At 35.7% G+C, this 72089-nt stretch overlaps 4 protein-coding genes across 10 annotated transcripts in view; 2 read left to right on the top strand and 2 right to left on the bottom strand.

The window, feature by feature from the left end:
* Window positions 1-3607, bottom strand: part of LOC306843414 (uncharacterized protein) — a 4586-nt gene extending 979 nt beyond the window's left edge. The window contains exons 1-4 of the mRNA XM_079374906.1: window positions 3434-3607; window positions 3160-3206; window positions 2974-3067; window positions 952-2594 (exon numbers count right to left, since the gene is read on the bottom strand). Of these exons, the coding sequence (XP_079231032.1) occupies window positions 952-2594; window positions 2974-3067; window positions 3160-3206; window positions 3434-3479 (1830 nt within the window). The 5' untranslated portion in view covers window positions 3480-3607. The remainder of the gene's footprint in view (window positions 1-951; window positions 2595-2973; window positions 3068-3159; window positions 3207-3433) is intronic.
* A 13266-nt stretch (window positions 3608-16873) lies between these two features.
* Window positions 16874-32436, top strand: LOC306843442 (glycerophosphocholine phosphodiesterase GPCPD1-like). Of its 3 annotated transcripts, none has more exons than XM_079374957.1 (20): window positions 16874-17667; window positions 17784-17867; window positions 19167-19257; window positions 19352-19436; window positions 20661-20736; window positions 22078-22119; window positions 22213-22336; window positions 22624-22855; window positions 23007-23169; window positions 23497-23626; window positions 25044-25098; window positions 25196-25288; window positions 25508-25585; window positions 25684-25723; window positions 25900-25958; window positions 26553-26618; window positions 26699-26835; window positions 27857-27992; window positions 28222-28382; window positions 31172-32436. In XM_079374957.1, the coding sequence occupies exons 2-20, from the start codon at window positions 17819-17821 to the stop codon at window positions 31353-31355; spliced, it is 2001 nt and encodes a 666-aa protein (XP_079231083.1). In that variant the 5' UTR covers window positions 16874-17667; window positions 17784-17818; the 3' UTR covers window positions 31356-32436. The 3 variants fall into 3 exon arrangements, with proteins under 3 accessions (XP_079231083.1, XP_079231082.1, XP_079231084.1); XM_079374956.1 differs by having other exon boundaries at window positions 16874-17160; window positions 31172-32435; XM_079374958.1 differs by having other exon boundaries at window positions 17411-17671; window positions 31172-32180.
* Window positions 32437-34363: 1927 nt separating this feature from the next.
* LOC306843780 (beta-soluble NSF attachment protein-like) lies at window positions 34364-43841 on the top strand. Of its 2 annotated transcripts, XM_079375448.1 has the most exons (11): window positions 34364-34518; window positions 35606-35685; window positions 35995-36111; window positions 36996-37042; window positions 37395-37472; window positions 41090-41145; window positions 41297-41381; window positions 41480-41584; window positions 41668-41736; window positions 42135-42185; window positions 42853-43841. In XM_079375448.1, exons 1-11 carry the CDS (start codon window positions 34421-34423, stop codon window positions 42952-42954), a joined length of 888 nt encoding a protein of 295 aa, XP_079231574.1. In that variant the 5' UTR covers window positions 34364-34420; the 3' UTR covers window positions 42955-43841. The 2 variants fall into 2 exon arrangements, with proteins under 2 accessions (XP_079231574.1, XP_079231575.1); XM_079375449.1 differs by lacking the exon at window positions 36996-37042 and having other exon boundaries at window positions 34466-34518.
* Window positions 43842-44473: 632 nt separating this feature from the next.
* Window positions 44474-63260, bottom strand: LOC306844342 (uncharacterized protein). 4 transcript variants are annotated; one of them, XM_079376396.1, is made up of 7 exons: window positions 62238-63260; window positions 49559-49772; window positions 48508-49466; window positions 47008-47102; window positions 46766-46933; window positions 46117-46274; window positions 44474-45462 (listed from the first exon to the last, which is right to left on the bottom strand). In XM_079376396.1, exons 3-7 carry the CDS (start codon window positions 49431-49433, stop codon window positions 44794-44796), a joined length of 2016 nt encoding a protein of 671 aa, XP_079232522.1. In that variant the 5' UTR covers window positions 49434-49466; window positions 49559-49772; window positions 62238-63260; the 3' UTR covers window positions 44474-44793. The 4 variants fall into 4 exon arrangements, with proteins under 4 accessions (XP_079232522.1, XP_079232521.1, XP_079232519.1 ...); XM_079376395.1 differs by having other exon boundaries at window positions 48508-49772; XM_079376393.1 differs by lacking the exon at window positions 62238-63260 and adding an exon at window positions 50352-50420 and having other exon boundaries at window positions 48508-49772.
* Between the last annotated feature and the right edge of the window lie 8829 nt (window positions 63261-72089).

Raw genomic sequence — 72089 nt, 5'->3', positions numbered from 1 at the left:
CATGTTGAAGTCTAGCAAGCAGAGATACAGATAAGCTATATATACTTGAAGTGAAAAATCTGGCCTCGTTTTCAAGAGCTCCATGAAGCAAGTCTTGATTGTGTTGATGTCGTGCACTGTCTTGTCCTAAACAACTTAGGTCAGGGAATACATTTTTATTCCAATTTGTAATATAGCATGTAAGCCAAGTGGGGCAATTTTGTTAAATTGGGGTTGTGAAACCTTGTGCAGAGGTCTTCAACCCTGTTCCTGGAGTCCCACTGTCCTGCAGAGTTTAGATCCAGCCCTAATCAAAGACATCTGAGGATTGCTTGAAAATCACAGGTAGGTGTGTTGTAGCAGGTTACAAATAAGCTGTCTAGGACAGTGGGTCTCCAGGAGCAGGTTTGAAGACCTAGTGCATTGGTCCCCCACCATTCCCAAACAGTGCACATTTTGGATATCTCTTATTTGACACACAAATTCCAGGACTTGCCATCTCCACAAACAAGTTGAATCAGAAAAAAATGTGTACTGTCAGACAAAATGTGCAAAAAACTGTATCTTTAGGGGTACTACAACTTGTCAAAGGGACATATACCTTATCTACCTTAAAAGGTACATATTAAATCCTTAAAGTAGTAACATGTACCCTTAAGGTAGTACTATGAACCTTTTAGGGGTACGAAGATGTACTTTTAAGGGCACTACCCCAATGAAATGCTGTTGTACCCCTTAAGATACAATTTTTGCACATTTTTTTCTGCGAGTCGATTGCTAAGGGGCCTTTAAGAACAGGGTTGGGAACCATTGGCCTAGTGGTTAAAGGTGGTTAAAAGTGGTTATGGTTTCAGATCTAACAAGTGGTAATCCATTAAGAATTAACCTTAAGAAAGACTTGTAAACTCTGATAACTCTCAGGAGACAGTATTGGTAATAAATGTACTATCACTTGGACAGATCAGACTATACCTCCTCTGGTGGGAGAAGCTTCTGTTGGTGGACACCCTTTTCCTCCTCGGGTGACTCCTCCTGAGTAAGTAGGCCTCTTTTGTACCGTAGAGTCTCGGCAAAGTCCTCTAGTTTATGGTAGGGGTGCTGGTCAGTACTTTCATCTACCTTATGGCCTCTCTTGTACCAGGCTGGATGGTAGTATCCTCTGTAAATCCATGGGGAACGCTTCTCATAGACATCACCTTTGTTAAGCAGACGTTCCTCTAACTCATTCTTCTTTTTTGTTAGGTACCTCAACGCAGCCTCCCTGTCCTGCTTCTCCTCTGCAGAACTCTGGTGTCCTTTCTTGAGCTCATCTTCCTCCTCTTGGCTGGTTAAGGGATGCCTCTTTTCATTAAGCTCATTGACAATCTCTTCTTCTTCTTCAGGTGATTGGCGCTTGAGGGCATTGTCTGTTGAGTCATGGGGACTGTGAGTCTTCTCTGAAATGGGTTCATCTTCATCCTCGAGCTCTGTGGAGTCACCACGCTTGTGATGAAGCTTCTTATGGTGATATCTGTGTGTGGGCTTCCAGATCCTTTTAACCATTTCTTCACTCTCCTCTGAGTCCTCATACCTTTTTTCCAGGGGTCTTTCCTCATAATCCTCTTCAGATGAGTCCCGTTTGTGGTGCTTCTTATGGTGGTATCTATGGGTGGGTTTCCAGTATCGCTTTGCGATATCCTCGTCTGCCTCTTCTGATTCTTCAGACCTCTCTTCACGAGAGTTTAAGTCCTCATTAAGTTGCTCGTTCAGCAGGTCTTCTTTTGGTTTGTAGTGGCCACCATCCCCATGATTTCTTTTGTGGGTGTAGCTTGGAAAGTCTTCTTGACTTCTGTCATAGTCTGGTTCTTCAAAATCCTCATTCTCACTGCGTTTGTGGTGCTTTTTCTTGTGGTGGTATCTATGTGATGGCTTCCAGATCCGCTTCTCTCTTTCCTCACTCTCCTCATCCTCCTCTTCTCCAAAAGCCCCGTGGTTTCTTTTGTGTGTGTAACTTGGGAAATCTTCTTGGCTTCTATCATAGTCCAGTTCTTCACGTTTTTCTCTGCTGGTCAGATGATGACTCCTTTTATATTCATAATGAGGGAATTCTTCCTGACTGCGCTCCTCATCGGGATTATCACGCTTGTAAAGGATGGAAAAATGTCTTTTCTGGGGAAATTCCTCTTGGCTTCTCTCATCATCTGGATCTTCTCTTTTATGCTTGTTACCTCTTTTATAGAAACTTGGGAACTCTTCCTGGCTCCGTTCATCATCCAGTTCGTCACGTTTTTCTTTCATTCTTCTTTTCGCAAAACTTGGGAACTCTTCCTGGCTTCGTTCATCATCCAGTTCATTACGTTTTTCTTTCATTCTTCGTTTCATAAAACTTGGGAATTCTTCCTGGCTACGTTCGTCATCCATTTCCTCACGCCTGTCTTTGATGCTTCTTTTAACAAAACTTGGGAACTCCTCCTGGCTACGTTCGTCATCCAGCTCCTCCTGTTTGTTAGCTTTGAGAAGATCCTCAATGAGGTCCTCCTCCTTGACTTTAGACTCTCCTCTTGGCTTTTTAAGCTCCTTTTGAGCTGGTTCTAGCGTGTCTTCCTCCTTTTTCACAACTGAGGAATGACCTGATCCTAAATTCAGGGAGAGATTAAAATGGGCGCAAAACACTCATGCAAATGATTTGTAAATCATTTTCACTCCATTGCTTGTGCATTGCATGAAGACATCCAATTATTCCACAGTCTTAGAGTGAAACCACTGACCCATAACTGTCTCATCCACCAAGCATGATGTACTGAGGTTAGAAACTGTGACGATAATGTAGGCTGACTGTTCTCAAGTTATATGCCCAAATGATACATTTAATGGACTTAGATGTAAAATCATACAGAGTTGTGCAAGAATAGCCTGGATAAGAATTCTCCATTTGAGTGTGTCTACTAATATATCAAATGTTCTCCTCAATAACATAATGAAGCAACACAGTGTGAACAGTGCAAAGTAACGTACCTGGTGTAAGGATGTTTTTGCATTCTGGCTGCAGCGGAGTATCATTGGTCTTATACAGCGCCTTTGAAAGGATGTGAACTAAACACTGGGTAAGCTGAAATTAAAGTACATACTTTAACCAAAAGGAGTAAAACAATAAATGGATTTTGTTTTGTTTTTCTCTTAGAGACAGTAGCTACAGCATACCAGGTCCTCTCTTCGGCTGTCCTGCTCAACTGGCATGGACTTTCCATCTGGGATAGTAAAAGACTTGAATTATATTTGCGCAAATCACAATGCAAAAGCTTATTCATCTCGATATCACCAATTATCCATACGTTTTACCCGTGCAAAACCCGCTTAAAGAAAATTGCCATCGTAGTCTACTGTTTGCTCCGCAGTAAACTGCCGTGTCGCTGACCATGGTGCTGAAATGATTTATTCAATGATTCTTTGTGTACATTAAGATTATTTCACTTACCTGCAGCGAAGAAAACGACCAAACAGACTAAAGCAGCAAACTTCATGATGCACACGCCACAGATGTTTTCTGCTCTTGGTGTTATCCGGAACGGCTCTTGTTTTTGCAATCTCTAGCAGGAGCTCCGTTCCGCGTGCTGCAGCTCGGAGCGCGCTGCGTCTGTTTTGAGCTCGCGGTGGGACACGCAGGGTCTGAGCTCGTGAGTTCGTGGGTTGATTACGTCACGACCAATGTGAAACCTTAATGAGACCCCACCACCCCCACTTTGATGAAATTTTCTAAACTCCCACTCTAGCCTATGTATGGCATTGAAGAGTCGACTGTGATGTCGATGCATTTATTTATTTTTTTATTCAGCCCAAGAGTTTTGTGTTGAGTTACATAAAACAGAATATATGAGTGTTAAAACTAGGGGTGTGCTCAAAATATCGATTCTTAGATACATACCGATATAATAAAAAAAGATACAGTATCGATATTCTAGCCCTTAGTATCGATACTCCGCCCAGCCATTAGGGGGCGCAGCGGCGCCCGCGAGTTTCAAAAAAACTCATGGAAAATGTTAAAGCAAGATGTAGCATTTAAGTGATTTCATAGTGAAATATGTTATGGCAGTACATGGTGTCACAAAAAATAATTATAAGAAGATTTAATAAGAAGTTAAATAATAAGAAGAAAATTTTGTGCTTGTGTGAGCTCAGACTGTACCCTTGGAAAGTTAAATGTTGACTTGTGGTAATTTCCAGATTAATACAATTTGTGTACAATTAATCAGAGCACTTAAAGTTGCAAATATTTAAGCAAAATGCACTTTGTTATAATGCACTTTTGTCTTCAATAAATTGAAGAAAAATGCAGAGTTCTGTTTGTTGAGTAAATGTGTTCAGCATTAACTAATTGGCTCTGGCCCATGTATTTTTATTGAATCGTATCGAATCGTGTCACATTGTATCAAATCGTATCGAGACAGCTCTGTATCGAGGTACGTATCGAATCGTGACCTGTGTGTGTATCGAGGTATGTATCGTATCGCCAGGTTCTCCAAGGTATACAGCCCTAGTTAAAACTAACTCTATATTTTGTGACTTGTTTTATAAATCATATATGTGACCTTCCAGTCATACATGATCTTGTGTATTTAGTTACAAAGAAAAAAAGAAGTCATTAATTTCCTGCAAGATCTTGCAGTGCAATATTATTTATTCAATTGTTCATCCTATCTGAATAATGCTTACTGTAAATTATGGCAGGCTACATAATTGAATAAACACTCTCCTTTGGAATCGGACAGAATGTTGTGCAACTCTCAGACGCCCACTTCGTTCATGGTTGGTGTGTGTCATGAGGGAATTGTGAAACTGCAAACTAATGTTTGGTACAGGTGCTCTGAGTTTCATCAGAAGGATTGCACCTGGGATGCTGTAGTTGCTGTGGTAACGGGACAGATTTGAAGAGCTGCAGAATGTTAAACGAGAGTCTTTGATTTATCATCCACACAAACAGAACAAGGCCTGGGCCTCATTTCAGTCTGTCAAAACCAGACAAGAGCACTAGTGGTGATGTTTTCTGGTCCACGCGTGAGAAGGATCAGTAACTTGCCATTACATTTTCATGTGACAATTCAACTAAGTAACGGACAGTAGGTGTAATTGAACACTCAGAAATAACCATTTCGGTCTTCTACGATATTTCAAGGTCAAACTTGCATTTCATTTAAGCAAATTTCTTATTGGTTTTAGAGTAACCAATAATTTAAACCACACATTATTATGAACGTGTATCTGTACTTTATTTTTATTTTTTTACCTTATTTAGTAGTCTTATAAAAAATATCTGATTTATTATCAGTTTAACTGCATTTATTAAACTGCATATTTTCCATATCTCTTCTTAGTGTGTTTACAGTCACTATTAAAGTTTGGCTTTAATTTTCTTAATGCCTCTAGTGCTTTAGGATGTTTTGTGATGACTAACATTAGTTTGTACAAAATATATAATCATTCAACTGTTACATTTGTCACAGTACATTTGTAATTATCAAGTGTGGGTGCTACAAATGTAACATCCTTTGTGTATTTCTAGTTTTATTGTTAACATTTAATTGACACAGCTAATGACTGAAATTATATTCATCTTTGATACGTTAAAGATGTATATTTTAGATGTTAAAACATTTTCTTAATTAAAAACTCAAAACTGTTTCTTATGAGTAAACTTTCACTTGGCATATGAGATATCTGACTGAGCTATTATATTATCAGGCTGGCTCTGAGAAACATTGATAAATGGCTTTTAATTAAAGACAGCATAATGAGTCTCATGAATAAATAAGCGGTAGCTGCATAGCACCATATAAGCCTACTAATGGGTTTCAACATGCATTATTGTTTTGTTATAAACCGGAACACGAAGCAAGTAATATCTGTAGCATCCCGGTATTTATCATATTTATTGTCATCTTTCTCCTTCCCTGGGGAAATCGTACCTCTGGCACGCTTGGAAAAAAGAAAACACAACGTATCCATCATGCTTGTGAAGCTCGAATGCAATGAATTATACAGACATCTTGCCTCTAAAGCTGAAATCCCCGTTCATAATTTATTCAGTCAAAAAAGTGAAGCTGTTAGAGTCATCGCTGCGCATATGTAGACACGATAAACAGGGAGAATGAGATGCAGGGTGCAGAGTTGAGCTCAGATGGGTCCCCAGAATATTGTCAGGTTTGTTTGGATTTAATCAAAGTCATTTGCATGCAGAAATAAAAGACTGTGGTCAGCAGAAGATTTATACTGGCTTTGATCATCTCCTTTTTTGGATCCTCGGCATCATAAAACCAACTATGTTGCTGAATTTCTATGGAATATTGCTAGTGGTCTGAGGGTGGGTGGTTGTAATGTGAATATATTGTGTGACAGCTTCCTCATGAAATTCCAAAGCGCTTTGTCAGCATGCATACAGCATATATGTCAGATATTATATGTCACAGTCTATAAAACAGTAGGCTATGGCACAGAAATAGCTCCTGTTCTCTTATATAAATGCGGAGTATTGTACATACACTCACTACACAATACTATATAATCATTAATTAGTTACTTTTTGTATGTAGTTTTGGGACTTTGGCGCCCCCTGCAGTCCAGTGAGTGGACTTCACTGTCATAATTACAGTGTACAGCTGTACACGTGCATTTGTTGCTGCTGTAAAGCAATCTGCTCCATATGCCCATAATTAATCTAACTGATACAATATGTGGTAAAATTAGCTTTTCACAGTCCAAGAATAACAAATCTATTTGCTCTCTATTTCTAAAGGAAGTTGCCACTAAGTCTTGCTCTATTGCTTATTGGTACACATTTGTTAATAATATTAAGTGGGAAAGTGTTTGGTTATTTTTAAGTTTTTTGCTACAAACAAGGTTAAAGAAATCTCTTTCAAAATAATTCATAAATTCTACCCTTTTAAAAAAATGTTCAGTATGTTTAAGGATATTGGTGTTTTCACATTTTTGCATGTTTTTCGCATTGTGTGAAAAACTTAAAGAAATAATGGTGCTATAAGTGGTTCTTTGGCTCGTAGTCATAGGGGAATCTTGGTGCTTCAGTGGTTCTTCAGCAGTTCTTCACCGGTTCTTTGGCATGACTGAGGGGCTATATAGCACCGCTACCATATACAGAACCCGTTAAGCTCCTGTATGGTTCTTCAGTGGTTCTTAGGGGTGATTAAGGTGCTATATAGCACCACTGACGTACAAAGAAGCTGTTAACCCGTTTAAAGGTTCTTTACAAGCCAATGGTTTAGCACCATTTTTGTTGAAGAAATACAATGCAATATGGGACCTCTTATGATTCTACATAGCACCATTTGACAAAGGTGCTGTATAGCACCTTTAAAGATATGCTGCTATATAGCACCATAAGTGGTTCCCCTATGATTACGAGCCAAGAACCACTTTTAGGAGATGGTCCTCACTGCAGAACACAAGATCCAGGGGGCGTGGTTGGACCTAGAGCCAACTCCTCCCACCTTAAACCTAAACCTACCTGTCTCCACCAACTGATCCCTAAACCTACCCATCTCCACCCCCTATATGTGGATCCAACCCCGCCCCCTGGATCTTTGTTCTGCAGTGAGGGGCTACTGACTTTTAGTGCTATATAGCACCATTTTTTGTTTTTTTAGAGTGTATGATGTATCTATTATCAAAGAAAAGGTACTCTTTCATTTTAATTTGGATTTTGAAAATGTAGTTTTTGGATATTTTAATTATGATCGTGTGAATAACAACGCTTTTTTTATTAATCTGCTTATTTTATCATAGTTTTCTAACAAAAAGCCCTGTTTTACAGTGGTTTATACAGAATTGGAAAACTATTTTTGTACTATTCAACACAGTACAAATAGAAAGGCAAATAAAACTGTCCACTTGTGTTCTATCTTCAAAATCTTTGAATGATATAAAGGTCCTCCATGTCTGTGATTGTAATTTCTTTTTAGATTTTCTTTCTTCTCTCCATTGTTCCTCTGGCTTTATGATGCCGTACTGTTTTGTTTTTGTCATTTAAAGCATAATTTAAAAACAAAACGTACATTCTTCCAGTACGACAACAGACATTTGGGAATGAAAACAGAAGCCATTCGCATTATTAGAAGTCAGTGTGAACTTGCATTTCAAGGTTTAAAAAAATAAAATAAAACTTATCCTACAGTTGCTTAAATTGAGGATTATATTACAAACTGCTTCAGATATGACACTTGCAAAATATTATAATACTGTATTTGTTGGTTTTAACTTACTACAAGTAAAAGTTATTCATGGACTCACAACATCAAATAATATATTTCATATGAGCATGGCACCCTCAGGCTTTATTTATATTAGAGACACAGATCATTTTCTTATTGTGGGTCTCTGGTCTACATTAGACGAATATCCAACAAATAAAGAAATAGGGAGATATTAGGGAAAGTAAATCGTGAGGTTTTTGAGCAGTTTTGAAGAGTTTAGGTGTTTTGAAAGGGTGTATAGTGCAAAAAAAGACCCACGTGCAGTCTAAAGATATAGAAGTAAACAGCAATGAATTACTACACCTTTCAGAACTGACTTTTTTACTATAAGAATATACTACCATTTTCAATGTTTCAAAGGAGTGTCTAATACCTAATCTGCCTTTATTTGATCAAGAATACAATAAACAACGTGAACATCTGCGCTTTTCCAGCCTTGAGTCCTGTTCTCATTATAAAAGCCCCTGAGAGGAATATGTGTGAGAGTTGAAGCATTCAGACAAACTAGATAATGTAGACTACAATAGGGGAACTGAAATAGACAGAAGAAGTGCTCAGTAGAGAAGTTATTCTCCCTTTACCCACTGAAATCACTTTATATTTCATCCAAGACACAGGCAGCAGTTTCAGGTCAACACAGCAAACTTACTTTGCTGCAGTACGTGAGCATCTAAAGACTCAAGCTGACTGTAATAGTGTGTGGAAGGTTTATTGAATAGAAATGTTGACACTTGACACTGGGGGAAAAAGGTCCATGTAGTAGGAGCAATACAATATAGAGAGTTTTTCATTCTTGCATCTCAGAAAAAAAGGAGTTATGAATCCAGACATATCCACAGGGGTAAATAAATGCTGCAAATAAATGGTTCATTTGAAAAATAGAACAATAAATAAATAAATAATAATATGTAAATCTAAAACTTTATAAATGAATTCAACTTCAGGACAAAATGTTAAAATTAGCAAAGGCAAAATAAAAAAACTATTTCTTTCAAAAATACAAATGCTTGTTATATATTAAAAATGTATATAAATATAAAATATAAAAATATATAGATGCAAAAAAAACTTTAATGTTGGCTACATTGTATATACTGTGACAATATCCAGAAATCTTTCAAAAGTATTGATAGGTCAAAATCTTATAGTTTTACTTTTTCACCAGAGATGACTAAGCGCCAATCCATCATTAAAAATTGAATCCCTGACATTTTTATTCAGGTACTTCTATTATTATTCACAGCAGACTTACAGCATGTTATCAGCAAACTGACAAGGCAATTTATCACCATAATAAGTGCAATATTAAATATTTTGGATTAGGCTATATAACCTCTATATATATATATATATATACACTGCCCTCCAAAAGTTTGGAAACACCCCTGGCAAAGTGTGGTTTTGGACAATATCAGCATAAATCCTTATCATTTTTTGGTGCAAATACATTAAAGTAACTTGACATTATCATTGAAGACCAGCAATAAAACATAATAATGACAATATATGCATGTCAAAGTCAGACATGTCCCTTTGACAGCTGTGATGCCTGGTTACTGGTTTAAACTTGGCCCTGGTTTTTAAAAGATTTTTGGGTCAGCACACCTTAATAGCTTCAACAATTGATTACAAATGTGTTTTCGTTGTAGTTTCGTAGTTTTAATACCCCTTTAGTTCATTTACCTCAACTAAATGAAAATGTGACATGTTGCCTTGACAACTAGCTGAAGTACAATGAGTTTAAGTTTTTTAATATATTTTAGTTAATGTTTATATTAAGTAACAAACATGTTTTTAATGGTTTTCATTTTACTGATGTAAACCAGTGGATTTGGTCACACTGGAAATCTGCTAAACATGCAGCAGGAGAAACCGCTTCTGCAGAACCATGTGAGAATAACTCTGTTTTACAGACAGTTCATAATCAGCCTCCCGTCTTTCAGATAATCTGATGGATTCAGCACTCGAGGGAGAGGGCGATGAAATGAGAGAGATGCTGATACAAGACAATATCAGCCAATTAAGTGACTTAATCCAATCCTTCCAAAAGTTTCCACATCAAAGACGACCTGCTGATCCCCTTTAATTCAACAATTACCCTCCGAGATCACGCTTGTCATCTGATCACAGCCCAGGTGCCCTATCTGAAATCGATCAGACATCACCGATTACCTTTGCAGTCCTGATCCAGATGAGAACTCGCAGTGGCAGAGGTGTTTAACTGAGATCTGACATTCGAACACTGTGCACCAGACTGATCCCTCATGTCTCGAGGCTACGAGCATGAACTCCCATTTGGATAATATGATCTGAGGAGGTATAAACATTGGCCTGGTGTTCCAGCATGACCTGCGGCATTCACTGCTGTGTGAAACTAAATGAAGAGAGAAGAAAATGTTAGACTTTATCAGAGATTTGAAAGGTTTGATCACCTTTCAAAGATGAATGTTAATGAAGTAGACCGAATGCTGCCCTATATCTCTTTTTACATCATCTCTGATAAGAAAAAATGATAAGAATTCAGACTGACAACAGTAATGCATGTGATTGACCGCTTTCATCAGGTAAACATCATACCTTTGCAAGTTTACAAAAACAACTAAATAACTGTGTCTGACATTGACATTTGTTAGTAAAAGAATATAGGCTACACTACTGTTCAAATGTTTTGTAAGATTTTTTAATAATAATAATACTTTCATTCAGGAGGAAAGCATACAATTGAAAGACATTTATACAATTATTTATTGTTATAAAACAAAGGCGTAGAATCTATCATAAATGCAAAAATGTTGGGGTAGTTAGATGGTATCGCAAATCATTTGATTCTTGGATGGAACAGCAGCTAAGCTAATTATGTCTCTATTTGTTTCTCTGTTTCTGCCAGTTACTGAAGCGTCAGTCTGGATCCAACCCTTAAATGATCTGAGATGACCAAACACCTGAGAAGAGATGATGCCAACCCCTCAGAGGATGCCAACCCTCAGATAACATACAGAATAACCAAATTTTGTCATACCATAAATTTTGTTTACCATAAGTTAAATATATAAGTTTCTACAATATATACATATATTGTGGAAACTTAATTTCCTGTAAAGCTGCTTTGCAACGATTTGTATCGTAAAAAGCGCTATGCAAATAAACTAGAATTGAATTTAATTGAATTGTACGGTGGCCGAGAGAGCTCAACGCGCTGCAAATAAAAAAACTGCCTGCAAATTAAGAAAACAACTTTCGTCAATTTGACAACACACACTCTGCAAATGCATACAACACAACCAAACAAAGAAATGCACTGCAAGTAGAAAAAACGCCTGCAAATTAAGAAAACAACTTTAGTCAGTTTGACAACACACACTCTGCAAATGCTCACAACACAACCAAACAAAGAAGTGAAGTGACATGTGGCCAAGTACGGTGACCCATACTCGGAATTTGTGCTCTGCATTTAACCCATCCAAGTGCACACACACAGCAGTGAACACACACACACAGAGCAGTGGGCAGCCAATGCTGCAGCACCCGGGGAGCAGTTGGGGGTTCAGTGCCTTGCTCAAGGGTCTCACCTCAGTCGTGGTATTGCGGGTGGAGAGAGCGCTGGACATTCACTCACCCCACCAACAATCCCTGCCGGACTTGAGACTCAAACCCACGACCTTTAGGTTATAAGTAGGACTCTCTATCCATTAGGCCACGACTGCCCCTGAAGAAGCACACTGCAAATAAAATTATTTTTGTATTGTGAGCATTTGCAGTGTTTCTCTTTATTTGTTTATGTTGTGAGTATTTGCAGCACCTGCTGTCAAACTGATGAAGATGTTTTCTTGATTTGCTGGTGCTTTTTCTATTTGCATGTGTTTTCTGAAGTAGCAGCGTTGAGCTCTCTCGGCCACCGTAGAATTAATTCATATTGGGACTTCAAAGCGCGTAACACGAATAATTTGATTTAGATCGGAACTTCGGAGCGGGTTAGAGAATCATTTCACAAATTGAAAGATTTGTGATACGTGCTCCGAAGTTCCGATCTAAAATGATGGTTCGCAAATCATTACTCAAATCAGGACTTGAAGCGCAGATCATGAATAGTTTGATTTAGATCTGAACTTTGGGGCGCGGATCGCGAATCATTTGAATTAAATCGGAACATCAGAGTGGGTTTGTGAATCATTATTCAGATCGTGACTTTGGAGCGCAGATTGTGAATCATTTGATTTAGATCAGAACGTCGGAGGAGGTTCGCGAATCTTTTGGTTCAGATCGGAACTTCGGAGCACAAATCGCAAATCATTTGATTCAGATTGGGACTTTGGAGCGCAGATTGCGAATCGTTTGATTTAGATCGGAACTTCGGAACAGGTTCAGGAATCACTATTCAGATCAGGACTTTCGATTTGATTCAGATTGGGACTTCGGAGCACGGATCGCGAATCATTTGATTTAGATCAGAGCTTCGAGCAGGTTCATGAATGAATGAATTAATTAATTAATTAACATTATATAAAAATACATATTTATATACAAATTTATATAAATATCCCAAATTTCTATAACTGATTTACCCTTTGATAGAACTGACCATAAATGCTTATTATTATCTGTATTATTATTGTAAAGTTACAATATAACCGCAATGACCCGGGAAAGAAAAGAAAAAAACTTTGATAAAGTTGGCCGTTCAACTTTAGTCTCTTGAAACAGAACAAAATGAAGATTGAAATGAGCCCTCTGGCTTGTCCTTGTTATTCAATTACATGAATACCAGTCTAATTCTAATTCAGTGAACAGTCTACATCATTTAGTCTTAAAAATGCCAATGGGAGCATTCAGAGTGAATCACACTACTTGTTCATGTAAATGAATGTGACCTGTATTTAATCAGGTTTCTCATTTTCTGCTTTCGATACCTTTTTATGTTGTGGTTATTCTTTGTGTGCATGACCTACGACAAAAAGTGCATGGGATGAACAAAGTGAACATGCTTTTGTTTCCGTTATTCTGTGTATGTTTGGACCTCCAGTTGAGTTTGTTTGTTTGCATGCATAGATTGAAGCCTCCTCTGCCTGCCGCACTCAAAATAATTGAAATGTGAAGGTCACATATAAAGGCCTGTCATCAACGTCTAGTGTCTGATGTGCAAATGAAGCAAACCGCATGCAGCCCTGAAGAGCAAATGGATTTGAGTTATGTCAGATCCATTATAATGGTATCTGATCTACATTAAAACACTTATGCTGTTGTTCACACTGGCAGCGTCTCTGTCTTTGATTGACGATGACATTATGCATGGCAGCCCATCTGCTGGATGTATACAAATTAAGAGTTTGATTAAGGGTTATATTAATTTTACGGGTTTTTTTTACATAAAGGACAAGAAAAAACATACTACAAATCAGTGTGAGAGAAAGTCAACCTCTTTAACTCGTATATATACACCAATACATAGTATATACATATGTGACCCTGAACCACAAAACCAGTCTTAAGTCGCTGGGGTATATTTATAGCAATAGCCAAGAATACATTGTATGGGTCAAAATGATTGATTTTCCTTTTATGCCAAAAATCATTAGGACATTAAGTAAAGATCATGTTCCATGAAGATATTTTGTAAATTTCCTACTGTAAATATATCAAAACTTAATTTTTGATTAGTAATATGCATTGCAAAGAACTTCATTTGGACAATTTTAAAGGTGATTTTCTCAGTATTTAGATTTTTTGCACCCTCAAATTCCAGATTTTCAAATAGTTGTATCTCGGCCAAATATTGTCCTGTCCTAACAAACCATACATCGATGGAAAGCTTATTTATTTAGCTTCTGCTTCTTTGCATCCATCTAAATTTGGTGATTCACAAAAGTAGGATCTGTGCTTTTCTCTGTAAAGATACAAACGAGCAAATCAGCTTTATTTTGCTTAAAATGTTGTTGTTGAAGAAACCACAAAAGAGACAACTTTTAAAACTAGTACTCTGCTAAAAGGATTTTTAGGGTTGATGTGCTGAAGATTAAACACTTTTTCTGAAAATTCCAGGTGTTTTTCAGCTCTTCGAATGCTGATGCCTTGAATTAATCATCACAGTATCTGCTCAAACTGCTATGAAACTCCTCTGAACTCTGAATACATTAGAGGTACTTTAGTTTAAAGGCTACAAACCGTGACTCTTCATCTTCACACTCACCATCCCTAGGAAAAAGATGAATGAATGTTGCAAACGTATGCATAAATGGACAAGTAGGGATAGGCTACACTGCAGCATGTGAATTGAGTGCACTATAAGCATCATTGCACTAGGTGGAGCTGTTCCTTACACAGTTTTTCATACTAGAACCACAACCTTAGAAATGTGTAAATATTGACAGATGTTTATGTTCACCAAGACTTCAATTATTTATTATTATTATTTAATATTAGCTACATACAGTAACATTGTGACATTATTACAATTGAAAATAACTGTTGAATATTTGAATATATTTTAAAAATGGAAAGGAAAGGGGTGTGTGGGCAAGTATAGTGACCCATACTCAGAATTTGTGCTCTGCATTTAACCCATCCAAGTGTACACACAGTAGTGAAGCAGTTGGGGGTTCGGTGCCTTGCTCAAGGGTCTCACCTCAGTCGTAGTATTGAGGGTGGAGTGTTGGTTATTCACTTCCCCAGCTACAATCCCTGATGGACCTGAGACTCGAACCCACGACCTTCGGGTTACAAGTCCAACTCTCTATCCATTAGGCCTCGACTGCCCGAAAATGTAATTTATCCCTGACAAAGCTGAATTTTCAGCAGCCATTTCTCCAGTCTTTAGTCTCACTTTTAATCAATTAAATGCATCCCAGCTGAATAAAAGCATTAATTTCTAGAAAATGAAATCTTACTAACCCCAATCTTTTGAAAGGTATAGTGTATCACAAAGTAAGCCTATTTCTGTTTCTTGCCAAATATGAACACCCATACTTACCTGCTTGCATTTTAATTGCCCAATAAGAGACAGATCTTGCACTGCATGTTTAAAATAGAAAACTATACAAATAATAAAATGTTAATTGGATAAAAATCCATTTAAATGTTTAAAATGTAACAAAAATCATATTAATATTACAGTTCAAATTAAAAGAGAATATTACTTTTTGAATAGAATAGAAGCTAAAAATATGCATGTACTTCTGTGAAATTTCTTTGTATTAAAGGCTTAGTTCTCACTTCTTCCCCTTTCTTGAAAATAAGCAAGACAAATACAATTTGTACTAAGAAGGGCATTCTGAAAAACCTCATTATAATTTTTTTCTTTTGTATGTGTTTGGGGCACTGTACTAATTCACCATTTAAAACCAGTTATAGGCACACACTTTATTCATTATCTGTCTATTATCTTATCCACAGACGAGGGACGAACAGCGGGAGTGTGAAAACAAGAGAGAAAGAGACGGACTCATTAAATATTTATAATCCTGCAGTCCCATCCATTCAGTGGTGCTAAGCACTGTCAAACACACAGCATTCATCATGGGAGCATTAGCCCTCTTTTCAAAAGACCAATTGTATTTTACCTCTCAATGGCTTACGCAGGAACAGGAAGAGCTACCAGCGGTGGCAAATCAAGGACACAGCAAAACTTGAAGATATGTGTTATCTTTACATTGCATGGATTTGTGTCATGATGTGCTGAACTTTCTCACCCTACTGTTTCCCCCTGAACGTTTTCTTAGACATGCATGTGCCTGACTGACCTCTGTTATGCAACACTGAGTTCCAGACTGTGTTCTGCCCTGCCGAGGCACCTCATTATGCAACCAGTTCTGCTGAAAGGCGTGCCACTAGAAAAACGAATAGTCTACTGTATTCTCCTGATTTTACAGTAAAGGTACATATGACCTTGCCAACCTTTTTGATTTCACACATATACAGTGGGGCAAATAAGTATTTGATACACTGCCGATTTTTCAAGTTTTCCCACTTACAGAGAATGGAGAGATCTGTAATGTTCATCGTAGGTACACCTCAACTGTGAGAGACAGAATATAAAAAAATCCAGAAAATCACATTGTATGATTTTTTAATAATTAATTTCCATTATAAAAATATAAGAATATTTTTATCAATATAAAAATACCAGCCTACACAGTAGCCTACACTCTTCATTAACAAACAGTTAAAATCTCCAATATAGATAATTTTTTTATTTATTTAAAATTTTTGTATTTTTGTTTAGTTTAAAAGGTCAAAATAAAAATTTATGTTTAATAATTGATTTAATATTAATTGCTGTATTACACTAATAATTAGGTTATATTTGACTGCATCGTGGTCATATGGAAGGGTGAGAAGCGGAAGGGCGTAAGTGACATTTCACCAATTTTACAGGAGAGCAAACACAAACATCTTACCATAGTTTGATCTGACTTTGTGTACTGATTTCAATTGTTTATCATACAAATTTGTACACTCATGGATGACAGTACTTTTTGCCAGTAGAAAGAGCTCATTAAGAGCTTTCATTTGATGTATATTTCTCCATTTCACCAAAATGGTCACTTACGCCCTTCTGGTTCTCACCCCTCGATATCAGCAGATGAACTCCACCCGAGAAGTCCCGCCCATCAATTGTCAATCACCTCTTCCACCAATCATATGCGTTCAGAAAACGCAGAGAGGCGGAGTCGAGTTGTTCAATTCGAGCCTTCCCTCATTTTATTTCCTACAACAAAGTGACCGACTTAACGCTATTTTAACCTTTAGATCTTATTTACTTATTTTTTAACTAGCACATAGATTCGCATAATTGAAAGACGTAATAAGCTTAATACGTCGATAAATTTATTTTAAGAAATGGTTCACACCGGGCTTGCAGAGATCCGCGTGCATGTAAACATGGGCACGTCAGCGCGCGATTAACGTTTCCCGGTACTAAAGGATGGATATTTGTCTTTAAACTCAGGTAATTGTCACTCTATCATGTTTTTAATCACTATATCGGCGGGACTCGACACTGAATGTACGCTATACATTTCGTTTTACGCCACACATATACACGTTGTCGCTCTTCAAATAGTGGCTGCGTCTCAAAACCTAGTGGGCTCCCTATCTAGGTAGCGTTTGTAAAACCTTTATAACGTAACAGTGTTTTCTAGGTAGATAGCTTGCTATGTTTTGAGCAACACCCCTGGATACCGGGTGGTGTTGTCACTGACAGTAACCGGCTGTAGCCGGTTCAGACCGTGTTGTTTTTGCTTCCTTCACTCAAACAGGGGAGTTTCATGAAAGCTAGTCTCTTAGATTGCGTTTAGATTCAAGGATCTGACATACTATTATTCCCTCTCTAATATTGCGTCCAGCTGTAGGAAAATCTCTGTTTAGGGCGTATAATTGAAATACATGTAACTTATAATGTAACGGATTCTTAAAGAACCAGAGAAGGGGCTTTAAAGTGCAGAGCATTCTACAGGCAGGTATCAGATCAGACCACTGGGCAAATCCAGATCAGCTGATGCTGTAAATGTGCCTTAGATTTGTTTTGCACCGGGGATCGGATGTTAATGTTTCTTTCCCTCTGTGTTTTAGGTCTCTTCATTCTCTTCTCCATCTGAGTGTCAGTCATGGACAGCACTACAGTCACTCTGACAGTGAGAGGGACCACAGCACTGGGTAAGAGGGATAATTAAATAGAAGTATAACACAGTGTACAACTTTCACTAATAAGTCATTAACAATTATTACATTATCAATCAGAAGTTCAACTGTGAAATATATTTGCATATCTGTTGACAGAAGGTTTTCTTATAGACACTTACTAATTAAAAAGTTTTTATTAATAGAATAAAAATCAAGGCAATCTAATTAAACTCATTAAAATAATGTAAATGTGACATTTTGGAGTTGGAGTGTTTTCTGATGCTATGACTGACCTGGTCATAACGTCCCTTCTATAGCACATGCTATATAGATTTAATATTTTCGAGATAATTTAGTTGAAAGAAATTGCAGCATTGAGCTAAGAACATCCCGTTGAACTTGAGTAAAAAAGTCAACCTGTTTTATTAGTTCTAGCTATTTAGGTACATTGTTTGATGTTATTTGAAGCATTATATAATGTAGTAATGTGATAATGATATTAATTGAAGTTATTATATATACATTTACATTTGATTAATTTAGCAGACACTTTTATCCCAAGAGTAATAGTTTTTTTTTTTTTTTTATAAATGTTATTATTAAACATTTATAAAATGTTAACATTTAAAATGAAATATTTGAGAAAATAACATGTTTAGTTAATAATAAGTGTTGTTAAGTTAATATTAACGTCATGATAGATCAGTAGTCTTTTGATCATAATGTAAGTACATTATCAATAAAAGCTGACTTCATTTTTGTGGACAAGTAATTAGACATTTAATCATTAATTCAGAAAATATATTAATGAACATTTTTTTTTTTTTAAGTTTAAGTTAACTTTAGAATTATTACCATACATTAAACTGAAAAATCCTATATAATTGTTATTATTACTATTGCTGTTAATTTAAGTGTATATGTATATTTTAGTTGTTATTCATTTGTTACATTATTGTAAACAATGTATTGAAAGTATATGGCATTAAAAGTAAATAAATAAAAACTTTAAAATGTGCTAATGTTATTAAAGAAATATATTACAAAATCGCACCATTAAAAGTCTATTTTTGCTATAGTCGTAATATAGAAATAAATAATGCAAAAAATGTTTTGGGAATCATAAGCATTAGCAAGTTATTTTAACCATGCATGACTGCATCACAAATACAACGTGTGTCTAGATTTATTGTCTGGCAAATGTTGACATGTGATACTTAAAAATGGTAATGTTGAAAAGAATGTCATATTTTTGCACTGTATCACCTGGAGACATTCCTTTGCTTACCACAAAGGAGTGATCTACTAAACTATGTGTTGTTTCTATATCAGGCGAGGTGATCGCAGTGGTTGGCAGTTGTGAAACCTTGGGTGGCTGGTGTCATCAAAAAGCCGTGACCCTGCAGCCAGCTGAGGAGGATGGGTACATGTGCAATGCCATCTTATGTTTGCCTTCCAGTGCAAGCACGGTTACCGTTGACCCACATATTTATCTTCTGTGTCTCGTCTTACCCCAGCACCTTGTGGAGATCAACCGTTGTGGTTCCTAGAGGGGGTGAAACCAAATATCGCTATTTCAAGGGATTCATTTTGGAATCCAAGGTGAGATTTTCTTTTCCTAGTAAACAAACATGATAGAATTGATTCCTAGAAGGTTCACAATTAACCTTTGAAGTCCCCATGGTAAAACTGAATACCCAACACCTTTAAAGAGCAGTATATGTATTTGTATATTTATTAGATGTTAGATGTTGTTTATAATTCTGTTAGGGTCCAATCACACAGAACAGATTCAGAAACCTGAGACGTGGGAGCAAGGCCTCGAGACATGCTTTTTTTTTTTAAAGTTCAACTTATTGAACTTGAGCGCCGCGTTTTTAGAACGCCGTGTCATGTTGCAAGAGACATGATCACAACTGGTCAAACACGTCTGTCTAGTACATGTTTACATATAAAAATGGTAAAAATCAGTACGGTGGAATCGAAAAGTGTGTTCTGTGTGAACAGCTTCTTAAAGGCACTTCATAATCTTTGCAGTATCTATTTGTTTGTGATATACATATTTATATATATATATAAACTATAGATATATTTGTGATTTTTCAGCTGTTTTATTATACATGTATGACTGTAGATTTTCACATGTTGGTTTATGTCTGTTTCAAACATTCCTCAAGGACTTTCTTTTAATCATATTTAATTCTTAGGGTGCAAGTAATTAAATATTATAGATTTTTTAAGAGTTTAATTTGTTGAAATCCTTCTGTGTGAGTGTGTGGGCTTTCCAGGTCATTCACTTCACAGCTGTTAAACTCTTTTAGCTGAACTCCACTTAGTTAGTTTTTTTTTTACATTTCCTGGAGAATGACATTTCTGGAACAGGTTTCCCGCTAGCTCCTCCTAACACGCTGTGTCCTTTATACATAATATTTACATGTCAGTTGTTATCTCCCAGCCAGAAATATTCTTTTAGAATTTAGAACGGAAGTATTTTCAGCAAGAATTAATCATTCAGAAACAATTATTCATATTTAGGGAAGTATTAGTGGAAAAGCAGGTACAGCAAGTACAAGGAATTTCAAAGCTTTTTTTTTCACGTAATTAAATAACCTGGAGGTCTTTAGTTAAACACTGTGAAAAATGGCAATGTGTTTCTTCTGACTAATTGGTCCACTTTTCAGATGTCAACCAACTGGCTGGCTGGCAGAAAGTGGTGACTATTTCTCACATTCTTTTTTCGGGAGTGAGGCTTTGGTTTGAATGGCCAAAGTGGGCTTTGTTTTTCCAAAATCTGTCCATAACCTTAATCCCCATTTGGAATTACAGAATGCAGGTGGGCTATGTCAAGTCATAGTCAATAGATGGGAGACTCATCAGCTGCCACGCTCATTGAGTCCCTCAGGTATCTGATCCCAGAATAGTCCACATGTTTGAGTGTCTAATGCAACCCATAGACTCCTTCCTTCATTCGTTCTTATTACATTCAGATTAGTTTGTCCCCTTTAACTCTAAGGGTGCATTATCAATGCATGCTGAATTCAGCCTTTTTAAAGACAACATGAAACGTATTTGATGTATTTCCAAATTAATGAAACTATTGGAAAGTAATGTGATGTGGGACTTAATTTAATCTCTCAGAACATTACTAGACGTAAGTGTGGCCTTGATTGTTGTTGGTTAATATTTTCCCCTACGCACATTATTTTCTTATTTTCATCAGTGTATCATGCACAATAAGACCAGCAGCATTTATTTTTGAAATTAAATATCCCTATTTACTTTATAAATTAATGCATCATCTTGTCTTATTGTGCATAAATCATTGATGCATGTTCTAAAGAAAATAATCAAATTTGATTTCATGTTGTCTTTAATGTTGATTTTAGTGTTATTTGTCATGGACAGATGTAATGCCAATAAAAGCCACTTAAGGGAATCTAATGGAACCTAATTATTAGAAACCATAATATTTAGTGGGCTATTACTCCTCAGACAAACAGAGCGAAGCAGTTTTCCCTGCCGCATTCTTGGGTTTACAAGCAACCCTTTTTTCTTTTGCCTTCCTCTAATCTAGCCACTTTAGGGTTTAATTCTTTAAAGAAGATTTTTTTTCTTTTTTTAAATAATTGCTCATTTTTAATAGTTGATTTTTACATTAGAAGCTACATTTAAAAAATCTTTTTTTAAACACATGCATTTAACACTTCTTTATTTACATGCAACACACTTTTTTCCTTGATTTATTTTCTAATAATTACATGAATTATTTCTGAGTTAATTTTTGCGTTTTACATTTGAGTTAATTTTTACATTTAAAAACCATTTCATGGACAAATGCTTCTTTATTTACATGCACAACACACTTTTTTCTTTGAAAGAAGTTTTTAAAATAATTTTCTCAATTATCTTGAATTGATTTTTACATTAAAAATTTATTTTAAAGCACCCATGCATATAATATTTAAGTATTAATCTATTATAATTATCTTTAGTGTTACTCGTAAATTCTAACATGCCCATTTCTTGCTTGTATAATATACAGGCTACAAATGTACAGAGCTCCGGTACAGAGCAAACTGAACACTTAATTTATCTGCATATTTTGATTGTTTAAGAAACAAACCAGAAAATTAATGTCTCATGGTGGTGGTGTCTATTTACTCTGTACTGGTGACTCTTAACTTTTGTAGATGTGTAGTTGGAGCGGTTGATCTTCCATATTAAATTTTGTTATGTCTTGCAGATCCTGAGCTTGTGATTGACGATGGACATTTTGGAGTCCATAGTAAGTTTGATCATTTAAACTACATAAACTTCATGCAAAACAACATCATGTTATCTTATTTTACCATGCAAATAAAATTTGTTTGCTCTGCAGATGGTGTTGAGTGTGTGGACTCTGGCTGGTTGACAAGCCAGACAGAAATTCGTCTCAGGCTTCATTACTCTGTGAAACCTCCAGTATCGATTACTAAGAAAAAGTTTAAGAAGTCACGCTTCAGGTAGTATCGTTCAGTACCAAATAGATATTTAACTCTTAGAAAGCTTATCTCAAGGTCAGTCAGTCACAAGGTCCTTAGAAGTCAATTCTAAGAAAAAAAAATTACTAGTCAAATTGATCTGTTAATTAGTGGGATGCAAAATATTGCAATATTTTTTCAGTTCAAGCATTATACATTGTTATAGACCAAGTGCTAAACATTTATTTGTCTTTTCAAATTCTTATTATAATGTTTTGTTGCCTGATTTCACTCAAAGAATATGCTAAAATATAATTCATATATTTTAGATTGAAGCTGATGCTAGAAGGTTTCGAGGAGGAGGCGGAAGAAGAAGAAAGCCCTTCATCATGGCATACGATGACCAATACGCTGGAAATCAGTATGATCAGTGACATCGGATATAAGTCTCGTCATTCCCAGCCAGAATGTGGATATGCCCTTGAACCCTCCAAGTGGACTGAATACAGTATTCACACCATGAAACCCGACAACCTAGAGCTCACTTTTGAGTTCTTTGAGGTACGGAAGTCTTTGGTATTGTTTAACAGGAAGATTTTGTCCACAATTGCATTACAAAGCATTTTGATGGAGTTTTTAAATTTATTTACATTCATTTTGCATGAATCCTTTTGGTGACTTGTGACTGATATGTCACATCTTTGTTGTTTAGGAGGACCTGAGTGAGACCGTGGTTCAGGGTGATGTCCATCCAGGTCACGTGGGCACCGCATTCCTCTTATCGTCCTCTTTTGTGGAGAGTGGCAGAGATCAGGGTGTGGTCACCCTACCTATCATGAGCCGAAATGCCAGACAGACTATTGGAAAAGTTAGAGGTATAATCAGTACCAAAATGCACTGATGTTGAAAGTCTAAACATCTCATTTATTTTACACCATAAAACTAATGCACATTCCTGCCACCCATGATAGTATCTGTTCTTTTACTGCATGCACACAACATTTGCCTCTGTAAACACGTCACAGACTATGTAAATAGAGGGTAAAGTCACTCAAGTTGGAAAGATCCGCCCTGCTTGCATTATTGCTAAGTAGCTAGATACTGTGGTTATGATGCCATTCATTTACTGATGTGTTGATTGCATTAAGTGCTGGCTTAAACATTAAATTAAATAAATGCTTTTATTCTTGATGGGATTTCAGTGGATTACTTGGTGACACGTCCTATCCAAGGCTTTCAGTATGACATGAGTCAGTCTTTCAGCAAATACTGGAAGAAAAGGAGCGCTCTGGATGTTGGACACAGAGGAGCAGGAAGCACACATGCTCTCAGGTGAATAGCAACCGTGTGGATGATCGGCATGATATACATATACATACACTCTAAAAAATGTAAGTGTAATTAAAGTAATTAAATTAATTATAAACATACTAATATTAAAGGGGTCATCGGATGCCCGTTTTCCACAAGTTGATATGATTCTTTAGGGTCTTAATGAAAAGTCTATAACATACTTTGGTTAAAATTTCTCAATGGTAGTGTAAAAAAAAAGCTGTTTTAGTCCATGTTGATTTAAATGCTAATGAGCTATGCTCACCCCGCCCCTCTCTTCAGTGGGCTGACGAGCAGACTTTAAACTTCAGCCGCAAAACTTGCTAACTAGCGGATATTAGGAAAGGCGATTTGCAAAGATTCATAAAAAACCCTTATACTTACTACTTCTGTAGGTGAGGCTTGGATCACGAATGATTCGCATGAACCTAGACGTATTTAGGCAGATCAGGATTGGCGCGTTCCCTTCAAAAACAAAAGTAACATTAATCCACTGCGTCTTCAGCAGCTCAGATGTCGCGAGTAAATGACAGCTGCTATGTTCATTTTTACATCTAACAACAAAGCACCTCAATCGCTTAATCGGAGACATTCTTCTCTTCCCGGCACGGGAGTCGACACAATGGCGGACTGATGACCGCTCACTCAGGGTGGGTCTACGGTAAGACGGCCTTGTCAATCAACTATCGTGGGAGCGGCCTGTGCAAAATTACGTCATTCTGACAGGAATCTCAGAATGGCCTGATTTGAGAAAGGGGATTTTAAAATAGGAATTTAAAAACCAAACACTGTGTGGATTTTTATTATTATAGGGTTGATGTGTACACACACTTCCAACGCACATTTATGTTCAAACAACATGTAAAAGTGAATTTAGCATCCGATGACCCCTTTAAGAACTGAATATAAGACCAAGACTTCTGTTAGTTATGCTTTACAATTTAAATATTTTTTAAATATTATTTTTATTATATTACAATAATTATTATTATTTGCATTGCAGTCATCTGCTAAAAATGAGGGAGAAATATGTGCTTTATTGTCATGATAATAATGTCAGAATGCAAAAAAAGTCCTATAAATTATAATTTTTTTAATTACGATTTCACATTAGTAAAATCCCTTCAGATATTCTGACATTATGCGCTGAAATTGTAAGTAAACAAATATTGACCTCAGTCCAATGTTGTTGTTTTTTTGTTTTTCTTTACAAATGTTGCCTTTCAAACATCTAAGGTGTGTATTGACTTCGGAATTTTTGTACAGCCTGTGTAACAGGCTCGGTAAAAACTATAAAGCAGGAAAACCCAATAAACACACTTCAGTGTTGCTACATGAACAAAGTTTGAGAGAGAAGTGCATGTTTAACAGAAAGAAATATGTTGCTGAAAGAAAATATGATTCTCTTTTGTTTCAGGCATCACAAGATCAGGGAAAACACAATTGCCTCATTTCTAAGTGCGGCTAACCATGTGAGTGTAAATAAAGAATGCAACTCAACCAAAATATATAGATTTTTTTCTATATGAAATATAAGATTAATACAAATCTTGTTTTTTTTTTCCACAGGGAGCTGCTTATGTAGAGTTTGATGTTCATCTCTCTAAAGATTTAGTTCCAATTGTATACCACGATCTCACCTGCTGTATTTCTACTAAAAAGGTAACAATCGCATTTGGCTCCCCTTACTTGACAGTGAAAAGTCACTGTTTGCACAACTCATTTAGTGTCCTTCAGTATAGCTTTTGTTTTGACTCCGTTTGAAGGCCTCCTAACCTTTCAAATTCAGACTTGAACAGTCATAAACACTGCTAAAAACTGCAAAACGAAAGGAAGATAATCTCTCCCCTTGTGCTTTATATTTCTTGTATCCTTTTATAGAAAAACGACAAGAACTCTATGGTATTGATCGAAGTTCCTGTCAAGGATCTTACCTTTGATCAACTTCAGCTTTTAAAAGTAAGACTTATTTCAGACTCTTTTGCTGTGATTGATCAATGAAATGCAATTATCTCCATGCTGATATTGATAAGTGTGGATGTGTTTGTTTTTCTCAGCTCGCCCATACAACTGCCATGGAAGTTAATGACCACAAAGGTAGAGTTTGGATTGATTTATGTCACAATACAAATTGCTGTAAATTGTGATTCATCTCGGATCTGATTATTGTTTATGGTTTAGAATCCAAACTTCTGTTGAGCTGTATTGAGCTGAATAAACAGTTAACTGTTAAATAGATAAAGATAATTGTTTTTGTGTTTTGCTTTGTCTAGACTTGCAGGATGAAGAGGAGTATATAGATGAGCACCAGTCTTTCCCTTCCCTTTCACAGGTATGACAGCTTTATCTTTTCATATACAACTTTGACCTCAGGAATTATAAAAAAATAAAAATAAATGTATATATTATGCATATTGCACTTTATATATATATATATATATATATGCACTATATATGTGTGTGTGTGTGTGTGTGTGTATATACTAGAATGTGTGTATATCACCTGACTCGAATCCAATAGAAAATAAGAACTAAAGATCAGAGTTCAAAGAAGAGGCCCATAGAACCGTCAAGATTTGAAGACACTGTGGAAGAATGGGTCAAAATCACACCTGAGCAATGCATGTGACTAGTTTCTCCATACAGAAGGCGTCTTGAAGCTTTTATTACCAACAAGGGCTCTTGGACAAAGTATTATATAAATTTCAGTGGTTCTGTACTTCTTCCCTGTGTCATTCCATTTTATTACACATAATAAAAAATGGTGACATGTTCAATACTTATTTTACCCGCTGTGTATATTTTTTTACTTTTATCTTTTAGTAGTTTATTGACCAAACATTTAAGAAAATTGTGGTAAATGTTTGCTTATATTGCCAACCTGTACTGCTTGGTTAACCTCTTCTCATTTGATATTATGTTTTAGATATTCCAGGCTGTTCCAGATCATGTGGGATTCAACATTGAACTAAAGTGGATTTCTCAGTTTAAGGTTTGTGTTGCCTCAATCTGGTTTGATCTCAGTGTTATTGGAGAGAATAACACCCTCATTGTATCTGTTTCTCCAAACAGGATGGCTCCTGGGATGCGAAACTCTCCGCCTACTTCAACATGAATCAGTTCTTGGACATCATCCTCACATGTGTGCTGCAGAACGCTGGCAATAGGAGAATAATCTTCTCATGTTTTGATCCTGATGTCTGCACAATGTAAGAGCTCTTGTTCATGTGCATATTCTAATAATGCACTGATATTTTAAGGTTATATATATTTGACCTATGGCAGGCAAATCAAGCACAGTGTAAACCAACCGCATTTTAAAATGTGTGTACATGATAAGTCCAGGTACATTTATTAACGAAATAGTTCACATAAAAATTTAAATTGGCTAGAAAAAAAAATTTACTCACCCTCAGGCCATCCAAAATGTAGATAAGTTTGTTTCTTCATCAGAACAGATTTGGAGAAATGAAGGAATACATCACTTGCCCACCAATGGATCCTCTGCAGTGAATGGGTGCCGTGAGAATGAGAGTCCAAACAACTGATAAAAGCATCATGATAATCCTCATGTAATCCACACCACTCCAGTCTGTCAGTTAAAGTCTTGTGAATAAACAAATCCATCATTAAGGCGTTTTTAACTTAAATGTTGCCTCTGGATAAAATATGAGTTCTCTGTCCATTATTTTGCTTTCTCCAGTGAAAAAGTTGTTTTGTCTGAATCAGGAGAGAAATATGCACAGGTCAAGCACCGTTTACAAGCGAAAAAAGTCTAAAAACCTGGATTTTGATGTGAGAGGACAATAGAGGATGTATTTTTTCACTGGTGAAAGCAGTATTATGGATTATGGACTTATATTTTGGCCAGAAACAACAGTTTAAAATTCCTTAATGATGGATTTTCTTCTTACAAACATGCAGCTTTTCACTTCACAAGGCGGTAATTGATGCACTGTAGTGATGTGGATTACTTGTGTATTATTGTGACTTTTTTTTATCAGATATTTGGACTCCCATTCACTGCAGAGGATCCCATTGGTGAGCAAGTGATGTAATGCTTAATTTCTCCAAAACCGTTCTGATAAAGAAACAAACTCATCTACATCTTGGCCTGAAGCTGAGTAAACTTTTAGCAGATTTTCATTTTTGGGTGAACTATTCCTTGAAAGAATGAATAGTCAACCATGATGTTGTGGTTAAGTTCAAATAAATTGCTGTCTTCCTCAGGGTGAGGCAAAAACAGAACAAATACCCCATCCTGTTTCTGACCCAAGGAGTGACAGACCTCTACCCTGAACTCATGGACATCCGCTGTCAGAGCACTAAGATCGCCATGAGCTTTGCTCAGAGTGAGAACATACTGGTAAGAGAACGATGGTGTGACAGCACAGCTTTTGACACCTGAGAACATAGTTGTGAAATGGCACGGAGAGACATCCAGTTTGGCAGCAAAAGAAAGCTGTGTCATAGGCTTTGAAAGAGATCTAATCGTGTTGTTTGGCTTCTGTGAGATTTGTTTACCTGCAAAAGGAATGTGGCTGTATTGTTTTCCATGTCAAAGATGAAATAAAGACTTTTGTATGTGTTCACAGGGAATCAGCGCTCACACTGATGAGCTCTTGCGAAATATGGAGTTCATCAGAGAGGCTCAGTCTAAAGGGCTGGTGGTCTTCTGCTGGGGCGACTACAACAACGACCATGACAACAGGATGAAGTTGAGGGAACAGGGCATTGATGGTCTCATATATGACAGGTGGGCTCTAATTTGTCTTGCTGTACTAGGGAGCTTTCGGTTCCTTGCTTGCCAATCCAACAGCAGTCTTTAGTAAGGCTGAGAATATTGATGAAATGTTTACTTGCATCACATTTTGAGATCATATAGTTAAACATTTCACATGTGAAAAGCAAATCAGCTAGTGATAAAGGTACAATAGAAAAGTCATAAAGGTACATAAATGTCATAAAAGTACAGTAGCAAGAAAAGTTGTTTCAGAAAAGGGCTGGAAAAAGGTCAGTTGTGTGAAACGAAAACTATAAGTAAATGCTACATATGTGTAGAATATGGTGACATTGTTGAAAGAGTAAACATAAAGTAGAAGCATAGTGCATCAGCCCACAGCAGGTGATATTATCACCTTAAGTTGACTGCCATGTTGAATATTTCAATATAAATACCATGACAGCCTTTGCCTTAGCGTGTGGTTTATGGCTGTTCCCTGATGATCCGGGCATATCAGCACATGTCTACATGAAGCTGTGTTTAATTCTGGGTAAAGATTAAACTAATCAATGATGTTCTGTGTTTATGTAATGCACTTCATGCCCTGTAGGCACGTTTCGAGTTACAGTTTTAGTTCCAATCAGACTGAACCTCCGGCTGTTGTGGAAATATCATTGTGTATGTATGTTGAAAATTTAGCTGTAAGATTTATCCAATAAGGTCCATCAAACACTGACATATGTTTACATAACAATGCAGTGTTGGCAGATTTCTTTTCTTGCAGTTTCTGACAGTTCAGCTAATATTTGTTCTGTATTTTTGTTCCTTCTCCACTGCAGTAAAAACCCTCAAGACCTGCTTAGAGAAACTGTGTTCCTATTTATTGAAATTTAAAGGAATAATTTACCCAGAAATTAAAATTCTGTCATGTATTATCGCTTCATTCCAAACCTGTATGATTTTTTTTTTTTTTTTGTTGAGTTAGTTTGTCATTTTAGTGTTATTTAGTGTTAGAGTTATTTTCCTTGTAATTTCGAAAAATTGTTCTATATTTTTTGTATAAGCACACAAACGAACACAATACTTAATGCTTAAATATATACAATAATAACCTTTTACTACCAAAACCAACCAACCATTCCACAAAAGATTTCAAGTTTAACCTTTAATTTGTTTGGTGTGACTCCGGTTTTCCTCAGTAACCAAATATTTCTATGCATTATTGACCCTTTCCACATCTTTCCTTAAACTTTTAATCCATTTTTCCCTTTTTAAATAATCCTCACACCATTTTGTGGTAATTTACCTCTTTTTTTCAGAATACATGAATGCTTGGTGCTAAAGCCCAATGCTTCAACTTCCTCTGACGCCCATAATGTCTTCTGTTTCCCGGTTGTTTGTATTTTTTATTGGCATTTGGCTGCTGCCTGACTGGTCGTTCCCACTGACTAGCACCACAAGAACCGTAGTGTTTTACAGCAATGATGTGAGACAGTAAAACTGTGGAGTTTTGTTTTTGACTAGCCTTTTTCAATTATTCAGCACTGGGTTAAGGTTCAGCTGCCTGTTACATCATTCTGAGATTTGGAGACTTCCTCTTTATATGGGTGACCTAGTTTCACTCCCACAACCCATATTACACAAATTACAGTGCAGATGTGCATTTGTTTTATTTCCACTGTGAATTTTTCAGTACTAGCCACGTTAACAGTGCATGGACCTCAATGACTTAATCATTGAAGGATAAATGAATGAATAAATGGATGGATGGATTAATGGCTTCTGCTCTCAAACCAGCATGATTCAGGATCTTGATAAAGGCATGGCAGAAATAAGCTGCATTTATCTAAATGTGAATGATCTCAATCTAAACATACTTGCCGTGCCAGTTATTAAACCCAAATATAATTAATAGATATTATAATATTATGAAAACTATACATTCGAATAATTGAATAATTATGGTGGATTATAAATAGTGATAAGTGCTTTTCCCACACATTTAGAATGGATGACTCCTTTTCCTTGGGGTTACATTTGTGATATTTGTTTTTTTAATAGCTGCGTGCTTACTGAACATCATCATTTGTAATGCATGATGCAAAACATAAACATAAGAAGTTTTCCAAGAGCTAACAGAAAGGAGCCCACCAGTATTCATAATGCTCTTAAAAACACATATATCATCTGACAACATGATGGTAGAAACATCGTGGTAGAAAACGTAAATATATGTATATATACCATGAACACGTGAACCTGTTGACGTCAACAGTGACTCTTCACAATATTTATGTTCTTTGCACATATTCAGTAATGAAGTTGTTCCAGTTTCCATTGATATCTTTGAAATGCAATCATGTTTTCTGAATTTCTGGCATTGGTGACAAACATGTAATGAATATTATATGGATGAAAATGAGGCTACGTCTCACTGTCCTGTGTCATAACTGTCATAATTTTCCATGTTTTTGAAGGACATTTTTAATTTTTCGTTGCACAGACTGTACTTGTAATGCTCAAAGCTTCATTTTCATTTGTCATATTAAATATTCTGTCTACTCTTAAGGTCTGTTGCAGAAATTCAAGGCATGATGTGGCAAAAATATGGAGATGCTTACTGTAAAACACTGAAAACTGCAGTGAAATCAAATTTTTTTTGCTCTTGGTCAAGACCTTGGTATGATCCCCTCCCTTTCACCCCAGATGGCTATTTATACGTTAATCGATGAAACTTCCTCTATCTTTTTCCTTGTTAGATGACGCTCCTTTTTCTTTCCCTCAGATTGACCCACAGCTAAAATAATGTTTTGTATCCACAGAATCTGCGACGACAACCTCGAGCAGCCAAACATCTTCAATGTAGAGGAACAGGGAGGAACTCTAAAGGAGCTCATTCAAACGCGTGCCTGCTCCACCTACAGCATTCCCTCCTGCTCCATTCGGTGCGCAGGAAAAGCCAAGGAAGCCAACGGGGAGTCCGATTCCGGCCTCAGTTCCTCTTGAGACCCACAAAGCCAGTCTACTTTCACTCTTTGTCTGTAATCTTCCCACAATGCACCAGAACTAACGCACAAATACTCTCTGTCATTAAGCCAAACTTAAGCAAGTTCAATCACGTGTAAAGAACGATATCGGGGACAATTACACAACGCTAGCTTCCACAAAAGTATGTTTAGCCAATTTGCTGTATATTTGGATGCAAAAAATGGTGTATACAATATGTAATACTTGTTTTATAATTCTTAATATTCTTGGGAACACCTTTTAAGTTGTTGTTTTTTTTGTCAAATTTATCAATTTCTTTATCTGAAGAATGAGTATTGAACATTAACACCCAATGTAGTATTTAAATTTCTTGAACAACAAAAATGCAGGATTATTATACCACGCAAATATGACTGAATAATTAAATAGCTTTTGCATTTCAGTAGCTAAAAGTGAGGCCTGTATTTGTTATTGTCTCTTCACTACTATATCCATTCACGGATTCATTCTTAAATGAAACACTGATGGTTTCAGCAGAACAAAATTTCATCTTTTTTATTCAGATGTGCAATTGACATGAGCTCTTTACTGTAAATGGGTATATATCTGAATGAATGTGCCTCTGTAAACCTGTACATGCTGCTGAGCGTCAGTGTGGCCTTGTCTCTCAGCATGTATTTGTACTGCTTCCGCGCTGCATGGCAGTGAAATCATGCATGTTTGCTGTTCAATGCCACACTGGACTCCAGCAACTTGCTGTATGAATCCACACTCAGTGTTGTGGATGTCACCATGCTAACATAAACCAGAACAACGCTCTGAGAGCCAGAATAAACATATTTAAAGCCAATGAAATCCATATATTTTATTTTGTTCGGGGTGATCCCAAAATCACCAAATCATTATTATACATTGGTTGTACACTATTAATAAGATTATGCATTATGGGAAGAAAGTAGTGCACTACATAGGATAAGAATGAAAGTGTACACTACAAATTCAGACTATAAAATGGCTAATGCATCTTATAGTGCACTACATAGTAAAGCAATAATGTACTTTTCTTTACATTAATAATCATGTGACGTTTTTTCACACAATTTTTTTATTATTTAATAATTATTAAAATTCTAATATATATTAAAATAATTTAGCATTAACTAATAATACAAAGATAATATATTTAATATTTTAGAATATTTAATATTCATAATTATATGAATATTATATACTGAATACAGAATATTCATTTATTTAATATTCAGGACCAGATCATGGTGGCATAAATAATCATATTTAATTAAATATGAAACACAAAACATTGCATGTAATTTTTACATTAAAGGGCTGGGACTGAATCTTGAGTTTAATAAAGTAGGTAGGTGAAAAATAAAACAGCAGCAGTTGTAAATACATGTTTTTCATCAAGAATATAAATCTTTGGTCCAGGATGATTGTAAATGTTAGAGCAAGCTGACTTCACTAAAGGGCACTAGATGTGGTGTTTAAATGTTTCATGTTAAAGAGCTCTTTTATCTGACACAGTCACACAGGTGAGGTGGCCTTTGGTGTGTAATGTCATTCTGCAGCTGTGGTCGTGTCCATTAATATTTAACATACTGTTCTGGCCGCAGGTGAGCATTTCGTATTTGTTCTCCCACATTATATAAACATTAAAGGAAAATCACCAGTAAAACCCCCTTCCGCTTTAAAAGCTGTGTCTCAAATCATAGTGAGCTGCTCGTTTTAATACAGCCAATACATTGCTGCTAACAAGAGTGCGGAAACAAACCGTCCTTTCCTGAAATGAATTTTATATAAACAGAGGAAAGGTGTGATGCTTTTACTGTGCTTTGAAGATGATTTGAGTTTTGAAAGTGTATACTGCTATAAAGTTCTACTTCAGCCTGTTTCTTCTTCCTCTTCTTTAAGATGTAACTCACTGTCACACTGATAGCTTGGATTTTCACATTGGTGTTTATATATTGGTTATTCTTGTTATTCGATACCTTTTCATGTCCCAATATGTCTTACTATATTGGATAAAATAGTAAAGGCAGAAATCTTATTAGCTCATTTTAATTCCATGCTAAAAGAAAACTAAGAGAACATGCAGTGATTTTTAAATCACTACTTTAGCAAATGATTTAGCTGTGTCCAAATCATCCAGTAAAAATGTAATATTACAGGTATTTAGTAGTTCTTTTTTTGGTTGTGGCTAAGGGATGCAATAAGCTAACAATACCCCTTACAATAATTCAAAAACAGTACTTATTGTTGTACAGTCAGTGTGAGTAAAATTACGCTGTATTGATGTGCGCATGCCCAGTAGTTTTAGCTGTATCCCTTCTAGCCTTTGGTTTTTTGTTTCTGTTTTAGTTTTTGCTAAATAGGTTTTCTTCGGAATATGAACTAGTCTGGTGATCTACAGTACCATCTAGTACTCAGTATGTATGGAATGTACATTTATTTTTCGTCAAAAAAACAACAATAATGAACCAAACTTAAACCTACAATGTTTTATCTTCACAAAATCTACCTGAAGTAAACTACAAATCTAATCAAAGTAAATAATAATAATTATTATATATTATATTATATAATTATTATAAATTATATAATATAATATATATTATATAATTATTAATATTATTGTATTATATAATTATTATAAATAATAATAATTATTATTATTTGACCATATTCTAGAGATTTAAACTACTACAAATCGCTAATAGTTAAAGTTGTTCTTATAACGTTAAGTTTATAAAATTGCGGGTACAGTGATTTCAGTATGAAGTCGGGCATAATTTCGTACAGTGCAATATTACGTAACGTGCATTTATGAGTGTATGTGGGAGTTGTAGTTTATTTGTGTTCGATTCTTTTTGACAGCCGTTTATTTCAGCTTGGTGGCAAAACTCCAAATCCCATAATGCTTTGCTCGAGCGTCCTGAACGCCCACGCTTAATAAACGCAATGACAGTAATCCCCCGCTGCCATAGTGACAGAGAGCAAGAGAAGCGGGCAGTTAACCGAAAAGAGGTTTTAGTGTTTATCTGTGCATTTTTACCACAGAAATAATGGACAGTTCCGGGAAAGAAAAGGAAGCAATTCAGCTTATGGCTGAAGCCGATAAGAAAGTGAAGTCTTCCGGCTCGTTTTTAGGAGGAATGTTTGGGTAAGATTAAATACATGCTTCCTTCCCTGTTTATCCGATCAGCCGCTAGTCTGTTAAAATATCATATTGTCCGTGTCATCATGTTGCTAACCTTTGGTTTTATGTTTACCTGTTAATACTGAGTTTTTAGTTGCATAAAAACTAAAAATATATAGGAATTGTGTTGTACAGGGACCCAAGCTGTGACAGGCCGCTTTGCGCATCAATCGACAGAAAAAAGGCTTGTTCATTAAAATGCATTGCTGATTTTTTTAAATAACGATTTTTGCTAGATCATAATGACTTAAATAATGATAATAATTGATGTGCTTTCATGATTTGGCCACTAAGTGAAGTGTTTTGTGTTTGGTGCATTAGTGGCGCAGTGGCTGCAGTATTTAATCATGTTTTTTGGTTTTATGTCAGTTTAATAATATTAACAGAAAGGTAACACATGCACTACCATGTTTATACATATTTATATATGGGCTTCATTTTTTTTTTTTAGTAATGCTTACTTGAATTTTTAATCTGTTGCACATTGTTATAATAATGTAAAGTTAATGTGAAATAAAATATGGTACTATTTTAATATTCATATTAAATGTATGACAATAAAATATTTATACCTGTACTTATTATAAATATTAAGATTAATCAAACTAAATATTAAATGTATTAAAATAAATTAGAATTATAACATTTAACTTATTTTAAAAATATATTTATTTTTTTAATAATTATTTTACTATTTATAATTTTAATAGTTATAAGTTATGGTTTTACACCTTACAAAAATGGCTGATTAAAGCCATTCTTTAGTTTGTCGACAGAAAAAGTTAGATGAAACATATTCAGTGTTATTTATAGTAAACAAGCTTTGACCTAGTATGTTGTGAAATGGATTTATTTCAAATAGTTTTAATTAATATGATATGAGGCACTTAAAAACTGACCCAATTGAATATTCCCACCAGGACACAAGTTATCTATGTAGGCCTTTCTGTTTATTACCAGTTTATTATAGGATTTTCTGACTTATCCCAATGATATCAAACTTTACTTGTAAATCCTAACTGATATAACTGCATCTTCCCACATCTTTCAGAGGAAATCAGAAAGTGGAAGAGGCATGTGAGATGTACGCCAGAGCAGCCAACATGTTCAAAATGGCCAAAAACTGGAGTGGTATGTGCTTTCTAGTGGTGCAGACATGACATACTTCATCTTTAACAAGCATTATTGTATTACATAATGCTTAAAATGTTGTTGTAATATACATTCAAATAGTTTGAATACAAGCCCTTAAGTTGTGCATTTTAATATATGTTCAACTGCTAAAATATAAATATTTCTGAATGAATATAATCTCATTAGTGAAGTTACCCTAATGTTATTTTGAATAATTCTACAGCTTTGTTTGTATTTGACAGGATATTGTATGATGTTTATTGTATATTCATATTCTTCTGACGAGGTTTGTTTGTTTGTATCCAGCTGCAGGCAATGCTTTCTGTCAGGCGGCCAGACTTCACATGCAGCTTCAGAATAAACACGATTCGGCCACCAGCTACATCGATGCGGGAAACGCCTTCAAGAAGGCAGATCCACATGGTGAGCCCACAGAATCACAGATTAACTCCCAGCTTCATGAAAATCAGTTGATTTCTATTAAATAAACAGATGTTGATGCATCTCAAGATGAATATACAATATATGACTTGTTGATCCGTCATATAATTCTAAACAAGTTTAGTTTCACTTCTATTTCAGTTTATGAAAACAATATCTTTAAGAAGCTCAGAACAGTGAAGCTCAGACAAAGAATATTGTGCTTTTGACTGTATATGGCATAAGAACGAATGCTGCATTGCCACTAATATTAGGAGTTTTTGATAATATTAGTTTGTGAAGGTAGAAATGATGGCACAGTCCACTCAAAAATGTGTTTCAATAATCAAAGAAAGTGTGCATTTGAACATACGGTTTATTAGAAATGTAAAAAATGTAAACGGTTCTTTAGACACCGTAGTTCAGCTGTGTATGCAATAGAGAGATACTTACATTTACATTTTACATTTACATTTATTCATTTAGCTGACGCTTTTATCCAAAGCGACTTACAATTGATATATATGTCAGAGGTCGCACGCCTCTGGAGCAACTAGGGGTTAAGTGTCTTGCTCAGGGACACATTGGTGTCTCACAGTGGATTCGAACCCGGGTCTCTCACACCAAAGGCATGTGTCTTATCCACTGCGCCATCGCCAGATAAAGTGCATGTTTATACATTTACGTATATGGACTGTCAATTGATTAAAAAGGTAATCGAATGAATTACATTTGACTAATTTGTTTAATCTAAAAGAGTAGGTTGAGGAGTAAAACACCGAATAGACATAAAGCGGCTTTAGAGAAATTGTTTTATTTCTATATCATTGATCATAAGTCTGACTGTCTAACTCTTCCTCCTCCTTCTCTTTAATGCTTGCGATTAGAGGCTATCAAGTGCTTAAACGCGGCCATTGATATTTACACAGACATGGTAAGATGTTTTTATAGCAGTCAAAATCATAGTTCATATTATGTTCATCCAGGCTGTTCTATTGCTGTACTGTGTTTCATCATCATAGAGATTGTTTTAGCTGTCTAGAAGTCCACCAAATATTGCAGAAACTCCCAAAGAGCAGTTTAACAGAACACTTTATAACAGACAGTAAGGCGTTCCTCCCCCTTTCAAAATCTGGAAAAAAAACATCATAAACGTTGCCAGATGAGGCCCAGAATCTATATCCAAAGCACATATGAAATCAACAAAGCATGTTCAGATGGAAAAGCTTGATGGATATTGAATGAGACATTCCAGTTTTGTAAAGTCTCCTTTGTTCCGTCTTCAGGGAAGATTCACCATCGCAGCCAAGCATCATATCACAATCGCTGAGGTGTACGAGTCAGAGCTGGTGGACATTGAGAAGGTACAAAAAAAAGCTTATTTAGTGTAAACCGAAGCTGCATCTTATGCTGAGAATGTAGATTGCTGTAAGGCAGCTATATTTTGTGGGACGTTTAAGTAGTATAAGCAGAGGTGGAAAGTAACAAATTACATTTACTCGCGTTACTGTAATTGAGTAGCTTTTTTGTGTACTTCTACTTTTTAAAAGTACAAAGTAATTTTACTTTTACTTGAGTATATTTTGTTTGAAGTATTGTACTTCGCTACATTTTAAAACACATTAATTACTGAGTAAAAAAAAATCGCTCCCTGGAAACTACTGCAGTAAATAATGGGCAGGAGAACAAACTGGCGCTAAAATCACAAGAAAGATGGAGATGGACGAGACAGGCGTTATGGTGCAGACCCAGCTTAAAATGAAAACCTGTCGTATTCTGCTGAAGTTGAAGGAAATGAAGTGAACCCCTGCCCTGGCCATGTTTATCCTCTATTATGCAGTGTAAGCTGTGTTTGCCTAGGGAGACCAAACTAGCAGCTTATAAAAGCTCAACATCAAACCTTCGCAAGCATGTAGAGGTAAGGTAAATACTTGCATCGTTGCATTGGTGGTTAAAATGAAGCTTTGACAGTTTAGCAAAAGGTTCTGCACAAATTAGACAAAAAGACAGTGGTGAAGGGTATGCGATGTATGTCGTCTGCGATAATATCGTAATTGTTGTTTTAACAATGGCCGATTTGACATTATCAGTATTTTGCCAAAAACCAAACAAAATGCCGTGAAGTCTAGTAGATTAGACTAGTGCACGTGCATTTAAAGTGCGTTCTTTCACTGCGTGATTCAGTCTGTTAAAATGAGTTTAGAATGATCACAAAATTGAAGATATAGGGGCAGAAAATGTATATATTTATATAATTTCATATAGTAATATCACATGAAGAGTGCTGTTTTTTTCTCCAAAAATCAGTACGAGTACGTATAGAGTTTTTACAACAGTTCAAAAAACAAGTAGTTAAGAGACTAGCCTGTTTTTGACAACAAAAATAATTCCAAACACAGCCACCATAGCAGTTTTGCATCTCTGAGCAATGACGGTGTTTCGTTCCTGAATGAATCAACCATTTAAATGATTCGGTTCAATTGCAGTGACTCACTTATTAACAGTGACTTGCTGATTTTAATTTCACATTTAAAGTATCTTTTGAATTTTTTTTTTTTTTTATGTATATATCATTTCAAATGAGTATTTAACATTTTATGTCTTATACATCAAAACATTTCTGCATTTGTAACTGCATTAAACTGTAAATAAATGTAAATGCCATTTCAGATGAAGCTTCTGTGTTTCCTCTGCATTGCAAAGATGAATTTTGTTGATACTGACTTAATTTGTCTGGTAACAGCCCAAATGTCTTATTATTATAAATAACTGATTCATTTAGTTGAAAACAACTAGTTTGAGATTTATAGGCCTATCCCAAACTCAGTTCCTGGAGGGCCGCAGCCCTGCAGTTTAGTTCCAACCCTGCTCCAACACACATAGCATGTAGTTTTCAAATAAGTCTAAATGATAAGATTAGCTGTATCAGAAGTGTTTAATTAGAGTTATATCTAAACTGTGCAGGGCTTTGGCCCTCCAGGAACTGAGTTTGACACCCTTGGCCTGTCCCATTTTTGCGTCCCTCCCACTGTTAAAATGTAAATGTACTCCGAGTAAATTTGAACTTTTACTTGAGTAGATTTTTAGACTGGTACTTTTACTTGTACTTAAGTAAAATTTGAACTTGAGTAGAATATTTTCGTACTCTTTCCACCTCTGAGTATAAGTATAAAACACAAAAACAGCTGATGCTTCTAATTGAACAAATATTCATAAGATGTTGATTGAAGTTTTCCTCATCTCAAAATACATTTGAACCAGTTTGCTATCTTACCAACATGAAATGGCTTGAAGTCTAAATTTAGTACATTTACATGTGCAGTGTTATACTGATTGTTTCATTTTTAAGGTCACGCTTGTTCTTTTCTCAGCAAAAACCCAGTCGAGAAAATAATGTATAATGTTATTTTATAACGATAACAAAAATGATAATAATAATAAATAGTTATTGATAATGAATGCTTATAATTTATTAATTGAGGTCACATTCTTAAGGGGGTTCTTTTCCCAGCAAGTTCATAAACAGTCAAGAAGAAAAAAAAGGGAAAATAATATATTTTTTCAAAGAAAATAACATTTAATATTATGTAATAGTAATAACAATAAAATATTAATAATGACAATAATACATTATTATTATTGATAATGAATTATTATAATGCATTATTTATTATTAATTAAGGTCACACTTTAAATGGGGTTCTTTTCCCAATATTGTCATAAACATGTAAGCAAAAATTTTTACTTCAATAATAATAGCAATAAAAAGTGTTATTCATTAATTATAAGAATGTTTTTATCTTTTTTTTTTTTTAAGATTTATTTTTGGCATTTTTGCCTTTATTGCAACAGGGCAGTATTTAGACAGGAAGCGAAGTGGGAGAGAGAGGATGTGGTGGGATCGGGAAAGGTTCACAAGCTCGGGACTTGAACTCAGGACACCTGAAGCGCAACAGCGCTATATGTGACCCTGGAGCACAAAAGCAGTCTTAAGTCGCTGGGTAGCAATAGCCAAAAATACATTGTATGGGTCAAAATTATTGATTTTTCTTTTATGCCAAAAATCATTAGGACATTAAGATCATGTTCAATGAAGATATTTTGTAAATTTCCTACTTTAAATATATCAAAACTTAATTTTTGATCAGTAATATGCATTGCTAAGAACTTCATTTGGACAACTTTAAAGGCGATTTTCTCAATATTTAGACCCTCAGGTTCCAGATTTTCAAATAGTTGTATCTCGGCCAAATATTGTCCTAACAAACCATACATCGAAAGATTATTTATTCAGCTTTCAGATGATGGATTTAAAAAAATTGACCCTTATGACTGGTTTTGTGGTCCAGGGTCACACATGTCGGTGCGCTGCTTACAAGGCTGTTGGCGCCAACTAATTATAATAATAATAATAATTTTAAAATAATTACTGAAAATTATTACAATTTATTATTATTGTTATTAATAATATATCATTAATTAATCTTTAATAATAGTAATAATCAGTTATTATTGACAATACAATTATTGTAATATTGTTAATGATAGGTTAGTAATATTAATAAATTTACATTTAGTCATGTAGCAGACGCTTTTATCCAAAGCGACTTACAGATTAGGAATATAGTATAATAATAATATAATAACACATAATACATTTTTACAAATGTTAACAGCTTTTATAATGTTTTCTGAAGTTGTCTTCTGATAGTTATCTGCTATAGTTATTGTTGTGAATGTAAACACTCATAACCTAAACCAGGATTAGGCCATAGTTTAATTAGGACATTTAAGTGATTTTTTTTTCAGCATTACTGGTGTGGATCATAAGACAAAACAAAGGCACTGACATGTTTTAAGATCAATCAGTGCAAGTTTCTTTCAGTTGAAACAGCTCAGATTTACATTTTAGTTTAGGACTAAACCGTGTGTCAGTGCTATACAGAACCAAATTCTGAATTCTGTTTTTGATTGTCTAAAGGCGATTGCACATTATGAACAAGCTGCTGACTATTACAAAGGAGAGGAATCAAACAGGTAAGCCTGCTTAGCAGAAGCCAAATAATAAATGTCTTTTTGTTCCTGCTATGTTTAACCACTTTGTTTCTAAGGAGAGGTTTCTAAGATTAATTACAGCATTTTGAATGTTACTTTAAGCTTTGATATGGTCTGTTTGCTTAATTTACAGCTCTGCAAACAAGTGTCTGCTGAAGGTGGCTTCATACAGCGCTCAGTTAGAGCAGTACCAGAAAGCAATAGAGATTTATGAGCAGGTAAGCCATCTGTCTATCTCCTGCAGATTCTTACCGCATTACTCGCTCACCAGCATTTGCTAAATCACTCGGGAATTCCTGTCTGTGTCTGTAAACAGGTTGGAACCAACACCATGGACAATCCCCTGCTGAAATACAGCGCCAAAGAATACTTCTTCAAAGCTTCCTTGTGCCACTTCATCGTGGACGAGCTCAATGCAAAGGTCAGCTTTCCATCAGATCATCATGCACGCATGTATATGGAGAACTGCTGCAGATAATATGCATGTCTTTTTTTCTGCTGTAGCTCGCTGTTGGAAAGTATGAAGAGATGTTTCCAGCCTTCTCAGATTCAAGAGAATGCAAGCTTCTGAAGGTTTGTGATACTAGAGTTTCCAGCATATAAAAACACATTTTGTAATTGGGGTGGTTTAGACTTCAGTAGGTAAAGCACCTTATTGCTTTATTAAATGCATCTGTGTTGTTTTTTTTTTATTAGAAATATTTAAATTGAGGCCATTCATTCAGCCACTTAGAATACTATAGTCTGTTACCAATGAAAGTTGATCCACATCAATAAAAGCAATATTTACATTGCCAAGGTGCCACAGAAGCTGCATCTCACATGGCGTGTTTATTTACACTTACACAACCTGTTCAGTCCAGCTCAAAGGTGGTGTACATGTATTTACATGACAGTTATGAATGAGGTTGAATATTGTATAAAAATGTATATTTATTGTTGTGTCCTTATAAGAGGTTTTATTTTTACAGAAACTTCTAGAGGTCCATGAGGAGCAAAACGCAGAGGCTTTCACAGAAGCGGTATGACTTTTACCTTCAGCTTCTTTTTTAAAAATACATTTGTTATCATCTTTCTTAAGTCAATTTAATTACAATTTTTTCAATGTTAAAGTACTTAATACTTCAACCACTGGCATGAGTCTGGATCGGGACTGTTGATGTGTTCAAGTCACGTCGAAAAGATCATATTTGCTTGTTGAACACACATGAATATCCCCAGTGTTGAAATTACAAGAAGGAACTTTCTTTGGTGTACTGATGAGAAAATATGGCAGACGCAATACATTTAGTGTCTTGACGATAAAATAGTTGAAATTATTTTTACTAAAACTAAACTAGCTGAATTAGATGTACAACATATGATAGTATTGTAGAATTACAATAGAGTATAAAACAATTCAATTTACAGTACCTTCATAAATTGATAAATACATAAAAGAGCAAAAACACACCTGATGCGCAGTTCTTCATTCATTATTTTATAGAAGTAGATGAAACTAGATTTTTTTTTGCTGAAAAGGTACCATCTTTCTCTGACAAGTAACTTGAACACATCTGATGTCGTATTCATAAATACAAACTTCCCAAGAGGACTTGAACACACTATATCTACTTGGCCAGTTTCATATTTTTGCAGTTCTTTTTGTTGACGCTAACAGCGCAGAAATCTCGTGCTCTGTTCATTCAGGTGAAGGAGTTCGACTCCATCTCACGCTTGGACCAGTGGCTCACCACCATGCTTCTGCGGATCAAGAAGACCATTCAGGGGGACGAGGGCGACCTAAAATGATCTGGACAGTGGGGCGACCACCCACTGCATGGCACCCTCCTTCCCCCCTTCCATTTCACATCAGTTTTGTGCAATGGCCAAGTCCGGGTTTCCCAAATCAGTATGTCAAAATGTATTGCTGCAACATTTCTAGAGAGTATACTTATAAGCCTGTACTGCTACATTGATATCCAGTTATATAACATAGCACACATCAAAAATTTAGCACTCCAGTTCAAAGATCTGCTCCGGTTTCCCTGTTACGCATTACGAGGGTATTTCTGGAAACACGGAGTGAACCGATTCAGGAGAGGGAAATTCAAGGATACAATGGGGATTTGAGATAGTCCTCGAGTTCTTTTGCAAAGGTAACTGAATTGCGACGTGCTAGAGCTGCATGAATTGTACAGATATAATTATTCAGTCAGTGCAGCAGGATTGTGTATTATTATTATTATTATTATTTAGATACCGTTTTTATTTGTGCCGTTTTTGTAGTCTGCTCACACTAGTTGGCATGCAGGCCTCAAAATGCAGCTATTTAATAACATCAGACATTCATGCAGGACCGAGACAATTTCAGTTTCCCAGAGTCCACCAATTTGAATTAGTATTTAAATAATTAAAAAAATGTCTTGTGTCATACCTGATGGAAGTACTTTTTTATCCACTCTCTGAAATTTAACTCTTAGGTTGTTTTCTTAAATGTATATTTATTTAATTAAATGATTACCTTAACTATTAATATTAGTCATTATATTATGAGTCTAATAATATTATTAGTCTATATATATATATTATTAGTCTAATAATATTGTATTAGATAAAATAAATAATTTACCATTATATTTTTACACTGTCTATCATCTCCATCAGCACTGAAATTGATGTGTTTGTAAAATCCTTGAATAACCTTTTATTAACATGCTCTGTGTGTGTCGTGTGTTGTGAATGCATAGCTCATGTACACTCTTCACTCCTGTGGTCTTTAGCAGCGCATGTCATCTGTGTTCTACGTGTCGTGATGTCTGTATTTGACCATATTCTAGAGTTTATAAGAAGCCATGAAGACCTACAGTACCAAACAATGTACTTTCCCACAGACCAACTGATGTCTTTGCTGAATGTCTGTGAGAATGTACAGAAATAAAAACCAATACTGAAATGGCTACACGATTCAAGCAAGTGAAAGTCTGTTATATTGCCTAGTGGTGTTCGCTAAGCATCTCAATTTTGTAATGAAATAAAATAGCGTTAAATTTTGCTCCAGCAATGTTTGTGCTGCGACATTGACGATAAAGAATATAGGTTAAGAGAGTAAACAAGAGTAATCATTTGTATGAAAATGTTACAAATAATATTATGATAAAAATAAATTGTATGTATATAATTATATCTATTTAAAAGTATAAAATTATATTAAAATCAAAATAGTTCCAAGTTCATTTTATTTTATAAAAATCACATTCTATATATTTCAATCCAAAATGAAATAAAAAATGTAAAAAAAATTAGATAAATTGAAAAAAAAAAAAAAAATGAAGTTGAATTCAATAGACACTTTATTGCGAGATTTTAAGGAGCGCTGTCATGACTGCAAATCATTGTACATTATACATTATAGGGTACTAAAAATGTTAATAATATGCAGTTCAATTTGATGTAGTGTTGAGCATAATAAATATCAGCAAAAAGCACATTTTGTTTTTACAAGAACTGAACAAGGTGATTCAAGAACTGTACTAGTTGCACACATCATAGAAGGTTTTATAAAGCAAAAGTGTATTTACAGCTGATACTTTAAAGCAAAGCTTGATTGTGACATGATTAACGAGTATTTGCAACTGAAGCAGGTAGAATCTACTCTCCTACTGAGATTTCAATGTTGTTTGAAGCCTCTACGCTCTGTATGCTTTCGCTGACTTCCTGTTGGGTGTCTGCACAGTCCGTCTCTCCCATCGTAACAGCCTGGACCGACAGACACTCAGCCGAAGCCAAACTGTTCTCTGTTTCTTCGGCTTCTGATGTCTCCACAGTCGTTGCTGGAACCAGTATGGCTTCTGCAACGTGACTGGTCACGGTGATGGGCACAGAACTGGATATCGATGGAGAAACTCCGATGGAATGCGTGACCGATATGGGGATGGAATAGGGAACGGTCACAGGCATCCCGACCGCAGAAGCATCCAGAGAGATCACTCTGGTGCCGTCCGTGGTCACTAAGGGCTGCAGTTGCGTGCCTGCGGGAACTTCGGTCTGGATGACCGTGAGGCCACCCAGGGCCGTGTGGCTGACCAGAGCGATGGTTCCAGGTCCGGCCCAGTCTCCGGAAATGGTCACGGGCTCTCCGGACACAGCCAAGACTTCTTGGGTCTTCTGTGTGTTGCTCTCAGGAGCCTGCGCTTCAGAAACAGCGGCGGACGCCTTGTCCTTCTTCTGAGAAGAGCCTTTCGGTTTCTTGACTCTGTCTTCAACGTTTCCCTCCAGAACAACCAGGTAGTTCTTCCATGGAGTTTGTTTGTCATGGGTCTGCATAGAGAAAAAGTCTGGTTATACGAAATAACTAATTCTGAAACTGCTAACAGTTTACCTTTGATTTCATGTGTTCTAAAAAATTTAATATTGTGCCATTATCATATAAAATATTTATTTTCTATATGAATATATTTTAAGAGTAATTTATTCCTATGATCAAAGCTGAATTTTTAGCATCATTAGTCCAGTCTTCAGTGTCACATGATCATTCAGAATCATTCTAATATGCTGATTTGCTGATCAAGAAACATTTATTATTGTAAATCTTAAAATGTTAAATGTTAATAAACAGCATTTATTTGAAACAGTAATCTCCTGTAACATGATAAACGTCTTTACTGTCACTTTTAATCAATTTAATGTACCCTCGCTGAATAAAAGTATTCATTTCTTTAAAAAAAAGAAATGGTACCAAACGTTTAAATGGTAGTGTACATGTAGGAAATTCAGTAACAGGTTTAGTTGGGATTTATTATATGCATACTGGTGGCTATAAAAAATATTTACAGCCCTTTCTGGACTTTTTGCACCAATTATAGATCAATACATCATTATTTAATGTAATGCAATGAACTTAAAGCCTGTGGGCGTGAATATTTTTTATAGCCTCTATAAACCCACTTCTAAAACCATGCTGTGGCTCTTTACCAGGGTGTGTCGGCGTACGGTGGATTTGTCAGTAAACGTTCTTCCACACATGCTGCACATGTACGGCTTCTCTCCCGTGTGGATTCTCTGATGTCTCTGCAGGGCGTTGAGTTGAGTGAACTGCTTATCACAGTCCTTGCAATGATACGGCCTTTCACCTGTGAAGAAGGCAGCGGTGTCAGCTGATAAGTTTTGGATGTAATGATCATGCATTTTGTAAAATATACACAAACCTGTGAACCGTACATCAGTTGTGCATTCCTTAATAACTGACCATCTAGAACTATATTTCTAATACAATTATTTATAGCATATTGGTGTCTTTCATAAAACTGCAGTTGAAATTGTTTTATATTATCAATATGTTTTAGTACAGTGGTTCTCAAACCTGTCCTGGGGACCCCCATCCACAGCATATTTTGTATGTCTCCCTCATTTAACACACCTGATTCAACTCATCAGCTCATTAGTAGAGTCTGCAAGACCTGCAATGGGTGTGGCCTAAAAGAGAGGCATACAAAATATGTGGTGGTTGGGGGTCCCCAGGACAGGTTTGAGAACCACTGCTTTAGTACATGTGACTTCATAGACCATTTTTGGACTTTCTGAGTGAAATGCATATCAGTATTGAATAATTTGTGAAGGATACCTGTGTGTATTTTCATATGCTGATGGAGGGAGTTCCTCTGAGCAAACGCTCTTCCGCAGGTTTCACATTTGTAGGGTCTGAATCCTGAATGGATTCTGTTGTGATGTTTCAGGTATTCTTTGGATGCAAAGCTCTTCCCACAGTTCTCACACATGAACGGCTTTTCGCCTAGACAGAGAAGAGGAAGTTGTCAACTTTTGCCATATTATTTCTCTTTATGTAAAAGGAATCAGGTGGCTCACCTGTGTGGCATCTCTTGTGGTAAGACAGCATGTGGTTCTGGGTAAATCTGGCATCACAGAGATCACAGGCAAAAGGTTTCTCTCCGGTGTGGATCCTGGATTAAAAATACAAGATGGAATATGTAAATGGTAAATGGTGTTCAGTTGGGATGCATAACATATCCGTGTCAATTTTGGTATCTGCGATATATAGCACTTTTTAAACTATCAAATAAATATGAATGCACCAATTTTAGTATATAAATCTTTTCCTGCATTACTATTCTATACTCTTATATTATTTACATTTATGCATTTAGCAGACACTCTTGTGCATAAATGTAAATAATATAATGGCCAATGTTATATGATTGGTTACTAATATATATATATATATATATATACACACTGCTGTCAAACGATTAATCGCATCCAAAATAAAAAAAAATGTGTGTATACTGTGTATATTTATTGTGTGTGTGTGTATATATATATATATATATATATATATATATATATATATATATATATATATATATATATATAAAAAAAAAAACAAACACATGCATGTATATATTTAAGAAAAATATATATTTAATATAAAATAAGAATATAAATATATATACACACGTAAATATTTTCAAAATATATACTGTATGTGTGTGTATTTATATATACATAAATACATGCAGTACGCATACATATTATGTAAACAAAAACTTATTTTGGATGTGATTAATCGCGATTAATTGTTTGACAGCACTAATTATATATATATATATATATATATATATATATATATATATATATATATATATATATATATATATATATATATATATACACATATATACATATTCTGCATTTAGCAGACACTTTTATTCATACATGTAAATAATATTATATGTAGTAATATAATTATGATTTACATTTATGTGTTAAGCAGATGCTTTCATTCATAAATCTTAATATGAACATACCATAAACACAACTAGATTTACAATTTTGTGATTGCCCACATTTCTGATATAACATAATATAATATACATTTACGCATTTAGCAGACACTTTTATTCATGAATGTAAATATAACATTAAATTAAATTATATTATATTATTTACATGTACATTTAGCTTTACATAAAATAATATGATGGCCAATGTTATAATATGGTCAGTTATTGACTATACCATAAAAACGAATGAATTATTTCATATTTTCTGAGGAAAAAATAATTATAATACAATATATGCATTTAGCAGATACATATATTTATAAATGTAAATAATAAGTTTGCAAATATTATATTATGATCGGTTATTAACCATTAAATAAAACTAAAAAAATGTTTTATGTTGATTTTTATATTTTGTGATTGCTTGTGCAAAACTCGCAATAGCTGTTACCATTTAAACCAGAGTTTATGTTTTTGGTACCCTAATATTTTGGATGTAGGGTTTGGGCTTTGTTCATATTAATTGTATGGCCTAAACTAGTGCATCCCTGATGTTGCCCACTACCTTTGATGTGTCTTGAGCGCTGAACTCTGGGAGAATCTGGATCCGCACTCATCACATTTGAAGGGTTTGTGACCCGAGTGTGTCCTTTCATGCAGCGTCAGGGCGGTTTTGGAGCTCAGAGATTTGCCGCAGATGTGGCAGTAGTGTCTGTCCGTGCCGCCCTCGTGCACCTGCCGCCTGTGCCGGGTCACATCCTTCTTGCGCTTGAAGGTTTTGTTGCAGATCTCGCAGGGAAAGAGCCTCTCGTCGTTGTGCACGTGCCTCTGGTGGATTTTCAGGTTGCAGCGGTTGGCAAACGTCTGCTGGCAGATGTCACAGCGAAACGTGGTGTCCATCTGGACCCCGTGGTTGACCTTCAAGTGCTTCAGGTAGCTCTTCTCGTAATAGAAGGAACGGCTGCATTTCTCACATGTGTACTTTGCTGTTCCTTTCTTGAGTTCCTTCACGGCTTCATCAGCCTCGTCCATTTCCTCATTAGGCTGGAAGTCTGATTCTTGAGGGTCTTCCTCAGGCACATCAGGAGATGATTCGGACCCAGTGTCATCGCAAGCATCTTTTTCACCCAGTGCGTCCTGCGATTTTTCTGCCTCGGGATCTTGTGGCGTTTTCTCCTCTTCTCCCGTGTCGGATTCATCAAGGGATTCTGCTTGCATCTTTGGCTTTTTCAGAGCAAAGTCCACAGACACTCTGCGACCCGCTAACCTGCTGCTTCTCCGGTCTGGTTCTGTCTCCTTCATAATTTCAGGCACTTTCAAAGACTTTTTTCTCTTAATCGCTCTTTTCACAGATTCTTGTTTTGTCTTGACTTCAGTATTTGGAGCATTTGAATCCACTCCATCTTTCTGCAGAGATTCATCTGAAACACTGCTGGGAATTTCTACCTCACAAGCATCCACTAAGTCCTGGCACTTCAGGAGTTTAGCCATTTGCAGTACAGTGCTGATGTAACTCTTCTCCACCTCGATTTTTCCAAAATACGCATACTCTAAGAATTTCTCAAATGAATGTGGTAAGATGTCACACAAGAATATCTTTTTCACTTGGTCATTACCTAACAGATGGGACTCGAAGTAACCGCTGGATGCGGCGAGAACCACCTGATGGGCTTCAAACTCCTCCAGCTCTCCTTGAAAATCCACCTGCACCGTGATGTCACACAGGTTTCCCATGGTCCTCAGCTTCCACATGGCATTGAGCAGATTTTTATGGTGAGAGCTGGATTGCAGTTGAACCAATCCATCACTCATTTTCTCTGGTTTCTGCAGCTGCCGGAAGGATATAAATAAAGCAAGTCATTTATTAGACACACACACACATACATATATACATACATATGCACCTACACACACTAATTAATGCATTCACGGTAACAAATTTCTATTGAAGTTGTACAAACTGACTGTTAATATAAAACGCTGACTTTTAAACACCTTAGAAATCACTTGGAGTTTGATTTGTAATTACTAAATTATTCTAACCACTGGATTTCTGTACAAAAGGCTTTTTATCTACGTAAATATCGAGCCATTTATTGTACATGCTAAACTTTAGCTTTGTATGTCACGGTAACGGCCCAAAATAAACCAATTGTTCAATCCCATTCAAATGCCTTTTATTTTCCTAATTCTTTATACTAGTTTATTGCACTGCTTCGTTGCAGAAACCGACAAGAGAAAATAAAAGGAGACGCTAAAGCAGTTAGCATCATTAGCTTTGTGTTCAGATGAGCGATATCTGTGCTAATGGAACTTAAGAGCGAACCACATGTCAATAGATCATATGTTTAATATCCATCTGTGGCATGCAGTGAAAGGAGGGTTTGCAGCAGGCTGGAGATTTCTTACCGTAAGGCCAGTAAAACGGCAGCCCTGTACAAATCAAATCCACAGGCACAACAACAGTATTTCCGGTAGAACGCACATTAGAGCCGAGGGCATCATGGGAAATTGAGTTTTCTTTTATAGAGTCCCGATAGGTTTAATGGTGTATTTTTAAATTACGTATTCTGTCCGATAATAATAATAATAAACTTAATTATTTGTTGTGCAAATATGTAAAGTATAAAGTTCTCTTTTAAGTTTTATTTGTTTGTATTTTGTATGGTTAGGTGAGATTAGGTAACACTTGTTTCATTGACAGATATGTGTGTGTGTGTGTGTGTGTGTGTGTGTGTGTGTGTGTGTGTAGTACTCCTCCAATCAGGTTTTGTTTTCTATTTTCAGATTCTTTTTTTTTTTTTTTGGCAGTGGTGGAAAAATATTGCTCATGCTGTAAACACAGCCGCCCACTTACTCTGTTCCTGTGGCTTGTGACCTTTACTAAACAAGATATTGCTCTTAAAATACTAAAGGGCAACTGAGTTCATGGGTAACCCACCGTTACTATTTTTACCTGTGCATGTACAGTATACATAGAGGTCTGCAGATATACAGTCTGCATGCATTTTGGAGGAACACATTTTTCTGTTTCTCAGACCGTACCAGTGCAGGTGTGTAGAGATTTGTGCAGCCTTCCAATACAATCACCAGCCTCCAGACTCATGTTCACAGATGGACAGAGATAAATATAGATGAAGCCCAACAAGCTTAGTTTTAGGTTTTATTACAGAGCTGCTGGCAGTAAATCTCTGCAGTAAATGAATGGGCTCAGAACTGAATCACACAAAATTGCATCACACATGTAACATCTTCTGATGTTATGTAAAGCATCTAGCTATTTAATATTAAAAATACACATTCTACAGATTAAAGCTGTGTTAGGAAAGCATACTATTATTCATAATATTTCTACAGTATGCAAACTATGCACAATATATGTTTTCTGTATGCTTGGAATGATATGGCAAAATTATTCTAATAAATTTAGTAGCCTATACAACAGAGTACACTTTATGATATAAAGTGCTTAACTTGACTTTCTATATCCTGTTTGATGAATGCACCTGAATCTATATTATCCCACATTTTAACATTATTTTCCTGACTCTCTCTCTCTCTATATATATATATATTCAAAATTGGGTTAACATTTCTGATATAACTGGATTTTTACATTAAATCAGAAATGTTAATCCATATATATATATGTGTGTGTGTGTGTATCTGAGATTAAAACGTAGACTATACTATCTCTCTTAATACTAAAATATGTGCCTCCTGTGAATATATACTATTATATAATTTACAGAATTTTATATATTTAAAAGACCTCATGTATCATGTATATACATATGTGTATTTATTTATTATTTTGTTAGAAAATGCTCAGATATGTTTTCACTACCACCCTATAGCTACAGCAGTAGTTATAGTTCATATCCATTAGATGGCGCTGTTGCTCAGATTAACTGAGAGCAGAGACACTGGAAAACTGGACTAGAGTATGGTATGCATGTCCGGCCTTTGCACAGTTACATTTGATCCTGTGCATTAATTTGATCTGGGCAAAACCCAGCCGCTAGACACTGCAAACTAAACACAGACTTGGAAATACAAGACAGTAATGCGGAATCCCTCTTCGGCAAACACGCAGCACGTGTCAAGTTTAACCTGACCGAAAGTGACAGGCATTTCTGGAGCCTCCACTGCCAAGATGTTTCCCCTCAACGCCGCTCGCGTTTCACGCATACCATGAGGGTTCATAAAAACGCTTTGTTTTTGTTATTAATGATGTGTTGAGAGAAAACTGGACTCTTTAATTATTCATGCGAGTCATGTTCTTTCATGCTAATCAGATGCAAGTTTAGACGTTTTCTCTGCCGCCGCGTGCGTTAGTTCTCCAGGATTCACCGGGGGTTTGCGTGGCTCTTTATTGACAGGAAATCCATATGCCTCGCATTTCCCTTAATGACTTCTGTAAGTGCGCGGCTCCTTCCGGTGACTCATGCTGCACTTGTGTGGACCGGAGACTGTGGTTTTCCATTTACCTCTGGAGCTCCGCCACGGCGTCTGCGCTGCTGTAACCCGGCACGCTTTCAAAACCAGACAGCTACAGAAAGAGAAAGTCCTCCCTCTCCCCCTGCTCAAAACAATGGAGCCACATCTGCCCCAGTGCATAATGGTACTGTTGGTCTGGAAGTCTTGTTGAGTTTGGAGAAGGAATACTATAACGCTTAACTCTATGCTAATATTCCCAGAATGCTTTTAAAAAGGAAGAAGTGGAGCAGTGACAGAGATTTTAAGTGGTAAACTTGCATGACAAACACCATAATGGCAATGAGTGGTTTGTCTGTCCTTCTGAGGTGAAGTTTTAGTTGTTAATGTACAGAGGCTGTAAGGGAAACCAGGGCTAGATTAGATTTGAGCAATAATAGAGTTTTTACCATCATCACACATTAAAAAATCCAAAATGATAAACCTACATTTATTCAGACACCTTCAGCATTTCTCACATCGTCACAGTTTATTCGCTATAGTTTAAAAATGGTAATAAAATATGACAAGAACTCAGAATTAAACTGTGTCAGAACAAATTCATCTTGATCAGACAACTTTTAGAATTAGGTTGAATAGCTGTCAGCTGTTAAATTTAGGTCAAACAATTACCAATCAATGCTTAATTATGTTCAGTCTGTGGTGTAAAAAGTACGCATTAGCAATTAAAGAAAAAACATTTAAGCAAAACATGGTCAGGTCAAAGTGTCTGAATAATTTTTGGTCCCAAATTTTTATTAATTTTACTGGTAGTCCACTGTATGAAGAATTTTTAGGTATAATATGTCACAGTTTAATTTATTTTGCTATCCTCACTTACATAAATTAACTATAGTGTCCTGCACCAACTAGTTAAAATGTAAAAAATTATATCTGGTGTATATGCAATTTAAATATATATATATTTTGTTATTAGATTCCTTGTGTGTGTGTGTGTAGGTAAAATAAATGGTATGTTTATTTTTTATTTTCCTTCCATTATAAATGTATACATTATTATTTTCCATGTATGTTTGCACAGAGTGCATGTTACTTAAGAAATAATAATTATAATAACAATGTACCAATAATGGTAGAATGGTATTTTAAATTATATTTTACACTTTTTTTTTTTCAGGGCAATTGTAATATTTTGAAATTATATATAAACGGCAAAAAAAATAGGTTTGGTATTACTAATGGTATGATATTTTTCCTTTTTTATAGTTTTATTAATTTTTAGTATTTACATTTATATAATAATGTTTAATAGGTTTCTTTTTTTGTAGTCAAAATTTCAATGTTTATGTCTTTGCAGAAATTGGCATTCAGAAGCAAACCTACACTGAGATATATTCACTGGAGTAAACAAGTGACAACTATCCCAAGTAAGTAGCAAATATATTACCATTATGGGTTTTAAGAATTTGTTCTTATTCTATTGATATACAAGGTAAGCTGAAAATATTACAGATACTATAACGAAATGCAAATATGGTGACAGATATTTTCAAATTTCGTAGTGGACAGAAAGACACCAAACTAACCCAAGCTCTTAAAAATATCTCCTGTATTTATATTGGAGGTTTTAGCAGATGCCACCAAAGTGACCAAAACAACCACTTAGTGTTTATATGCTCTGGTTATGAGCTGTAGTCGTAGTTTTGCTCCTGTATTGCTGGAATGGGGGATTGTTGTCCTTGACTGACCCAGCTCTGCTCTCAATTCTACCCGTTTGCTGGAAAGCATCAGCATGTTGGACCACAGTGAGCTTTCAATACAAAATAACCACGTAAATCTCTGCCCGGTTTCAGATTTAACCACATTGTTAATAGTCTTCCAGTTAAACTTCCAGGCCAATGTTCCTCTGTGGTTGGTATTTCTTCCATCTCGATTCAAAATAAATGTTATCACGGACAATACTGTGCTTGAAACTCAACAAGATGACCAGCCATTTTTCAGAAGAAGCAACTTGAGCGTGTGATGATGATGATGAGAGGACGGTCTAAACTTATTACATGACTGTCATGAAACTTTTAATGTCAATATACTTGAACAAATAAGGTGGTTTGGAAAGTGTTTAACCTTTTTTTTTTTTTTTTTTTTTTTTTGGACTGTACTTTTATAAAATGATTAGAAAACTCAATGCAGATTTTTGTTGTTCCCAACATGAAAACCACAGCTCAACATAGGATTATTATTATTAACTAAAATTAAAACCATGAGAAACATTCGTGTAACTTGAAATAAAATGAATGTTAACTAAATACAAAATAAATAAAAATCATTATAGCAAGACAACATTTAAAAAAAAAAAATTTAGTTTATTTTAAATACTAAAATAACTAAAGGTTTTTTTTTATATATATTTTTATTAACTAATTAAAAAAAATCTAAATCTTGACTAAATGACTAAATCTTTAATTAATGTTAAAGTAAAAGCAGCAATTATGAAAAATAAACTTGTGTGTGTGTGTGTGTATATATATATTTTTTATTATTATTATTTTTTTATTACCATTATATAATGTATAATTATAACTATTTTTTGCCAACAGCAATTTTGAGTTGTATAAAGTTTCAACCCATTAAAAATATGTGACAACTCATCCCGAACTGCCAGTTACATTACATTTTAATTTGACTGACAATACATTAAAACCTAATTCAAAATATAAGCAATATTATAATAGTATATCATTAACACTAAAATAACACTGCCTGGAGTTCTATCTAATCAATATGTCATGGCTCCAATTCTTAGGCTTTTTTTTTTGTTCCTTTTTAAGAGCCTTAAGTTAAATTGAGCATCTAAAATATTCTGAACCAGCACTTTAGGTCACAGTGGTGTGACTCTGAAATCATTTTAAATGGCATTAATATTTTTAATGCAATGATTAAATTACATGCTCAAAAAGAACGCAAGACGTCAGACACAAAGAACTGACCTCTGCAAGTCTTGTTCAAGTCAGATTTGGCTTTTGTGATGCATAAATGGATTTCATTATTCCACCTAGTGCTCATTTTCTGTAAATGGATCCAAGGCTGTTTAATTTTCTAATCCGAGGACCAAAAATGTAGATCATCTCACACAGTTCCTCAGTGTTTTACCTTGCACACTGTCCCCGGCTCTTATTGAAAGAAGATATTTCAGATGAACGTATACCGCTGAACACTTGTTTCATTGACAAAGATATCCAGGTTTGAGAGATAGTGGAGTGATTTACTGCCGTGAGCGCGGCTCGTGACTCACTGTCTGTTTCCTGAGTTTCTCCTTCAACCGTCCTTGTGTTTTATCCAGGGTGTAACAGAATACGGCTCTTAACACGCTCTCAACCTGACCCAAGGACAGCCGCAGGATAAGAATAGAGTGTTTGTGTGATGATTGGTCATCAATTTCACTCTATTATGACCGAAATTAGAAAGACACGTTTGGCTGAGAGCGATTCTGGTTTCTGTAGTGTGTGTGTGTTTGTGTATATATGTGTGTCACGATACAATCAGTTGTATTAGCAGTTTTTTTCACACTGTTAGTGTTTCTTCAGCCACCCTGTGGACTTTTAGGAAGTAAACAGCAGTGTCGATGAATTAATCCATTATTTTTATTTTTATGAAACTTCTCTGAAAGTCTCATTTCCACCACAACTCTAATTACTTATTATGTTACGGCATTTTAATGGCATATCAAACATTTTTGGAAGGCTTATGTCATAGCTAGCTTGTTTGTATACTAAATGCACACAATTAAATCTTATTTTCTTACCTTTTTGCATAATTTTGACAAAATTACAACTTGATTGGGAATGGTGCACAATAATATATTCTGTGATAACTTTGCTTTTTTCACATGCATGTCTCTTGTTTAATTTCAAGCTCTTTACTGGCTGTTGTGTCCTTGGTAACCAAGTACACTAACTTTTCAATACTTTATTAGAGGCAAAATTGCTGTCATTTAAAATAATTTTTACATAATAAATATTGAAATTCAGTTAAAATGTATTGCATTATGAAATGTGTTAGTTATTTTTTTTAAATTGGGATATTTTACTTTTTCCTTAGATTATCATAGATTTTTAAAAATGTATTTTACCCTCACAATATATTAAAATATGAAAATCCATCCTTTAAGTATTATTAATTTTTTTTCTTATTTTAAGATTGGCCATCTCTGAATAGTATGGGTAAAATACCAAAAAGGCAACAAAAACAATTGATGTTTAATTTGATGTTAATATTTTTATGATTGATTTTCATATTTTAAGATTAAAAGTCTGGAAATGGCATTAGGGTAAAATAAAAAAGGCATTTCAAAATAATTGAAGAGGGTATATTAAATGTTTTCAAAACAGTTTTTGTGATTATCTCACTTTATCTTTAGATTATTGTAGTTTTTTATTGAAAATCTATCATTTAAGTATTATTAATTACAACCCGAATTCCGGAAATGTTGGGACATTTTTTTAAATTTGAATAAAATGAAAACTAAAAGACTTTCAAATCACATGAGCCAATATTTTATTCACAATAGAACATAGAGGACATAAATGTTTAAACCGAGAAATGTTACACTTTTATCCACTAAATGAGCTAATTTCAAATTTGATCCCTGCTACAGGTCTTAAAAAAGTTGGCACAGGGCAACAAAAGATTCAGCTGGGAGAACATCTAGCAACTAATTAATAAATTGACAACAGGTCTGTAACATGATTAGCTATAAAAGGGATGTTTTAGAGAGGCAGAGTCTCTCCAATCTGTGAAAGAGTGTGTAAAAAGATTGTTGAATACTTTAAAAACAACGTTCCTCAACGTCAAATTGCAAAGGCTTTGCAAATCTCATCAGCTACAGTGCATCATCAAAAGATTCAGAGAAACTGGAGAAATCTCTGTGCATAAGGGACAAGGCCAAATACCTTTTTTAGTGGATGCCCATGGACGTCAGGCCCTCAGACGGCACTTCATCACTCATCGGTATGATTCTGTCACTGACATTACTAAATGGCCCCAAAAGCCAGCATCTCTGATGGTATGGGGGTACGTAAGTGCATACGGTATGGGCAGCTTGCATGTTTTGGAAGGCACGATGAATGCTGAAATGTATATAAAGGTTTTAGAGCAACATATGCTCCCCTCCAGATGACGTCTATTTCAGGGAAGGCCTTGTGTATTTCAGCAGGACAAAGCAAAACCACATACTGCAGCTATTACAACAGTATGGCTTCATAGTAGAAGAGTCCGGTTGCTGAATTGGCCTGCCTGCAGTCCAGATCTTTCACCTATAGAGAACATTTGGCGCATTTGGTCAAAGATGACCATAAATTCTTCAGCAGCTGGAAACCTATATCAGGCAAGAACGGGACCAAATTCCAACACCAAAACTCCAGAAACTCGTAACCTTGATGCCCAGACGTCTTCAAACTGTTTTGAAAAGAAGAGGAGATGCTACACCATGGTAAACATGCCCCCGTCCCAACTATTTTGAGACCTGTAGCAGGCATTACATTTTGAAATTAGCTCATTTTGTGTGTAATTTTGTAAAAAAAATTCAGTTTAAACATTTGTTATCTATGTTCTATTGTGAATAAAATATTGGCTCATGTGATTTGAAATTCTTCCAGTTTTCATTTTATTCCAATTTAAAAAACGTCCCAATATTTCCGGAATTCGGGTTGTAATATTTTTATTATGAATTTGTTATATTTTGAGATTGAAAATATGGGGATGGTATGAGGGTAAAATATAAATCATTTGAAAAGAAGCAAAAATAACATTTAATGTTTAAATTGGTGGCAATATTTTTATTATGGATTTTCATATTTTAAGTTTGAAAGTCTGGTAATGGTATGGGTTAAAATGGGGTAAAAAAATGATATAAAAGACAGTTTTGTCACCTTTTATATAAAGAAGAAAAATGTTTCAATACAGTTTAAACCCCTGGCACAAAACGTTCCTATGGTATAGTATTTTCTGTAGTATTTTCTTTACTTTAATACCTTCTATATTTTGTGTATAGTTATATCATCTATATGGATGTGATTGTGGTGCGGTTTTGAAGTCACACAGTTCCTCTTGTGTGATTAATCCTAAGGTAGTCACACCAGTGAAAGTAAAGTTTGGATATGAAAATAACCTTCACCATAAGATGAGTCATACTGCAGTCGTGAATGGAACTAGTGTTATATCAATGAACCTGCGGCACTGGAAATGATGTCATTATCCTGAAATAGATATTGTCATCTTGTTAGCTAGACAAGTCTAATATTGTCGGTTTGATCGTCCTGAGGGCTCAGGTTTCCCTGTGTTGCCCTTGAATAACTCATCTTTCTGTTGCGTTATCACTGATTGCTTGATCTTCAGCCAATCAAGAAGACCGATCGCACTATCGATGCTTCACAAAAGTGTGGTGATTAATGCATATCGCTCTGCCAGATAACCTTCATTTAAAGGTCATGCCAGATGCAATTGCATGAAGTCAGTTGCAGTTGAAAGACATTTGATATATTCAGAATAATACACTATTATACTAATCTTACTGTTTCTGCAGTACACAAGTATACTGTGCACAGGATGTGAATTTGTGTATGCTTAAAATACGTGGATAACTACATTTGCTAAAATGTGTATTTACAAAAATGTTAATTAATTGACTATCTGTACTGTGTCCCATTGCATGCACATTTTAGATGTAATAGACTTTAAATTGCATTTTTAAAACATAGTATGCAGTAAACATACAGTGCACAGAATGCAAATTGCTTTTCTATTTGTAGTACAGAATCCACAGATGGCCTACTAAAATTGCTGTAAAGTGCAGTATCTAAACTAGAGCACACTGTAGCCCACAATGCAATGCATTTAATGGCTATTTCTGATGTTCTGTTTTTACTAAAAAATAAGCCTGTTGTGTTTAACATTTATTTTTATTCATTACATTTTATTGGAATGCCAAGAGTTAAGACAATTTTAGATAAAATATACATTCAACCAAATTTTTGAAGAGTAGTATGCAGTATATACAACTGTGCACATAATGGTAATTTTCTATATGTAGCACAAAATCACAAGATGGCCTATTACATTTGCCAAAATGATGACACAAAGTCAAAATTATGAGATAAAAAGCCATAATTGTGACATGAAAAGTCTAAACATAATTATGCCATTAAAAAAATGAAATTATAACAAAATTAATTTATGTATGTTTTATTACAAGTAACGTGAGTTAAGTAATCAGATTACTTTTTTAACTAGTTAATTGAGACATAATTAGCGTAGCTGCTGTTCCATCTAAGGAAAAATGATTTGTTCAACCCAAGCTAAAGAATAATAATGTACATTTGATCAGATATAACTGCAGTACAAGATTATAAGATGCATTATGTGAATGCTTGGCTAAAGAGTTGTCTTTAATGTAGATTTAAACAGAGAGTGTGTCTGAACCCCGAATGTTATCAGGAAGGCTATTCCAGAGTTTGGGAACCAAATGTGAAAAAGCTCTACCTCCTTTAGTGGACTTTGCTATCCTAGGTACTACCAAAAGTCCAGAGTTTTGCGACCTTAGGGAGCGGGTTGGATTGTAGCGTGGTAGAAGACGAGTTAGGTACGCAGGAAACCATTTAGGGCCTTATAGGCAAGTAATAATATTTTGTAAATGATACGGATCTTGATAGGTAGCCAGTGCAGAGACTGTAAAATTGGGGTAATATGATATTTTCTTGTCCTGGTAAGAACTCTAGCCACTGCATTTTGGACTATCTGTAGCTTGTTTATTGAAGATGCAGGACAACCAGCTAACAGTGCATTACAATAGTCCAGTCTAGAGGTCATGAATGCATGAACTAGCTTTTCTGCATCAGAAACAGGTAGCATGTTTCAAAGCTTGGCAATGTTTCTAAGATGGAAGAATGCTGTTTTTGCAGCATGGGAAATATGATTTTCAAAGGACAAGTTGCTGTCTAATATAACACCCAGATTTTTTACTTTAGAGGACGTAACAGTACATCCGTCTAATTGCAAATTATAATCCACGAGATTCTGTGTACTGTTTTTTGGTCCAATAAGTAATATATTTAATAGGAGGAAATTATTGGTCATCTAATATTTTAAATTTTTTACACAATCTATTAGCTTAGGTAGTTGAGAAGTTTCATCTGGTCTTGTTGAGATATATAGTTGAGTGTCATCAGCATAACAATGAAAACTAATCCCGTATTTTCTAATAATATTACCAAGAGGCAACATGTATATTGAAATTAGCAGAGGACCGAGGACAGATCCTTGTGGTACTCCATACTTTACTGGTGATAATTGAGAAGACCCCTCATTTAAATGAACAAAGTGGTAGCGATCGGACAAGTAGGATCTAAACCATCTTAAAGCCTGCCCTTGAATACTAGTATAGTTTTGTAATCGATCTATGAGTGTGTCATGGTCTATAGTGTCGAACGCAGCAATAAGATCAAGTAATACTAGCAATGAGATGCAGCCTTGGTCTGAAGCAAGAAGCAAGTCATTTGTAATTTTAACAAGTGCAGTTTCTGTACTATGGTGAGGTCTGAAACCTGACTGAAATTCTTCATAGAGATAATTTTTTTGCAAGAAGGAGCACAATTGAGCAGACACAACTTTTTCTAAAATTTTAGATATAAACGGAAGATTTGAAATGGGTCTGTAATTTGCCAGTTCATTAGAATCTAGTTGTGGTTTCTTAATAAGAGGCTTAATAACCGCCAGCTTGAATGGTTTTGGGACGTGACCTAAAGATAACGATGAGTTAATAATATTGAGAAACGTTTTTTCTGCTACAGGTAACAACTCTTTCAGTAGTTTAGTGGGTACAGGATCTAATAAACACATTGTTGGTTTAGATGCACTGATAAGTTTATTTAGCTCTTCCTGTCCTATAGTTGTAAAGCACTGCAGTTTTTATTTGGGTGCGACGAATGAAGCTGAAATACTAGACGCAGTAGAATATACATTTGTTTTTGTATTTCTGATGTTATCTATTTTATCAGTAAAGAAATTCATAAAGTCATTACTATTAAACTGTGAGGGAATATTTAGATTGGGTGGCGTGTGAGTGGGCCCGGTGACGTTTTGCTTCACTCCAAAAGAGTTTATTAGGTCAGTAAACGCAAGTCCTAACGCATCATTTGTATTATCAACGTGAATGTTAAAATCTCTGATAATTAGCACTTTATCAACATTGACCAATAGATCTGAGAGGAAATCTGCAAATTCTTTTAGGAAATCTGTATATGGCCCTGGCGGTCTATACACAGTAGCCAGAGCAAGAGATAGGAGAGATTTCTTTTGCATATCTAACAGTGTAACATTAAGCAGAAGTATTTCAAATGAGTTAAACCTCCTGTATCCTGTTTTCTGAGTAACATTGAGAATATCACTATATATTGTTGCCACACCGCCGCCACGACCAGTCTGACGGGGCTCATGTTTATAACAGTAGCTTGGTGAAGTAGACTCATTTAGACCAAAATATTCATTTGGTTTAAGCCAGGTTTCAGTCAGGCAGAGTACATCAAAATTATTATCTGTGATCATTTCATTTACAATAACTGCTTTGTGTGCGAGTGATCTAATATTTAGGAGCCCAAGCTTTAAAAATAGTTTTTGTTCATTTATTTTGCGTTTTTCTGGGTTAATCATGATCAGATTTTTTCTAGATCCTGCATTAAATTTATATTTTGACCTCACTATTCGGGGAACAGACACAGTCTGTATAGATTGGACAACGCAAGTACTTCTGTCTTTTAAGTGGGTAGAACAAAAGTCATCATAGCAGTTATTTGAGAATTGGCTTACTAGTCAGATGGAGCGTAGCGTCCTGGAGATGTTGTCCGACAGGAGTTCTGCTCCAACTCTGCTGGGGTGCAGGCCACCAGCACGGAAAAGCCTAGGACGCTCCCAGAAAATATTCCAATTATTAACAAAGAGCAGTTTCTGTTCTTTACACCATGACAATAACCATTCATTTAAAGCAAAAAGTCTACTGAACCTTTCGTGTCCTCGTCGATACGTGGGAAGCGGTCCTGACACGATGATCGCCGTCGCGGGCGATGTGCTGCGTACCGTCTCGATCAGGCTCCTGAAGTCCCTCTTCAGTGTCTCCGTCTGCCACAGCTTGATGTCATTAACCCCCGCGTGCAGTACAACAGCACCGTTGCTCTCATCGCCCTTCAGGATCGTGGATATCTGCGTAGAAACATTGAGAACGCGAGCACCGGGGAAACAGTGAGTGTGCACTTTACCTTCAGCTAACGTAGCACGGACATGGCGGACGATGGAGTCTCCGACGATCACAGCGTCGTGTTCCGTCTCGCGGAGGGGAGCGAAGCGGTTCCGGGTGGAGATCTCGAAGACAGGAGGCGGAGAGGTCGTCGACCGGGGCCTGGTTCGCGTCTTCCACTGCTGGTGCACCCAGGGTCCGTGGCGTCCTGGCGCCGGAGTGAAGGACATCTGGGAAGATCGCGTCCTGGAGTTTCAGTCATAATAGGGTACAGCACTCACTGAATAGGCATGCAACGGTGAGGTCTTGAGCCGAACACCTGCCATGCTTGTTAATTGGTGTTTTCCAGTGCCAGGTGATTTTATGAGCCATGTGTTTGTGCATGTTCTCCGTTCTGTCTCTCTTTGTTTTAATTTGAGGAGACAAGCTCGTCAGCACATTCCTGACGAATGAAAAAGCCATTAAGTTTCATCCTGTCCTCCTCTTTACCTCTCTCTCTCCCTGCATTCCTGCATTTATGGTAATTATGTTGCATCATCCCACGTCCTCTCAGCTCGGTCATTATGATTACATGTTGCCCTCCTCTCTGCTTGTTGTGTACGGGACACCCTCTCTCTCTTCCTCTATATCTGTCTGAAAACACACACACACATACACACTCTTTCATTTTGCTCGCTGACGCAGGAATTTCATGCCTGGTTAGCAAAGGGAGGCGCTGGAGGCTGTCCAGATGCTTTCCCACAGTGGCTCCTAGACCCTGGCTATTTTGGAATAGCATACTACTTTTAATATGTCTGCAGTATATAGTATGTGCATAGTGACAACAATGCACTTTTGCATTTTTCTACTATTTTTAAATAATAGTAGAAAATATGAGCAGTATTCATTAATCAGTCTTCCTTTCTGTTTGTTTCTCGCGGGCTTTGTTTGGAACAGTGCACTAGTATTATATTGTATTTTAACTGTTTCTGAGGTTTATAGTATGCATACAGTGCCCAGTGCAAAGTAAACTTTAAGCATTCCATTTTCAGTGTTGCGAGTATGTAATTAAGCCACTTAACATTGAAAATAAATAGGAATGAATTTATACCAAATTAATTAGTTTTGTGAAAACTCCGTTTGCCATTGGTCAGACATCAGATATCCCGCCCCCAAACTCATGCCATTGGTTGAGCCAGTGTTGCTTTGTCTTTTTTTGACACAGTGAATTAAAAAGGCAAATTATCATGCATGTCATGTGGCTAATTTAATAAAGTAATGTAACAACAATATAGCATACAGCTGTTTAAAATATTTATTTTTTTAAATATTAGTTTTGGGGATTAAAAGTCTACAATATGACATAAAAACATAAATATAGCTTTATTGCAGTAATAAGATAATATAAATCTTATCTTATGACAGAAGTCAAAATGATGGATAAAAAGTCATAATCATGACACAGAAAGCATAATTACGATATTAACAATGTAGAGGTTATGACAGACTCTCAAAATTATGACAAAAAGTTCATGACAAGTCAAAATTATGCAAATTATGAGATAAAATGTTATAATTATGACACTTAGTCAAAATTATGACACAAAAAGCTGAAATAATGACAAAATTTGAAACTGACAAAAAAGAACAATTATGGCATTTAAAAAATTGAAATTATGATCTAAAAACAACTTTGACATTAGAAAAGTCAAACTTACGACAAAAGTCAAAATTAAGACAAAAAGACATTACATTTTGAAATATGACTTGTTTCATAAAAGGTAGACAGCAGTCAGTGTATAGTACACAGTAAGCAGCATGCTAGTATACATTAAGAGCATAGTCTCTCTCTCTCTCACTCCTCCCTCTCTATCCCTCCTCCTCCTACCCTCAAGCTTAAAAAATACCCCGTGGTTGAGGTCTGATCTCTCCGGATATGCCTTCATATAAAACACATGCGTTCTCCAAAGATCGCTCTCAACCACACAATTCAGCCAGACACTCGCTCTCTCTGAAGGGGTCCAAGGCCTCAGTCAAACAGCTGCCTCATGAGAGATGATTGTGTTCCCACGAGAAGGGTTTACACATCTAAAATAAGGTGCTCTGGCATGGACAGGTTAGCCCTTTCCATGGGGCATTGCATAACATGGTCGGATTCTGCCTACTTGTATAAGCAGCCGGGTGAAACGCTGCCTCTGTAGTCATGTGCTCATCCCGTCCTGTTTGAATAGAGCTTTCATGAAAATAAACCTGAAACAAGCTTATAGATAGACTCGTCAGTGATATTTGTTAACGCAATAATGTCCACAGAGAATCAACAACAAATGCCTACATGACGCAGGCAAAATATACTCTCAGAAAAAAGGGACAAAGTTGTCACTGGTACTGTACCCTTTGAAAAAGTACACCTTTGTACCTTTTACCCTTAATGGTTGCATATTAGTACCTTAAAGCTACATATTAGTACCTAAATGGTACCTTTTGGAAGGGTTCTGCCCTAGTGACAGCTTTTGTACCTTTTTTTTCTAAGAGTATAGTCTAAAAAGATGTTTTAATAATATATATTTATATAAAATGTCCGTTCTGGTAATGTGTATAAGCATTGGTGTAATTTAATTTAGTTTAATCAATAAAATACAGATACATTTTATATATATATTTTTTTTCTATTCTTTAATATAGTAAAAAGATGGATAATTCTTCAGTATTTTTGAAAGAAAAAAATAAAGGTTTATCTTTTTGAACTGGGTAATTCACCTGAAGCAGATTTAAAATGTAAATGCACAATTTCCAGGCTATTTATGTGTTATGCCAGGGCTTTTCATCCATTTTATGTTAAAAATATGTACCAAATATAACTCATACCCATTTTATATATGAAATTGCCTGTCCAGCAATTATAAAAAAAAAAAAAAAAAACATTGCAAATCTTAGCATCTGTTGTATGGCTCCTTTTAATAGCATTTCACCTGTATTGTATTGTATTGTAATTACAAGTGTATTAAAACTGTTGTTGTCGACTACACGGAAGATTCCTTACAGGTTTACATTAGCTTACAGGATTTTTGTTGATCTGTGCTGCATTGAAGTATGAAATTAAGACAGAACTGTATTTGGAATTACTTTGAAGTTATTTGAATTGGGTAGTATTATGGCCAGTTGTTCAAAATCGTTTACATTGATTGGATATTGAATCTTAAAGAACTATGACACCTTATTGACCTAATTTGCAAGTCTTTAGAATAAACACATCTGTTTTAAACTTTAAATAGATTTGATCAGGAAGCCATGTGCTGTGACTCTATATTGGATGCTCTAAATGCACAATTTTTCTTCTATGGTGATGTGAACTTTGCTCAAGCAGAATTAAATAGGCAGCATCTCTGAGGACATCAGAAGGTCAACAGCTGAGGTTTGCCTTTTAACTTATAAAGTCACACTTTTTTTCAAGTTGACAGTCACACCCCGCTGTTTTACACCCTGGCCTGTGTATAAACCCAGACAGACTGATCGTCCTGAATGTTTGTTATTATAAAGTACAGGCTTATATTTTTGCCAACCATTTTATTATACTGCATTGTTGCAGAATATATGATGCACTGTCACTTGTGACAGTTCATGAATACCAAAAAAAAAAAAAAAATCAATTAGACAAATTTCTAAATTGCCAAGCCAAGAGTATATGCAGTGCAACAAAATAATTTCAATGTCTTGCTCTCTTTTATGTCTCCAAAATTTCATGCCTGCATGTTCTGCTTTAGCAGCATTTGTCTCGCAGGTGATATCCAGCAGGAGATGCGGTTTTCTCTCTGGTGTTAGAGCCAAACATGTTTGCTGCTTGTTATCCTTTCCCTCTTTTGACTGCCAAGTTATAACCGCCTGAGGTGGTTTTAGTGGAAAGATTTAGATATCACAGATTATCCAGATTTTGAAGGATTTCCTTGACTTTCCATTAACTTTGACATTGTGTTCAGCTGGCAACGTCAAAACCATTGCACAGTTTGCACGGATTCGGGCGTTTCATTAGTCACGATTTCAAAAGGCCAATGCGACGGTCGCAATTACAGTTACTGTAGAGGAATACATCAAAGTATGAATAATATCTACTGTGATAAACAAAATAATCACAGCCCCCACCTTCTGCCAGCGATGACATCATTTGTGCATGCGGGGGAGGAAGGCAAGATTACAGTCATGCACGGTTAAAAAAAGACTAGTATAAGAGACGTTTAGCTATTGTTGCATTGTGACAGTATTATTTTCTAAATTGTTTATGGTGGTTGAATTTATCTCCAGGAGAGAAACATACAGTAAATCGGTCCCACACGACTCTTTATGTGGCTGTTTTTGATCTTTCAAACAGCAGGCATAAATGTTTGACTAATACTTGTAATGAGGCTTGACTTCATGCCACGTCTTGTGCTGGGCAGAAAATCACTCAAATTACTGCAGATATCAATCTCTCCCTACTCCAGGTCACTTTCGCTCATATAAGCTTGAAGGTTTACGGCCAACATCTGCACCCACAAAAACCTATGCTGAGAAAAATCACAGTCGTTTCTCCAAAGCAGTTAGAATAAATAGAGCATTCTGCCTACATTTGTGTTTCAAAAGACCCTAGTAATCTCAAAAATGTCTCCTCTGGTAAATCTGAGAACAGTTTGAGCCATTATCAAGATCCATATGAACATAAACAATTTTTATAGCTCAATTTTTTTGAATTTCTCATGGGTTCGAATCTAAGTCATTTCTGTTACATAAGAAAAAAATAATGTGTTGGTATGGTAAATCTAATTATGTCATAAAAAAATTGAAATTATGACAAGAAGTCAAAATTATGACATAAAAGCTGAAATTATGAAATAATTCTCATTTCAATTTGTCCTAATTTCATAATTAGATAAAAAAGCATTATATTTGCAATTATTACATGAACATTCAAAAGTATGACAGTCATACTCAAATAAAAAGTCATAATTATGACAAAATATCGAATTATGAGATGCTAAACCAGAAATTATTACATAAAAAGTCAATTTTTGTCATATTTATGACATTTTATATCATAATTTCGATTTGTCATAATGTTGACTGTCATAATTAGATTTTACTAAAGAATGACACAATTATGACATCAGTCAAAAGTGTGACAGAGTCATAATTTTAAAATAACTTTTTTATATAATTGTAACTTAGTATATAATACATTTGACTTTTTATGTCATAATCACTTTTTATCTCATAATTCTGCCCTTTTCAAACCTCAATTATGACTTAGTATGTCATAATTTTGACTATATATAAATGTAACTTAGTATATTAGCCATATGATTTTTTTTATTATTATTACTTTTTATCTCCTAACTTTGCATTTTTATCTCATAAGTATGTCATAATTTGGACTTTTTATTGAACTGCAACTTAATATATAAATTTTACTTTTTATTTCATAATTATTACTTTTTTTTACCTAATTTGCCTTTTATCTCATAATTATGACGTAGTTTGTCATAATTTTGACATTTCATCTGATATTTTTACTGTTAACTAATAATTGACTTTGTCATAATTATGACTTTTGAATGCATGACCTTGCACTAAATGCAAAGTGCTTTGGATAAAAGCATCTGCCAAATCTAAGAAGCTCATTTTTGTCTGTTCATTAATGGAATTGTAGAAGCATCGGAGATGAAGCTGAAGCATATTGTATATCAGGACTCCATGAAGTCTCCTGAGCTATGAAAGAGCAATCTCTGCAGTTTTCCTCTGGGTCTCCCTGCCATCCTAGATTAAACGATGCACTGAAATGCAATGACAAACACTGAGAGAACAAAGAAAAGACTTAAATAGATGCTGTACTGTAGATGCAGTGAGTCTAGTGCATGTGTGAATTGAGACGTGAGCTGTCTGCTGTCATATCTGTCTGACAGTCTAGTCTAAATCAACAGGTGCGGTGTGAATCGTACCATGTGCTGCAGCCACGAGCAGAGAGGGAACACTATGTATCCCTCATTAGGTGAGCATGCTCTCTGCAGCTCAATGAGTCGGGTTGCCGTGGTGATAAGTGTGTTGTCATGGTTGTTTTTGGTTGAAGCCTATATCCCTGATGATGTGAGAGCACAGGTCATTTTGTTAGACAGAAGAGATGCATGAATCTCCTTTAAATAGAAACAATGAACACATGCTGACTACAGTAAAGAAATACAACATTCACGGAGACGACAAACACTGGTTGATGTGTACAGTAGTGTACATGCATGCAAATGTCATTGGTCATTTCTGCATTCTGTTTCCTAGACCATCAAAACCGCTTTACAAGTATTTACCCTTCGATGGATGCATTTAATTAATATGTTTTTTTGTAGGTTTTTTACAATATTTAATACAACCCGAATTCCAGAAATGTTGGGAAGTTTTTTTTAAATTTGAATGAAATTAAAACTAAAAGACTTTCAAATGAAATGAGCTAATATTTTATTCACAATGGAACATAGAGAACATAAATGTTTAAACAGAGAAATCTTACACTTTTATCCACTAAATGAGCTCATTTCAAATTTGATGCCTGCTACAGGTCTCAAATAAGTTGGCACGGAGGCAACAAAGGGCTGAAAATGCAAGAAATTTTGAAAAGATTCAGCTGGGAGAACATCTAGCAACTAATTAAGTTAATTGACATCAGGGCCCGTATTCATGAAAAATCTTAGTGCTAAGAGTTGCTCCTAGTAACAAAATTCTTAGAAATGTGGGTGGTTTCCTTTTTAAAAGTAAAGAAAAGATCCTAGTAAAGAAAAAAGTAATTCAGAAAGCATCTTAACCCTTAAAAGAGGTCTTAAGGTCCAAAATTATTAAGAGTACGGACGAGGACTTTTAAGGGGCTTAAGAGTTTCTTTAGCAGTGGAGAAAATGAACAAAACATGAAGAGGGAGAAGAAATGTTGCACACAATGCATGACAGTGAGTTAATAAGACGCTAAACATTAGATCTTGCAGGGATCATGTTTGTGACCGATCTTATTAAAGACATGCTAACATCTCAGACACCACGCAGAAATGCCATAGCGCCAGAAATGGACGTAATCACTACATTAACATATTTGGCAACTGGAAAAATGCAACTATGCAGCAGTTTATTTCCTATAAAATACGGTAAGTATGACAGCATGGTAAATAAAAAATAAAGAATATATATACGTATATAATGTGTGTGTGTGTGTGTGTGTAAGAGAGAGAGCGAAAGCAAGTACGGTAAAACAGGAAAAATTACGCCTGTAATTTCAAAGTGAAGGCTTATAATATACCCTACTCTTAAAAGTGCTCTTTCATTTCCTTCTTGACAACCAACCAATCACAGTCTTCAAAAGAATGCGTCATAGCTAGCAATGGGGTCAGCCCCGCCTCCTCACTAAGATAAACGTTTTCGTCTTTTCCTCGCTCAGAGTTGCTCTCAGATTGGTCCTGAATCACTTTTAAGCTAAAACTCCTAGTTAGAAATTTTTAAGCTAAATTAGGAGCTCTCTAAAAGGATTCTTAGAATCTTTAGGAATACGGGCCCAGGTCTATAACATGATTAGCTATAAAAGGGATGTCTTAGAGAGGCAGAGTCTCTCAGAAGTAACGATGGGCAGAGGCTCTCCAATCTGTGAAATTGTAAAAGATTGTGGAATACTTTAAAAACAATGCTCCTCAACGTCAAATTGCAAAGGCTTTGCAAATCTCATCATCTACAGTGCGTAACATCAAAAGATTCAGAGAAACTGGAGAAATCTCTGTGCATAAGGGACAAGGCCTTTGTTGGATGCGCATGGTCTTTGTGCCTCAGATGACGCTGCATCACTCATCAGCATGATTCTGTCATTGACATTACTAAATGGGCCCAGGAATACTTTCAGAAACCACTCTCTGTAAACACAATCCGCCGTGCCATCTGCAGATGCCAACTAAATCTCTATCATTCAAAAAGGAAGCCATATATGAACATGTTCAAGAAGCGCGGTCGTATCCTGTGGGCCAAGGCTCATTTAAAATGGACTGTTTCAAAGTGGAAAAGTGTTCTATGGTCAGATGAGACCAAATTTGACATTCTTGTTGAAAATCACGGACGCAGTGTCCTCCGGGCTAAAGAGGAGGGAGACCTTCCAGCGTGTTATCAGCGTTCAGTTCAAAAGCCAGCATCTCTGATGGTATGGGAGTGCATAAGTGCATACGGTATGGACAGCTTGCATGTTTTGGTATATAAAGGTTTTAGAGCAACATATGCTCCCCTCCAGATGACGTCTATTCAGCAGGACAATGCAAAACCATATACTGCAGCTATTACAACAGCATGGCTTCGTAGTAGAAGAGTACTAGAACTATTTTTCGTAGTAGAACTATTTTGAGACCTGTAGCAGGCATCAAATTTGAAATTAGCTCATTTTGTGCATAAAATTATAAACATTTCTCAGTTTAAACATTTATCTATGTTCTATTGTGAATAACATATTGGCTCATGTGATTTGAAATTCTTTTAGTTTATTTTATTCAAATGTAAAAAAACGTCCAAACATTTCCGTAATTCGGGTTGTACAGTTACATATACATTAACACATGTTCTGCTTTATTTTTCACATGCTTTTTTTTTGTAAATCTGCTCATTCTCATTTTTAATGTTATACACGCGCACACACACATACAAGTATATATTTAAGAAATATGTGTATGTATATACATGTAAATATTTCTTGAAGGGGTCATCGGATGTAAAGTTCTGTACAGGCCACTCCCATGATAGTTGATTGACAAGGCCGTCTTATCTAAAGCCCTAAACACACTGCAAGATTTTTGGCTGTCCCAGATGAAAGATTGGCATCGTGAAACAATTGTGGCCAATCAGAAATCGCTGTGATTGCTTCACGATGCCAGTCTTTCATCTGGGACAGCTGAAAATTGTGCAGTGTGTTTTGGGCTTTCGACCCACCCTGAGTGAGCTGAGAGCTGTGCGCCATTGTGTTGACTCCGGTGCAGAGGAAGACAAGAATGTCTCTGATTAAGCGATTGAGGTGTTTTGTTGGATGTAATAATGAACATAGCAGTCATTGTTTACTCCTGACATCTGAGCCGCTGAAGATACAGAGGGTTAACGTAACTTTCGTTTTGAAGGGAATGCCTAAAACGGCTTGCTGAAAACAGAGCTGATTTTGACAGGGTAAAGAAGGTAGTTTTTACACTACCATTGAGAAATTTTAACCAAAGTATATTATAGACTTTTCAGTAAGACCCTAAAGAATCGTATCAACTTGTGTAAAATGGATATCCGATGACCCCTTTAAATATATACATATAAACGCATTAATATGTATACACACACACACACACACACACACACACGTATATATTTAACCCTAAAAGAGGCAACGTATCCTGGGGGATACAAACATTTGAGAAGCAGTGAATGTGTAGGTCTTATTT

This window comes from Barbus barbus (genome assembly GCF_936440315.1).
Source record: "Barbus barbus genome assembly, chromosome: 24".
Classification (NCBI taxonomy): Eukaryota; Metazoa; Chordata; class Actinopteri; order Cypriniformes; family Cyprinidae; genus Barbus; species Barbus barbus.
This window is presented reverse-complemented; position numbering and strand designations above follow the sequence as displayed.

Bases quoted from the DNA above. Each gene is read 5' to 3' on its own strand.
- LOC306843442 (XM_079374957.1), top strand. From the start codon at position 17,819: ATGGACAGCACTACAGTCACTCTGACAGTGAGAGGGACCACAGCACTG. The intron at 17,868-19,166 runs GTAAGAGGGATA...TTTCTATATCAG, and splicing joins GAGAGGGACCACAGCACTGG to GCGAGGTGATCGCAGTGGTT. The intron at 26,619-26,698 runs GTTTGTGTTGCC...TTCTCCAAACAG, and splicing joins AGTGGATTTCTCAGTTTAAG to GATGGCTCCTGGGATGCGAA.
- LOC306843780 (XM_079375448.1), top strand. From the start codon at position 34,421: ATGGACAGTTCCGGGAAAGAAAAGGAAGCAATTCAGCTTATGGCTGAA. The intron at 37,043-37,394 runs GTAAGATGTTTT...TTCCGTCTTCAG, and splicing joins TTGATATTTACACAGACATG to GGAAGATTCACCATCGCAGC. The intron at 41,382-41,479 runs GTAAGCCATCTG...GTCTGTAAACAG, and splicing joins CAATAGAGATTTATGAGCAG to GTTGGAACCAACACCATGGA.
- LOC306844342 (XM_079376395.1), bottom strand. From the start codon at position 49,754: ATGAGTGATGGATTGGTTCAACTGCAATCCAGCTCTCACCATAAAAAT. The intron at 47,103-48,507 runs GTAGTGGGCAAC...TTTTTAATCCAG, and splicing joins GCGCTCAAGACACATCAAAG to GATCCACACCGGAGAGAAAC. The intron at 46,275-46,765 runs GTATCCTTCACA...CCTTCTTCACAG, and splicing joins GCATATGAAAATACACACAG to GTGAAAGGCCGTATCATTGC.